General features: G+C 37.0%; 1 long non-coding RNA gene across 1 annotated transcript; it reads left to right on the top strand.

Moving 5' to 3' along the window:
* Window positions 1-15536: 15536 nt before the first annotated feature.
* On the top strand, window positions 15537-61222 carry LOC113879829. The gene is made up of 2 exons (XR_003507467.1): window positions 15537-15816; window positions 61021-61222. It is a non-coding gene; the product is annotated as an uncharacterized LOC113879829 (long non-coding RNA).
* The last annotated feature ends 10867 nt before the right edge of the window (window positions 61223-72089 follow it).

Genomic DNA, 72089 nt, shown 5'->3' with positions numbered 1-72089 from the left:
CCCCTTAATCAGTGTCTTTCTGGGTCAATCAGAATCCTCAGCTTAAAATGGATTGAAAAGTAAACAGTTTACATTTCCCATAATGACTACTCAATCAGACCAAAACCAGAGCAATAGCCGACTGACTTTGGACGGACTGACTTTCCTATATCAGAAAGGGATCTAAAAAGAAGAATGAGATTATTCTGACTGGGTATAGGAGCAAGATCAAGCCTAGCATCATGGAACAGCAATCAAAGTGTCACTTGTATTAAAGAAAGAGACTCCATTATGGATATTTGGCTTCTGAGAGTTGTCAAGCCCTCAAATTCACCTTTATTCTTTGCCCCACATCTGTGCAATCTGAAAGGAAGCCCATTTTTCTTTCTCCCCTTGGGATCCCTTGAAATTTCAAACCACATGAGACCCAGATCACCCCAAACCATGATCTCCTCTGAACACAATTAAAAATGCAAAACCATTTGTCTCCCTCTGACTCTACTACTCTGCTCATTCTGTACTCCTCATCTTGTTCCACACTGGTTAAATCTGAGCCCTTCTCTTTGGGTAATCTTTTTGCTATTTTCTATGTGAGTAATAGCTTTATTTTATATCTTGGTGCCTAAGTGTCATTCATAAGCATCTTTATATTCCTGGATGGAGGCAGGAGGGATTGCTCAGCAGTTAGCAGAAGATGACCAATAAAACACTGATGTAACCAAATAATTGGTAACAGATGGATAGATGAAAAGATGGTTGGATGAGACAGAAGACAGACCTCTGAGTAAAAGGAAAAGAAGGAATGTGTGTTAGTAGAAACTGAACAGCAGAAACTAGAAACCTGACAATTATATAAGCCTAAATTATGATAGTGTTTTTATTTCATAATTTTAAAACCATTTTGGTCACCCATCTTAAACAGTACCACAAATAGAAAACCCCTATGGTAAGCAACATTGTCGCAAAGCTTACTTTATAGGATCTATATTTAAAATGCTGTTTATTAATTCATCTTTTTTTGCACAGACACCATTTGGGGAAACTGAGCTTTGTTGTCCTGGCAAAATGCCTATTTAGAGGTGAAGGAAACCCGTTTTAAGTTATAGTAACTGACTTATGTTAAGAGTCCTTAACAGGTCACTTAGAGGAGAGATTTGATGGAATGCCTAACAAATATAAATAGATAGATAGACAGTCATATTATGGATATCTATACTTATGTTGGGCTTCCCTAGTAGCTCAGCTGGTAAAGAATCCACCTGCAATACAGGAGACCTGGGTTTGATCACTCGGTTGGGAAGATCCCCTGGAGTAGGAAATGGCATCCCACTCCAGTATTCTTGCCTGGAAAGTCCCATGGACAGAGGAGCCTGGCAGGCTACAGTTCATAGGGTCGCAAACAGTTGGACATGACTGAGAGGCTAAGGACAGCACTGCACATGCTTATGCTATATATAATCTAAGATGTTTATATATATATATATATATATATATACACACACATATATACATATATATAAAAATAAGATTATAGGATGTGCATTTGGTTGCTTCTTCACAAATATTGAAAACAAATAGAAAGCAGAAAACCATTCTGTCCAAACTGATGAATAAAAGTTCAATTTTAGTATGATTAGATCTTTTGTTTTTCTTTTCTCCATGTATATTTTGCTTATATTTTCATCTAGATAGCATCCAGAACTTTAAGTACTTTCTTCTTAAAATATTGTTTAAAGCAACAGTAAGTCTGCAAAATGCTTTTGGGAAAGCCGGGAGTTCATGCCCCTGTGCTGTGTGCTGGGAAGGAGAATGCACAGCAGGACAATTTTTGAAGGTGATATAAAATCCTTGTTCTTTGTGATTTTCTTCCATTACTGCCCTATGGATACAAGTAAATGTACAACACACAAAATCCAATGGCCTTAATCACTTCCCACAGCCCCACTGCATACAAAACTAGTACAGCTGAGAGGGTACTGTGTACTTCAGCATTTGAAAACCGTTAAAACCTAAGAAGAAAAAGCAGCAAAAACATGTTTTTCCAAACTTACAAGTGTCTGGGTGTGACAGTCCTGACTTTTTTTGACATCATAGAAACTATAATGTCTGAATTCAGTTTGACAGTTGATTTCCCCCAGGCATTTCACTTTTGCATTCATCATAGAGTGCTGTGCAGCATAAATAAAGCCCAGCATTCAGAAAGAAGTCAACAGAAAAAGCTGGCCTTGTAATAAAAATTTAAACAGAAACTGTCAACCAATTATTTGCAGATGCAGTTTGCCCCCAATTTGACACGAATTGAAGTATAAAAATATTTTGCCCATTAATTTTGACTTCATATTTGCCATGACTGCAGTTCTGATTTTGGTTTCCTTTTTTTCAGATTTAAACAGATATGGATGTAGATATAGAAAGACACAGATAGAGATAGGTAGATATGGATACATATAAACACATATGAACATCCACACATACATATGGCTACATTGATATAGATTCTTGCCCTCCTGTTAGAGGATCTTTTTGCTAATGGACTCACATAAATGATTGATGTCAACATAGCTCAGAATTTTGATAATGCAAATAATCAAGGAAAGAACAAATTTCTGGGACTGATTTTTGTATTCTTTCTTTTCATTTTGTGTAAACGTAAAACATATGTAAGGTTTAAACTGGAAATATTACTATTGCTCTATGACTCTGAAGGTGTTATTCATTACTGCTAAAGTTTTCCTTATTAGTACTCCAGTTTTTCTTTTAGCCCATGTCAAATAATACATATCATATTCCATATTATTTGGAGAAGGCAACGGCACACCACTCCAGTACTGTTGCCTGGAAAAATCCCATGGATGGAGGAGCCTGGTAGGCTGCAGTCCATGGGGTCGCTAAGAGTCTGACACGGATGAGCGACTTCACTTTCACTTTCCACTTTCATGCATTGGAGAAGGAAATGGCAACCCACTCCAGTTTTCTTGCCTGGAGAATCCCATGGACGGAGAAGCCTGGTAGGCTGCAGTCCATGGGGTCGCAGAGTTGGACACGACTGAAGAGACTTAGCAGCAGAATATATAAGTGCTAAGATCAACCAAATCAATCAATCATCATGCATTATTAAAAAGGTGAAAACAAATGAGTTTACATGAAAAATTGTATTTTAAGATTTTACATATGTGTGATGTTGAAGTCAGGAACATCTTAAACATTTAAAAATGGCTAACCAATTTAGAATTACCACATATATATATTTATAATCATATATATTTTTATATGTATTTTTAATATATTTTTTATATGTCAAGGCTATGGTTTTTGCTGTGGTCATGTATGGATGTGAGAGTTGGACTATGAAGAAGGCTGAGCGCCAAAGAATTGATGCTTTTGAACTGTGGTGTTGGAGAAGACTCTTGAGAGTCCCTTGGACTGCAAGGAGATCCAACCAGTCCATTCTAAAGGAGATCAGCCCTGGGATTTCTTTGGAAGGAATGATGCTAAAGCTGAAACTCCAGTACTTTGGCCACCTCATGTGGAGAGATGACTCATTGGAAAAGACTCTGATGCTGGGAGGGATTGGGGGCAGGAGGAGAAGGGGACGACAGAGGATGAGATGGCTGGATGGCATCACTGACTCGATGGATGTGAGTCTGAGTGAACTCTGGCAGTTGGTGATGGACAGGGAGGCCTGGCATGCTGCGATTCGTGGGGTCGAAAAGAGTCAGACACGATTGAGTGACTGATCTGATCTGATCTGATATTTTTATATCATTTAAAAATTATCATTTTTAAAGTGTAAATTTTAGTAGAATTACAGTAGAGATATACAGATGTTCAAATATATTTTGCATTTCTCCCTTTGGACTATAATAAAATTCGTTTGCAACTATATTTTTGCATTTCTTCCTATATATATGTAATTTTTAACAGTAAGCGGAAAATCCCATGTACTCAACTAAGCATAGAACTACTCTCACTAAATAGTTCACAGCATATTCTATTGAATAATTGAGGAGAAAATGCTACATTTTCTTGAGGGAAATTTAGTAAGGATAGAATGAAAAGAGAATTTGAATGGGAAGAAATAGAGAACCCAATAAGAGGAGGAGAGTTTGAAACATAATGTGGAGTAGCATATCACAGTTAAATTATTTGCTTGTTAAGATAGCTTCTCCCTAGTACCCTTCCTCATTGAAGTGTGGATTACTTGTTCTCAATTATTCAGTGGCGTTCCATACAGGAGGATCATATTTTCCAACCCTGTTGAAACTCAGGTATGAACAGCTTTGACAGGGTTTACTTTGGACAATGCAATATGAGCAAAATAATGAATCATTTCTAACTAGAAGTTACACAAACCAAGATGTGCTTGACTCAGCTCTTTTCCCTTCTGCCTTTTGAAATATTCTTGATGGGAGCTATTCTGGCAGCTTGTGTCTGGGGGAAAAAAGGGTGTCAAATAGAGCTGTAGCTAACCTGAGATGGGCACTCAGCATGGAGTAAAAATAACTTTATTTTATAAACCACTGAAGTTGGAGGATTGACCACTTTCCACTACAGCAAAAGCCTGTGATATGGAACACAAAGACTTGAAGGGTATTTTGTTTATTAGATTGTGTGTTTGCTTGTTTGCTTCTTATTAGTTACTAAACAGTCTGAGTACCACTTTTTTTTGGCAAAAGTGATAGGCAAGAAATGGATAGCATTACCTGGATGCTGAGATGAGCTATAAACTAAACACATGAAAGTAAGAGTACAGAATCCAAGATAATCATGAGCGAATAAGCACTCCCTACACACCATCTTAGAGAATTCTCGGAAAGGAATTGGAAGTTTTATAACTCCTGGAAATGGAATTGGAGTCTTTCTTAGTAGTAAGATTTACTAATACTAAAATTATATTATAAGATACAAAGATGATTGATTATTTAGTAATGTTTTTAGCTTGATTTGAATGAAATTATTTCTGATATATCTCTGAAAAGTCATCACAATTATGATATTGTGTCCATTATTTTTTCTTCTAGTATGGTTATCTGATCATCTTAATATCCATGAATAAATCCACCTTCCTTGTAAATAAAATTAGTGGTTCATAGTATCTGTTTGTACTTTCTAGTAGAATAGTTGTGACATATTTTCTGGGCCTCATGCTATAAATCATATGAGGTTTAAGTTGTTTTTCCAGGATTCCAGATAAGTTTATTAAAAACTTGATTGATGTATTAATGTTATAAGCATTAGAAAAAATGCAAAATGTTTTGTAAAAAGCAAAATTTTAACCTCCTTAGAAATTCTATAATTTGTTTTGAATCCTTTTTCCCTTGTAGAATGTTTCACAAAAATATAAGAATGATAAAAGTAGGATATAAACTCAAAGAAATTTATATAAGCTAATTAGAGGAATTTCCAGTAATCATTTTTCTTTTTATTTGAGTATTCATTGCCCTCATAAATAAATGAAATTATATTTAAATATCCTATTAAGTTATAACATATACATTCCCTGTAGTGATCTCTGAAGCACCAATTGGATATTAAAATAATCAATATTTATAGTAAAGTATGAAATTTAACTGAAATTATATAAAGTTGGTGATAGGATGATTTTATCTATATAATTCATTTATAGCAAGTTAGAACTATTAAGCATATTCTGTGCTACACTATGCTTTAGTTACAATTCCACCAAAGGAGTGTAGCATTCAAAGAGATCTCGTAGATAAAGGGGAAAAATTAAAACAAGAGTTGTATTACTTCTTCATTTCCAATTTGAATTCTTTTTATTTCTTTTTATTTTCTGATTGCCTTGGCTAGGACTTCCAAAGCTATGCTGAATAAAAGTGGTGAGAGCTGAAAAAGAAATAAAAAAGAATCCAAATTGGAAAAAAAGAAGTAAAGCTGTCACTGTTTGCAGATGATATGATACTATGCATAGAATTTCTAAAGATGCTACCAGAAAACTACTAAAATTCATCAATGAATTTGATAAATTTGCAGGATACAGAATTAATACACAGGAATTTCTTTCATTTCTATACACTACCAGTGAAGGAAAGCTACATGGCTCAGAATAGTTTGGAGTTAAAACTCCCCTTCAGGTCCTCCCCACCATTCTATACAGAATAAAGAACTTTCTCCCCCAAAGAAAGGAATGGACATTAAGAATGATTATGTTCAGCTCCTAGCCAAACCCAGTCTCTGGTGGTCTCAGATCAGATCAGATCAGATCAGTCGCTCAGTCGTGTCCAACTCTTTGTGACCCCATGAATCTCAGCACACCAGGCCTCCCTGTCCATCACTAACTCCCGGAGTTCACTCAGACTCACGTCCATTGAGTCAGTGATGCCATCCAGCCATCTCATCCTCTGTCATCCCCTTCTCCTCTTGTCCCCAATCCCTCCCAGCATCCGAGTCTTTTCCAATGAGTCCATTCTTCACATGAGGTGGCCAAAGTGCTGGAGTTTCAGCTTTAACATCATTCCTTCCAAAGAAATCCCAGGGCTGATCTCCTTTAGAATGGACTGGTTGGATCTCCTTGCAGTCCAAGGGACTCTCAAGAGTCTTCTCCAACACCACAGTTCAAAAGCATCAATTCTTTGGTGCTCAGCCTTCTTCACAGTCCAACTCTCACATCCTGACATGACCACAGGAAAAACCATAGCCTTGACTAGACAAACCTTTGTTGGTAAAGTAATGTCTCTGCTTTTGAATATGCTATCTAGGTTGGTCATAACTTTCCTTCCAAGGAGTAAGCGTCTTTTAATTTTATGGATGCAGTCACCATCTACAGTGATTTCGAGCCCCCAAAAATAAAGTCTGACACAGTTTCCACTGTTTCCCCATCTATTTCCCATGAAGTGATGGGACCATATGCCATGATCTTCATTTTCTGAATGTTGAGCTTTAAGCCAACTTTTTCACTCTCCACTTTCACCTTCATCAAGAGGCTTTTTAGTTCCTCTTCACTTTCTGCCATAAGGGTGGTTTCATCTGCATAACCGAGGTTATTGATATTTCTCCCAGAAATCTTGATTCCAGCTTGTGTTTCTTCCAGTCCAGCGTTTCTCATGATGTACTCTGCATATAAGTTAAATAAACAGGGTGACAATATACAGCCTTGACATACTCCTTTTCCTATTTGGAACCAGTATATTGTTCCATGTCCAGTTCTAACTGTTCCTTCCTGACCTGCATATAAATTTCTCAAGAGGCAGATCAGGTGGTCTGGTATTCCCATCTCTTTCAGAATTTCCCACAGTTTATTGTGATCCACACAGTCAAAGGCTTTGGCATAGTCAATAATGCAGAAACAGATGATTTTATGGAACTCTCTTGTTTTTCCATGATCCAGCAGATGTTGGCAATTTGATCTCTGGTTCCTCTGCCTTTTCTAAAACCAGCTTGAACATAAGGAAGTTCATGGTTCATGTATTGCTGAAGCCTGGCTTGGAGAATTTTAAGCATTACTTTACTAGCATGTGAGATGAGTGCAATTGTGTGGTAGTTTGAGCATTCTTTGGCATTGCCTTTCTTTGGGATTGAAATGAAAACTGACCCTTTCCAGTCCTGTGGCCACTGCTGAGTTTTCCAAATTTGCTGGCATATTGAGTGCAGCACTTTCACAGCGTCATCTTTCAGGATTTGGAATAGCTCAACTGGAATGGTCTCAGGAATTCCTTACCCCAGTTGAAAGATAACTAATCAAAAATAATCATGAGGAAAAACAGACCTCCTCAAAACAATGTATCTCTGCATAGATATGTTTTCTATATATACCTACTCTCTTCTTGACTTAGCACAGCAGCCCACTAATCTGACTGCTGCCCCTTCTCGCCTCATCAAAGGTGATCTGTTCCTGTAAAGTGCCAGTCTCATTCTTTCTTCTGAACCTCGCCTTCTCTAACTCCCTTCCCTTACAACTAGAAAGATCAAGAAAAAGAAATTAAGGAAATAATTCCATTTACTATTGCACCAAAAAGAATTAATTACCTAGGAATAAACCTACCAAAGGAGACAAACCACCTGTACTTTGAAAACTATAAGATGCTGATGGAAGAAACTGAAGTGACAGAGATGTAGAGATATATCATAATCTTAGATTGCAAGAATCAGTATTGTCAAAATGACGATACTACCCAAGGAAATCTGTAGATTCAATTCAATCCCTATCCAATTATCAATGATGTTTTTCACAGAAGTAGGTTAAAAATTTTGCAATTTGTTTAGAAATACAAAAGACCCTGAATAGTCCAAGCAATCTTGAGAAAGTAACACAGAGCTGGAGGAATCTAGCTCTCTGACATCAGACTATACTAAGAAGCTACAGTCATCAAAATAGCATGGTACTAGCACAAAAACAGAAATATGCATCAATGGAACAGGATAGAAATTCAAGAGATAAACCCACATATCTGTGGTCAATAATCCATGACAAAGGAGGCAAGAATATACAGTGGTGAAAAAGTCCATCTCCTAAGTAAATGGTGCAGGGAAAACTGGACACCTACATATAAAAGAATGAAACTAAACAGTCCCTAACACCATACAGAAAAATAAACTCAAAATGAGTTAAAGATCTAAATGTAAGTATGAATACTTTAAAACTCTCAGTGGAAAACATAGGTGGAATACTCTCTGACATAAATTATAGCAGTAGTTTTTTGATTTACCACCTAAAGTAATGAACATAAAAACAAAAATAAACAACTGGGCTCTAAGAAAACTTAAAAGCTTTTACACAGAAAAGGAAACCATAAACAAAACAAAAAGACAACCTTCAGAATGAGAGAAAATATTTACAAACAATGAAACTGTCAAGGGATTAATCTCTAAAATATACAAACAGCTCATGAAGGTCAATAAAAAAAAAAAAAAAAAACGTAGGCAGAAGATCTAAACAGACATTTCTCCAAAGAAGACATGCTGATGCTGATGCTGCTGCTAAGTCGCTTCAGTCATGTCTGACTCTGTGCGACTCCATTGACAGCAGCCCACTAGGCTCCTCTGTCCCTGGGATTCTCCAGGCAAGAACACTGGAGTGGGTTGCCATTTCCTTCTCCAATGCATGAAAGTGAAAAGTGAGACTGAAGTCACTCAGTCGTGCCCAACTCTTAGCGACCCCATGGACTGCAGCCTACCAGGCTCCTCTGTCCATGGGATTTTCCAGGCAAGAGTACTGGAGTGGGTTGCCATTTCCTTCTCCAATGCATGAAAGTGAAAAGTGAGAGTGAAGTCACTCAGTCGTGCCCAACTCTTAGCGACCCCATGGACTGCAGCCTACCAGGCTCCTCTGTCCATGGGATTTTCCAGGCAAGACTACTGGAGTGGGGTGCCATTGCCTTCTCCGAAGAAGACATACAGATGGCCCAAAAGCAAGTGAAATGATGCACTAGCATCACTAGTTATTAAAGAAATGCAAATGAAAACTACAATAAGGTCTCACCTCACACCAGTCAGAATGGCCATCATCAAACAATTTACAAACAATAAATGCTGGAGAGGGTGTGAAGAAAGGGAACCCTCCTATATTGTTGGTGGGAATGTAAATCGATTCAACCATTATGGAGAACAGTATGGAGATTCCTTAAAAATCTAAATACAGAACTAGTGTAGAGTCTGCAATCCCACCCCTAGGTTTATATCTTGGAAAAAAAAATTAAAAATATGTGCACCCCACTGTTCAGTGCAGCACTATTTACAATAACCAAGACATGGAAGCAACTTAAATATTCATCGACAGAGAAATGGATAAAGAAGACGTGGTACATATATACAATGGAATTTTACTCAGCTTAAAAAAAATGAAATAATGCCATTTTCTGCAATGTGGATGGACTTAGAAACTATCATACTGAGTGAAATAAGTCGGACAGAGAAAGACAAATATTACATGATATCACTTACATGTGAAATGTGATGCAAACGGACTTATTTACAAATCAGAAACTGGCTCACAGATCTCTAAATCAAATTTATAGTTACGAATGTGTCAACATGGAGGGAAGTTAACAAATTAGGAAAATTATTTTAACATATATACACTAGTATATATAAAATAGATAACTAATAAGGACCTACTGTATAACATACGGAACTCTACTCAATATTCTATATGGAAAAATAATCTAAAAATAATGTGTATATATATATATGCATATATATGTGTGTGTGTCTACACATACACACACACACACACACACACACATATAACTGATTCACTTTGCTGTGCATCTGAAACTAACAACATTTTAAGTCAACTATACGCCAACATGCATTGGAGAAGGAAATGGCAACCCACTCCAGTATTCTTACCTAGAGAATCCCAGAGATGGGGGAGCCTGGTGGGCTGCCGACTATGGGGTCCCACAGAGTCAGACACAATTGAAGCGACTTAGCAGCAGCAGCATACGCCAACAAAGTTTTTTTTAGAAAAGAATAGTCTTGCTGACCATTGTAAGTGAGGTTTCCTTATACAATGACATAATGCATCTTGCTTTAGAATTGAATGCTATCTAGAAATTTTAGAAAAAGAATAATGGCAAAGAAGAGATAAATATTCCAGAAAATAGAAGTGTTATGAAATAAGATTCAGGTTTATATATTCAAGCTGAGATAAAGACATTAAAGATATTATAAGCAGAGATTTTAAAGAATGCAAGGCAAGTTAAAAAGCTAGAGTCAAAATAATGAAAAGCCTTGAGAAACAGATAACTTCTTGATAGTCATATAATTTACTTGGTCATGATGAAATGATAATTTTGGTGGGATCTGTGGAGAGTTAGATAAATATAGCTGTTGTTTAATGTCTCTTTCAAGTAGTAGTAATAATTTTTCAACTGACTATTTTTAACACATTTCTGTTTAAGCATCTTCTTTTTCCTTATCTTTCTGATCTTCTCTGAACACTACACCACCACCATTTCCATTGCTTTTCTAACTCTAAAAATTTGCCTTTTCAAATAGAATGGGATTATCAGGAGCACATTGTTTTAATGTTTTCATAAAATTTTCAAAATTTCATAAAATTTAACTCTCCCTAGATTTTCACTCTGGCTGATTTTAAAACAGAATATATAACTATGATGGTGTGATCAGTCACCTAGAGTGAGACATCCTAGAATGTGAAGTCAAGTGGGCCTTAAGAAGCACCACTACAAACAAAGTTAGTAGAGGTGATGGAATTCCAGTTGAGCTATTTCAAATCCTGAAAGATGATGCTGTGAAAGTGCTGCACTCTATATGCCAGCACATTTGGAAAACTCAGCAGTGGCCACAGGACTGGAAAATGTCAGTTTTCATTCCAATCCCAAAGAAACACAATGCCAAAGAATGTTCAAGCTACAGCACAGTTGCACTTATCTCATATACTAGCAAAGTAATGCTCAAAATTCTCCAAGCCAGACTTCAACAGTACATGAACCGTGAACATCCAGATGTTCAATCTGGATTTAGAAAAGGCAGAGGAATGAGAGAACAAATTACCAACATCTATTGGATGATCAGAAAAGCAAGAACATTTAGAAAAACATCTGCTTTATTGACTATGCCAAAGCCTTTGACTATGTGGATCAAAACAAACTGTGGAAAATATGTAAAAGATGGGACTACCAGACAACCTTACCTGCCTCCTGAGAAACCTTTATGCAAGTCAAGTAGCAGCAGTTAGAACTGGACATGGAGTGACACACTGTTTCCAAATTGGGAAAGGAGTACATCGAGGCTGTATACTGTCACCCTTCTTATTTAACTTCTATGCAGAATACATCACTTGAAATGCTGGGCTGGATGAAGCACAAGCTGGAATCAAGATTGCTGGGAGAAATGTCAATAACCTCAGATAGGCAAATGACACCTCCCTTATGGCAGAAAGCAAAGAACTAAATATCCTCATGATGAAAGTGAAAGAGGAGAGTAAAAATTTGGCTTAAAACTGAACATTCAGAAAACTAAGATCATGGCATCCAGTCCCATCACTTCATGGCAAATAGATGGGGGAACAAAGGAAATAGTGAGAGACTTTATTTCTTTGGACTCCAAAATCACTGCAGATGGTGACTGCAGCCATGAAATTGAAAGTCTCTTACTCCTTGGCAGAAAAGGTATGACCAACCTAAACAGCATATTAGAAAGCAGAGACACTACATTACCATCAAATGTCTGTCTAGTCTAAACTATATCTTTTCCAGTTGTCATGTATGGATGTGAGAGTTGGACCATAAGGAAGGCTGAGCACTGAAGAATTGATGCTTTTGAACTGCGGTGTTGGAAAGTTTTCCTGACAGTCCCTTGGACTGTAAGGAGATCAAACCAGTATCCTAAAAGAAATCATCCTGAATATTCATTGGAAGGACTGATGCTGAAGTATTGGAGAATACTTTGGATACCTGATGGTAAGAGCTGACTCATTGGAAAAGACCCTGATGCTCAGAAAGATTGAAGGCAGGAGGAGAACGGGACGACAGAGGATGAGATGGTTGGATGACATCACCGACAAGATGGACATGAATATGATCAAGCTCCAGGAATTGGTGACAGTCAGGGAAGCCTGCTGTGCTGCAGTCCATGGGGCTACAAAGAGTTGTGCACAACTGAGTGACAACTGGAACTGAAAATTAGAAAGTTTTGATTCTAGAAAAGATTAACCTCCATTCACCTGAAGAACATGTACATTTAAAATTGGTGAATAATACATGTACACATGTGGCTGAGTCCCTTTGCTGTTCACCTGAAAATATCACAACATTGTTAATCGCTTATTCCTCAATACAAAATAAAAAGTTTAAAAAATAAATGAAATACTGAGTATATAACATGTAAATTAGCCATATCAAAATACTTTTAGCAGTATTGCCTCTTGCAACAATTTTATGTTGTATTACAGTTTAATTGCTATAAGAATTTGGATGATTTTCTATTCCTTATTCAATCTGCTATAATGACTTTTCAATGAAAAGACACAGTGGAGACTTAAATACAGAAGATAATTAAGATGTCAAGTGCTTTAAAATCTCTACTATTATACAAAGTATACAATGCCATTCTTAACTGAAGATTATTTCTATACTAACATTCCATGTTGTCTATATAATGATAATATGTTTTAGAACAACCAAACCAGCAAATCATGGTATAAATATTTATTAAAATATTCCTCTGTCCATGTCAAATATATACCTTGTTATGTTTCTAACCAGTTCTCTTTTGGAAAGTAAAGTTCAGTGTTGAGGTTGATAGTAAATTTATGCATGTCACTCAGGTTTTTTATTATTGGGCTATGCCAAGATTTTCCTCTACACTAAGCACCAGGCTTGCAAATGTTCTTACCTTCTCACATTATCTGATCTAAACTGGATTTTCTATGAATTTTCTTGTAGTCTAATCACTGATAAGAAAACTTGTCAAGCCAGAACATCTGTAAGTTTAAAAGTATAAATTTAAGTATAGCTTAAATTATAGAATATTTTTTAACCTCCTGTATCATTTTGGAAATAATAAAAAAGTCTCCTATCTCATCATTTTCCCTCTATATTCACTTTTTATTTACATTTTGTTATATCTCTTTGTTTCTTTTCCCCTTCTCTTTTCTTATCCCTCTCCTTTTAAATTTCCATTCATTATCCCAAATTTCTGCCTTAAGCCAAGGATTTAAAAAAAAAAAAAAAAAAACTATTGAATCACATAATTGTGTTCTTATTTGATTGTTTCCACATAAGAATATCTGGAATGGATTATGATATTTGGGGGCAACACTAATAGTTTTGTGTTTTCCAACTGTTAAGCATACTGTTGGTGGCATTAGTTTCTGGCAAAGTCTCCAGAGCCTCAGAAGTTGTTTTCTCTACATTATGTCAAAATCAGAACAGGTAATGGCAGGATCTTGCCTTTTGTGTACACATGAATAAAATCAGTGCCAAAAGGCTGGGGACTCTTATGATAGAAAAGCTTACATCGCTGTGAGTCCTGCCAGATACGGTAATTTTGTCTCCTTTTAACTTTAAAAGTACTTGATCAGATCAGGAAGAATACACTGGGACAAGAGGGTGAGGTAGAGTTCTTGGGAATAATGACTAGAATTTTTGTAGGACAAAGTCTCTTTCTTGAGACCTTTAATACTTAAATATGTTAATGATTTCCTTTACAATATTCTAAATACTTCCTCTTCAGTAGTTGCTAAGAATTCTGTCTTATATATAGGTGAAAGAGGTGAATTATTTGTTCATAAGTTCTATAAATGAATACTGATAAAAGTATAATAGACAATGTAGCTATTATAAAATAATGGTATCAGTTCAGTTCCGTCATTCAGTCGTGTCTGACTCTTTGTGACCCCCACGGACTGCAGCATGCCAGGCTTCCTTGTCCATCACCAAGTCCCAGAGATTATTCAAACTCATGTCCATCAAGTAGGTGATGCATTCCAACCATCTCATCCTCTGTCATTCCCTTCTCCTCCTGCCTTCAATCTTTCCCAGCACCAGGATCTTTTCCAATGAATCAGTTCTTCACATCAGGTGGTCAAAGCATTAGAGCTTCAGCTGTATCACCAGTCCTTCCAATGAATATTCAGGACTGATTTCCTTTAGGATAGACTGGTTGGATCTTCTTACAGTCCAAGGGACTCTCAAGAGTCTTCTCCAACACCACAGATCAAAAGCATCAATTCTTCGGTGATCAACTTTTTTTATAGTCCAACTCACATCCATACATGACTACTGGAAAAAACATAGCTTTGACTAGAAGGACCTTTGTTGGCTTTGACTAGACGGACCTTTGTTGGCAAAGTAACATCTCTGCTTTTTAATATGATGTCTAGGTTGGTCATAGCTCTTCTTCCAAGGAGCAAGTGTCTTTTAATTTCATTGCTGCAGTCACCATCTGCAGTGATTTTGGAGTCCCAAAAAATAAAATCTCTCACTGTTTCACTATAATATAGTATAGTATATATTATCTACTATTAATGTGGGGTTACCTGATGACTCAGACAGGAAAGAAATGCCTGCCATGCAGGAGACCCAGATTTGATTCCTGGGGCGGGAAGATCCTCTGGAGAAGGGGATAATATCAATATAATTAATATAAATTTAAATTCACAAATATAGCTTTATAATCAAATTATATCCATACATCTATGTAACTATATAAGTATAGGGACATGTATATGAAACAATAATATGAAATAGGAAAATAAATTGTATAGCCTCTTATTATAATTCTGACATTTTCTCTTCACACAATTTATTCCTCTTTTTATCATAGGAAATGGTTGTTATTTTTACTGAAGAGTAATGTGCCATTCTGTTTAAAACTAAATCTGACTTGACATTTCTATGTACAAACTTTTTCAGGTGTTTATGGGATGTACTGATTCTCATTATATCTGGGCAGCTGTCACCAAACAATATCCGAGTCCTGAATGCTAAGCACAGGACTCTGCCTGCCTAAATGTACTGTACCTGGTGTCCCAAAGCCACCATCTGGGCAGCTAGGGCATGCCTCCAGATTCTTAGGATTGCAAACATTAACAGCCTCTTGAACTATAAGCTGACTAGGCAGCAGGAAAATTAGCCCCTGGGAATAGGGACAGGTGGCAACCATTTCCACCAAAGCATGTTGACAGAAGAAGTGCCTACATTCAAATAATTTCTGAATCTGAGCCAAGAACTGCCCGTTCCTTTTGCCAGCTAACCGTTCACTATTCGCCTCCTCACCTGCTTCATTCTCTTGGGAGCTATACCAGCAGTACCCACCAGCTGCCCTGCTGAAGAAGGCTCTGCTCTGACACCGGAAAAAGCTGGGCGGAGAAAGCAGGGAGTATGAGCAACCAGGTAACTCCGTGTAAAGGTAAACAAAGGCTTCTTTGCTCTTTATTTTTTTTACACTCTTCTACAAAGAAATCAATGTATGTGATGGATATGAGCAAAAGTCCTTTAAAACACAACCTATTTTTCAATAGCTTTATTGTATACATTAAAAAATATAGTGAAGGCTAATCAGGACATAATTAATTTCCATACATAGTAGGCATGCATTAAATAAAGTTGGTACATACAAATACTAACACTGATGAATTTTCATTAAAGATTGTTCCTGTCTGTGCCTGTTTCTGCTTCCTTTGCTTTTTTTTTTTTCTTACCTTTACTTCCTCTGATTACATAAAGATTAGGAGCTACCCTCTTTCTCAGCAACCATCTCTGTTTCCTTGCTACATAAAGTAAGGTTCATGGACCAGCAACAACAGCATCACCCAAGAACTGATTAGAAAAATGCAAAATCTAGCATCCCAACCCTAGACCTGCTAAACCAAAATCTGCATTTTTATCAAAGCATCTATGTGTTCCCAAAGCATGTTAGTGTTGGTTAATACGGTATAGTGTCAGTGATTCTCAGGACTGGGATCACATTAAAACTACCTAAGGAGTTTAAAAACTAATAATGCCTGAACATACTACCAGATTTGTTATTGCTTTGTTTTGTTTTCTAAATTTTAAATCTATTTTTTTAATTGAAAAATAATCGTTTTACAGAATTGTATTGGTTTCTGCCAAACATCAACAAGAATCAGCCCTTGCTATAGATCTGGGAAAGTACCTAAGAATCAGTGCTTTTCAAATGTCTCTGAGGTGTTTCTAAATCACTTTTGAGGAACAAAGGTAAACATAGATTCCTAAAATATATTTTGAAAAGCTTAAATTTAAGCATATATTAGGGAATTCAGTTCATACAGAATTGTGAAAATAATATCTGGACCTAGAGTAGAATTATAGGAAAGAGGAACTGCTTTTAATAAAGGAAATTATAAATAACAAGTAGATTTTAAAGCTAGACTTTTATAATGGTGACAATTTCTTAAACAATATTTAGTAAAATATTGTAAGGATAAGAAGCACATTGTATGCTGCCTCACTGACCACAGCATTGTTTTCTTTTTAAAACAATGAGATCATGCACTCCATTAGGAAATAGAAAATTTGTATATTAGAAATGCAATGGCACCCCACTCCAGTACTCTTGCTTGGAAAATCCCATGGACGGAGGAGCCTGCTAGGCTGCAATCCATGGGGTCACGAAGAGTCGCACACAACTGAGCAACTTCGGTTTCACTTTTCACTTTCATGCATTGGAGAAGGAAATGGCAACCCACTACAGTGTTCTTGCCTGGAGAATCCCAGGGACGAGGGAGCCTGGTGGGCTGCCGTCTATGGGGTCAGACAGAGTCAGACACAACTGAAGTGACTTAGCATAGCATAGCATATTAGAAATGGGATAGTTTTCCAAGAATCTGTTGGACTTAACTATAAACAAATAATAACAATGATTCTAATTCTAAATGAGGAATGTATAGAAATTAAGAGCTGGTAAGATAAAATAAACCAGTACCATAATTCAATCCTGTTATTTTTATCTTGTGAAGACCTTCTGTACTTTACAGAAAATAAGAGAGAATACTTTACAGAAAATAAGAGAGAATTACAAAAATATATTCTTTAAATTCATGTAAAATAGAAAGTATTTGTCTAAGGCAGCAACAGATATAAAATTGCACAACTTTCTGAATCATCCACAAAGAAGTATAAAGACAATAGGAGAAACAATGTTAGCATAAAGGCTGCTGTTGTCTAGTCTCTAAATTGTGTCCAACTCTTTTGTGACCCCAAGGACTGTAGCTGGCCTGTTAGGTATATTTCTTGCTTAAAGAAATTTTAAAACACTTATTAGCATCTGCCATAAGGTTCACATGTTTCCAAGTATTGTTGATAGAAGATTAAAATGCAGTTGAAAAATAAAATTCCATATACCACTGTGGGTTTACATAATGAGCTATTATGTCAAGTAAATTATGAAGCTGACCTGTTAATTACCTTATATCTAGCATGCTATTTGGGCTTCCCTGGTGGTTCAGATGGTAAAGAATCTGCCTGCAATGTGGGAGACCTGGGCTTGATCCCTGGGTCCGGAAGGTCTCCTGGAGAAGGAAATAGCACCCCACTCTAGTATTCTTGCCTGGAGAATTCCAGGGACAGAGGAGCCTGATGGGTTACAGTCCATGGGGTCCCTAAGAGTCGGACACAACTGAATGACTTCACTTTCACTTTTCACTTACATGCATTGGAGAAGGAAATGGCAACTCACTCCAGTGTTCTTGCCTTGAGAATCCCAGGGATGGGGTAGCCTGGTGGGCTGCCGTCTATGGGGTCGCACAGAGTTGGACATGACTGAAGCGACTTAGCGGTAGCAGCAGAATATATTGAACTCAAAATCTTATCTATTGACATTTTAAAATAAAAGCAATTGTAATTTCCAAATTGTATGTAGAAATTAGCCAAAAAATGTATAATTCATTTCTATAGTCCCCATTTGTAAATATGATTACAAGTGGTAAATATGATTATATTTCCAAATGTTGTAATTTTAATACATATAGTATTCCAAAACTGATATTTAAGCTATAACTAATTCATGTCAAAAAACAGACTTCTTGCCATGTAATTAGCTATATTATACTTTATTCATTATATATTCAGCCTTGAATAGAACACTGTTTTCTTAAAAACCTTAGCTTTTTGAAGTTACTAATATAATAATGGGTGGAAAACAAGAATATTAATGAAGGTAATGCCTACAAGAGCCAACTTTTAACAAATTTCATAATGAAACTTTGTTAAAGCACTGAATCTATCTTGAGATAAATTTAATTCCCTTTGAAATATGGTTTTACTTATTGAAAAAAGATTCTTTCCAGGATACATAGCTGCTTACAACACAATTCTCTTCCTTTACAAGAAAAACAACAGAATAATCATCAAACATAATTATAGCTATGAAGCATTTGTACATGCACTCAAAAATAATTTTTGCAAAACTACTAATGTGCCAAGTACACATGAAAATAAAAATGCAACAAGACATGGAGAACAGACTTATGGACATGGTGGGAGGGGAGGAGGGAGAGGTATGGAGAGAGCAACATGGAAACTTACATTACCATATGTAATGGCGCACTACCATATGTAAAGTAGATAGCCAATGGGAATTTGCTGTATGACTCAGTGAACTCAAACAGGGGCTCTTTAACAAGCTAGGGGGGTGGGAGTAAGGTTTTGGAGAGAGGGGATGTAGGTGTACCTATAGCTGATTCTTACTGATTTTTGACAGAAAACAACAAAATTCTGTAAAGTAATTATCCTTCAATTAAAAAACAAGTTAAAAAATTGCAACCAGGAACAAATTCTAAGGAACTAATATTCTCCCAGTGAACTCAGAAAAATACAAAATAAGTTAATCTCAGAGAGTGACATAAGTACTTTGAAGAAAATAAGGTGATAAAGCTTAACATGCTACCCATGGATGTGCATAGATCTGGGTTTTGGTGTAACTTTCGTCATTTGATGACGATCTCAGTTGATTGCAGCGTTGGACTACTACAAATATAGCTGCTAATATTTATGTACAGATCTTTATGTGGACATATGTTTTTAAGATTTCTTTTGGCTAAAAACCTAGGAGTGGATTGCCCAGTCTTATAGTGGGAATAACTAATATAACGCTTGCCTGAAGGATTATACTCTCAAAAGACATAAAAGCAAAGTATGAATACAGACTTCAAAGAAGTCTTGAATGATTTGATATAAACATATATCAAAAATAATAATAATAATAGATCATATTTCATGTTGTTTTTAAAGGAAAGGTACAGTTCTTTCAGAATATAGACATGATTTGTCATTCCCACATTTTATTTTTATTTTATTTTTTAACTTTACAATATTGTATTGGTTTTGCCATATATCAAAATGAATCCGCCACAGGTATATACACGCTCCCCATCCTGAACCCTCCTCCCTCCTCCCTCCCCATACCATCCCTCTGGGTCATCCCAGTGCACCAGCCCCAAGCATCCAGTATCGTGCATCAAACCTGGACTGGCGACTTGTTTCATATATGACATTATACATGTTTCAGTGCTATTCTCCCAAATCATTCCCACATTTTAGAGAACCAAAGCATCTTTACCCTACAGTCATCACAAGGTGACTAATGGTAAATTAATTATAATTAATTATAAAATATATAGCAAATGTTGTTAATTTTGGTCTTATTTTGCATTGTTTTATTTTAATGATAGCTCTATAAATAATTTAATATATTTACTTAAATATTTTAAACCTTCAGCTCTCACTTTTCCTTACCAAAGAAGTTATTAAACTATATTATTACTCTAATTCTTAATATGCTATTAGTATTTTCACATATCAGAGATTAATTAATCTTCTAAAGGGAAATATTAAATTTCCAAAGATTTGAACATAGGAGTAATACTGGAGAAAAGAGAAGGTCATGATAATAGGAATAAATACAGAATGGAATAAAGCTAGGTACCTTAATGAAAATAGTGAAAACTTTCAACAGTATTTTGTGGAAAAGGTCTAGACTATTATTAATATGCTATGTTTAAGATCTAAAAACTATTTTTCAGGAAGAAGTAATAAAAAGTCTTGAGATTTTTGATGGAAAGTTTGCTTTCCTTAGTAGAATGTTGTACAACAAAAGAAAAAACATTTTGGGCCTTCAGGGGACACTTTCTCTTTCTCTCTCTCTCTCTTTTTATTTTTTAATTTAACCAGTACTGGAACATCCTGGGAAGTTATCTCATTAGGGAGTCCAATATTTTCTTTTGCATTGAACTTGATTTATTGAATTTCTTACATTCTAAGGAATGCATAGTTTCCTTGTGGGGGGAAAAAAAAAGCAAAAAAGGCTTTTAGGTCGATTTGTTTCAGTTCACCCATTTTTTACTCCGTAGGACAAGTTCTTTGGCCAATTAGGCCTGTTTAGATTACTGAGAAATTCTTCTGCAGTAGCCCTGGAGAATCAATTCAGTGCTAAAGTTTGATATGCATGTAAAATCATAACTATTGTGTAGGTTGAAAGTTTGCTTCACTTTCCTACTTCATTGACATTTGCCCAATTACAAGGAGATCATTCTACCACCAGCAGGGAGCCCTGAAAAAAAAACTGCATTTGAATTTTTTAACAAACTTTTATTCCAAGCCATTTTATAATGCAATATTAGTTCAGATCACCTTATTCTTTTTAAATTAGGAAACACCAATACAAATACCTTAAAATACCATTTATTATTGATGTATATAGCAAAGGAGTTTCATTAATATTATGTGCAGAAGTGAAGTGAAGTCACTCAGCCGTGTCCGACTCTTTGCAACCCCGTGGACTGTTGCCTACCAGGATTCTCCATCCATGGGATTTTCCAGGCAAGAGTACTGGAGTGGGTTGCCATTTCCTTCTCCAGGGGATCTTCCCGACCCAGGGATCGAACCTGGATTTCCCACATTGTAGGCAGACGCTTTACTGTCTGAGCCAGCAGGGAAGTCCATTATGTGCAGAGAAAATACTTAAATCTTGCCTGTTGTTGTTTAGTTATTAAGTCATGTCTGACTCTCTTGCAACCCCATGAACTGTCTTGCAACCCCATGAACTGTAGCCTGCCAGGCTCCTCTGTCCATGGGATTTCCTAGGCAGGAATGGCAAAATGGGTTGCCATTTCCTTCTCTAGAGGATTTTCCTGACCCAGAGGAGGAACCCATGTCACCTGCATTGGCAGTTGGATTCTTCACCTCTGAGCCATCTCGGAAGCCCAAAATGTTGCTGAAATGGCAATTCACTCCAGTATTCTTGCCTAGAGAATCCTGTGGACAGAGGAGCCTGGTGGGCTGCTGTCTGTGGGGTTGCACAGAGTCGGACACGACTGAAGCGACTTACCATACATGCATGCATTGGAGAAGGAAATGGCAACCCACTCCAGTATTCTTGCCTGGGGCATCCCAGGGACAGAGGAGCCTGGTGGGCTGCTGTCTGTGGGGTCGCACAGAGTTGGACACGACTGAAGCAACTTAGCAGCAGCAGCAGCGTTGCAAAGTATATATTAAAAATTTCTTTGAAAATTTAATTTTGATATAATATAAATCATACAAACATAGTTTTTCCAAAAATAAAACTGTGTAAACTTAATAACAAACAAGGTTATAGAGATTGAATGCAGAGATGATTTTAGAATTATTTTAAAGAAAATATCAACAGAAACTAGTATCATAATGGTTCAGGAAAAATGAATACATAAAATATGAAGCATGAATGAGTGAGCTATTAGTCTTCTAATAAAACTTATGATTTTCAGTAGTAGTCTCCATGTGTAGAATGATATTAAGAAATTCATATTGTAATAAATTTGGACTACGTAAATTGTGTCTTAAGTGGTTATTTTCTGTGTTTATGTGTGTGTGTGTTTTCAAGTACAGACTCAGAAATTAAATGCTTGGTAAATGCTAGAAGTAGGGTATTTTTAATTCATTTTAACTGTTCAAGAAAGAAAGCAGACATGCATGACATAATTTGTGAAATTATGTTTAGTTGCAAAGCCAGCAGTTCTTATAGCAAGAAAGTGTGGCTAGGAAGTGAGCCTCAGTACTCTTCTTGTATACAAATCTATTTTGGGGTCCAGAATTGACATCTCAACATAGTTCAGTTATTCTTTACCCTGTTATCACTAAATAGAGCCTCTTGCAATGGATAAAAATGGTGTTTCTCTCTGGCAAAGAGTCCAAGAGATAAAGAAAAAAAAATAATAACAAAAAATTACCTATCAGGATATAAAAGTAGGAAAGATTGCTAAGAAAATACTGGTTCTTAGCCAGATCATGGTTTTATATGCATTGAAGGTGGACTGTCCTTAATGTATTTAAAATTATTCAACACTGATGACTTGAATAGAGAGTATGCTATGATTTTAAAATAATGAAAATTATAAAGGGACCTAGAAGTGTAAAAATCTCTGAAGGACAGATGAAAGTTTAGTAAAAGCTGAAAAAGCATTAATCATATAATAAGAGTATATACACATAGACATTGTTTGAAAAAAAACAATTCTTAGACCCCTTCATGAAGTTTTAGGCAGAGATGAGGCCACTGAAATGAATATTACTTGAGTAAATGTTGATTTGAATATGTTAAGAAAGATATTTCCTCCAACAAATTAAAATGTAAGGGAAATGGCATTAACTATGTGTCACAAAATCATTTTCCAGAGATCTAAGCATGCTCATAAGCAAACAGAATTACCGGCTGGAATAAATGTTCAAATCAATAAAAATAGCCTTATGGAATATAATAGTTCCTTGAACATGTATGAATAGAAGGAGGAGAGGGACTGTCAGGATTTAATTTAGCAAATGGCATTTTCATCAACTACAATCTACTAATGAAATGGAAAATGCATGAAATAATATAGGCCTTGGATCTCTACATGATAATCCATAGAGACTATTATATTTGTAATATCCAACTACCAGTTTTAAGAAAGAACCTTTGTTATGCATAAATCACCCCTTCCTGGTATTGCTGACAAGTCAGAAAGTCAAGGGGAAAAAAACTATACCACCTGGGTAAATTCACCTGTGTTCTTTAGCTGGTAAGTTTTACAGTCACACTCATTCAAACTATTGATTGTTCTATATTTTTATCTTATTTATTTTCATATTTTTAGATATAACATTGGTGGTTAATATTACTATAGTCATTGAAGTAATTGTCCACTGTTGAGTATATTTAGAAACCTTCAATCTCTGAAAGTTTTATCTTGATTTTTATGTACAGGGTCATTATGTGCATGATGCTTTTTACCTGTTTAATGGGGGGAAATATAAATATGTGATATGGGTATATGCAGTTTTTGGAAATTTCATGGAGTCAAACATACTCTGATAAAAATACCTTTTAACCAAATGAGTTCAGTGGGCTTAGGGGTGGAAAGATTTAAAATATCTGTGGGGTTTAGATAAACAGAATCATGAAAAATAACTAAGGAGAAGCAAGATAGATTACAGATAAGCAAGCCAGCCAGCCTGCTAAAGTCAATATAACTATCAGCTAAATAGCAAAAAAGTTAAAAATAGATAGTGAGGTCATCAAAATTCATATATAACATTTCTGTATGAAAACAAAATCTTAAAATTTGAAATCATCTCTAAGTGATCCATTCAGAACACTTACTATGGTAATTTAAGTGTTTATTCTGAGGAGCTGTGAGCAAAATAAAAGTAATTATGTAAAACTGTGAAATATATGTGTACCTGAAAGTCCAAAGAACAGTGTTGGTCTGAGAATTAAAATGTGGCCCTGCTGTCAGCAATTAGTGTTAATTTGGTACCAAGTTTTCATTTGAGTTCACATGGAATTTTTATTTAATATGGCATATTCTGCCAAGTCCAGTGTTCTTGACTGCAGCTTTATGTGTCAAGTATTACCAAGTGTAAGCTAGAAGGGGAAAAAAAGAAAATGGAACTATCCCTGACTCATGATGCTATGAATAAGGTTCTTGACATCACAGAGAGATGACTCAAAGGATTTCAACTCAATGCCCCACCTCTCCGTGTCACTCAGGGCTGGAGCTGAGCTACACATACTTAGTTTCTTTGATACTGATACACAACCGTTTGTCCACAAAATATGCCACTTCAAATTGAATTTTCTTAATAAAATACTGGTACCTTTCCAGAGCAATGTAATTTAAAACATAAAAAGTGTGCTGTTTGTTTGCTTTTTCAGGGTAAGTCTACCAGTTTACTCTGAAAGATCAGACATCTCCTATTTTTGCATAAATCAGGCAATTGTAAAATGGCACTTTCTGAAGTGTCTTGATAGATTTGAGCATATTTTTCCTGGAATTTCTAACATATATAAGGATAAAGTAAGTCTGAGATAGTTCTATGAGGTCTACTTATTGTTGCGATTAAAAGATTTATTCACTTTCGATACAGATAAAATAATGTGGGCCGAGCTGCAGTAAAGAATTTATACACATAACTTAGTAAGGGATAGATCAAGCAAAATAGTATAGACACATTTCTGTCAATGTTCATTCCCATTGTTAACAATATGCAAGACCTAAATAAGAACCACTGTCTCTCGACTAATTATGTAACTATTCATGCAAATATCTTCAATAAGGCAATTTTACTTTTTCCGAATATCTATAAAGGAAAATATATGTATAGTTCTATTACAGTGCTTCCATCTATCTAGATGGAGAGACAGACAGATATATTCCCCAAAAGTATTATTTTTGTGACTCTAGCAAGAGTTCCATTTATATCCCTTTTTTAGTAATTCTGAGGTCTCAGCACTGGACAACTGAAGTTATATTTCGCCTCCAGGCTTCCTGGGAAAATCTTTGAGGGGGAATTCAGGGCTGACAGCACTTAGAGAAAAGTGATTAAAACTCTGGAGGAATTAAAGGTCAGAAAAAAATAATGGGTGCTGAAGAAACTGCCCTTATAGACATATCAGGAAAGGAATGTTTTAGTTTCACTTGATGCTAGTTATTCAAATTTCTTGTGCTACAAAAAAAATGGGAAAGTTTGAAGTTTTCTGAGTAGCTCAGATAATGAGAGGGCATAGACTAGGGGATATGAGGGAGAAGGGTACTGAAATCTTAGTGGAAAAAAACTCACAGTCATATTCCCATTTTACTGTCTTTAAAGCTACATTCCCTACATATAGCTGATTCACAACAAAAAACTGCATTCTCAGTTTCTGCCTCTCTTTGTCTCTTATCCTACAATTGTCTAGGTTATCCCTTTCGTCCTTCTTTCTCTTCCTTTGTTTCTCCCTTCCTCCTATCTTCCCTCCCTTATTTATTTTGTGTGTTTGTGGGGGTGTTTGTGTGCTTCCTCTGTCCATGGTCTCTATTATCAGCATCTTTACAGATTTGCTCTTCTGTAACATGTAGACCAGGGCTTTCCTAGTGGCTCAGCAGTTAAGAATCTGCCTGACAATGCAGGAGATGTGAGTTCAATCTCTGGGTCGGGAAGATCCCCTTGAGCAGGAAAGAGCAAGCCACTCAAGTATTCATGCCTGGGAAACTCCATAGACAGAGGAGCCTGGAGGGCTAGGGTCCATGGGGTTGCAGAAGAGTCAGACACGACTTAATGACTAAACAACAACAACCACAACACATGGAGCAGCTTTTATTGTTCCCTAATGTGTCACTTTATGACCAACCTAGATAGCATTTTGAAAAGCAGAGCCATTACTTTGCCAACAAATGTCCGTCTAGTCAAGGCTATGGTTTTTCCAGTGGTCATGTATGGATGTGAGAGTTGGACTGTGAAGAAAGCTGAGCACTGAAAAATTGATGCTTTTGAACTGTGGTGTTGGAGAAGACTCTTGAGAGTCCCTTGGACTGCAAGGAGATCCAACCAGTCCATTCTGAAGGAGATCAGTCCTGGGTGTCCTTTGGAAGGAATGATGCTAAAGCTGAAACTCCAGTACTTTGGCCACCTCATGCGGAGTTGACGCATTGGAAAAGACTCTGATGCTGGGAGGGATTGGGGGCAGAAAGAGAAGGGGACAACAGAGGATGAGATGGCTGGATGGCATCACTGACTCGATGGATGTGAGTTTGGGTGAATTCCAGGAGTTGGTGATGGACAGGGAGGCCAGGGGTGCTGCAATTCAGGGGGTCACAAAGAGTCAGACACGACTGAGTGACTGAACTGAACTGAATGTGTTAAATTCAGCTTTAGGACACTATTGAATTGTCGTGGCTCCATTTATCAACCCAATGATACGTGTATTGTGACTTGGAGTCCCTTGCAGCTGATACTCTTTTAATGTCCCAATTCCAACTTCTCACAAAAGACCATTTGAGTAAATCAACTTGGAATTTGGTGTTCATGTCTGGTTTTATTATGAACTGGTTCCAAATTGGGAAAGGAGTATGTTAAGGCTGTATATTGTCACCCTGCTTATTTAACTTAATATGCAGAGTACATCTTGTGAAATGCTGGGCTGATAAAGCAAAAGCTGGGATCAAGATTGCTGGGGAAATATCAATAACTTCAGATATGCAGATGACACCACCCTTATGGCAGAAAGTGAAGAAGAACTAAAGAGCCTCCTGTTGAAAGTGAAAGAGTAGAGTGAAAATTTTGGCTTAAAGCTCAACATTCAGAAAACTAAGATCATGGCATCTGGTCCCATCACTTAATGGCAAATAGATGGAAACAGTGGCTGACTTTATTTTTTTGGGCTCCAAAATCACTGCAGATGGTGACTGCAGCCATGAAATTAAAAGACACCTACTTCTTGGAATAAAAGTTATGACCAACCTAGACAGCATATTAAAAAGCAGAGACATTACTTTGTCAACAAAGGTCCATCTAGTCAAATCTATGTTTTTTCCAGTAGTCATGTATGGATGTGAGAGTTGGACTATAAATAAAGCTGAGCACCAAAGAATTGATGCTTTTGAACTGTGGTGTAGGAGAAGACTCTTGAAAGTCCCTTGGACTGCAAGGAGATCCAACCATCCTAAAGGAAATCAGTCCTGAATATTCATTGGAAGGACCGATGCTGAAGCTGAAGCTCCAATATTTTGGCCACCTGATGCTAAGAACAGACTCATTGGAAAAGACCTGATGCTGGGAAAGATTGAAGGCAGGAGGAGAAGGGGACAACAGAGGATGAGATGGTTGGATGGCATCACTGACTCAATGGACATGAGTTTGAATACTTTCCAGTGATGGACAGGGAAGCCTGGCGGGCTGCAGTCCATGGGATCTCAAAGAGTCGGACAGGACTGAGCGACTGAACTGAACTGAATTGAACCAGAGGTTATAAGAGGGGAGGAATTGTGGTCCGCTCTTCAAATTATTGCCCAGTTCCACTTCTTAGGAAAAACCACAGGTAGCTAGGATCATTTGTCAGAATGTATGATTGAGGAGGCAGTAGCTGTAATCTTTTCTGTAACCCATGACAATTCTGAATTTAAAAATTTTCTGTGAGATTTTAAACATTCTTAAAAATGTTGGATTTCAACCATTTGTTGTTGTTGTTGTTTTGGAGAGTCTGAGTTGACATGAAACTTTGAAGAAACTTCTCAAGAATTTGGAGACCACAAAACAAAAATAAAATAATTCTAATTACCCATTTGTTTGCCAGCCAAGTTTACAATTGCTTCTGTGGGTAAATTAATCAGATAAAAAAACATAGACTATTAAATGTTATATATGTTTAAGAACCCTTATTATTTCCTGCTCTAAAAGGACTCTTCTACTAAGTATGAAATCTAAAATCATTAGGGAATGAAACAAGGCAAGAAAGTAGACATGGCTGGATCTTTATCCTTTGGTAATCTTATATGTAGGATATAAGAATTGCTTATAAGGAAAAGTCTTAGAAACCTTGCCTCATTGATCATAAGACCACTCAGAATATTTCCAATTCATTATATTCTTAGATCACTGCACAAATAAAATGTAATAATAGCCATACTGGCAAATTACATATACATATGAAATTAGCTTTTCATGAAATTCTTTGTGAAAACTACACTGTTTTACTTTGAAGGTAGCTAAAATTATGTATAACTTTAGGATGACTAAATGAATAATATTAGGGTCAGATGAGTCTAAGAATATCATTTAAAAAGACTTTTAAGTGTGTAGAAGAAATCATTAACTAGCTGGCAGTTCATTTCTATTCTCAGACTCTATAAGAATAACTGATGACCCTGCCATCATCTTCTAACAATCAGCCACCTATCCACTTGACCTTCTACACCTTTGCTCATATGCCAGGCTGAAATGATAGGAAGAACATCTGGGCATCTTGCCTACCCAAAGTCTCTAGGGCTCTTGTTTCTGCTCTGAGCTTAATCTTTATTTAACCTTTGTTTTAATGATGAAAGTCTGTCTCTCTGTCTTTGCTTCTCCGCCTACAGTACATTTTTGTTACTGGTTCCCAATTTAAACACTTAGGAGTCAGGAAGCATGACTTTGCCAATTTATGTGATTTTTTTTTTTGTCTGTTTGTTTGCTTTCTTCCTCAAATTCTAGTATAGCTAATATACTGACCTTAAATGTGAGATTATTGATTCTCCTTGTGCATTAGATACTCCCTTGGCCTAAATTTGGCACAATAGGAAGTTGCATTAACTTTTAATACATCAGTATGTCTCTTATAAAATCACACATCAAAAGTTGTGAATGTTTCAAATTTCAAAAAACAAAAAAAATGCCATTGGCTTGTTTTGAGTTGCTAATGCACAGAAAGTTCTGACTCCCTGTTTTAGCTGAACCATCAGTTTACTTAATAACATATATTTTTAATAGCATGAAAGAGAGAAAAATCTCAGAGAAATAACTGAACTTTCCACCTAATGCAATCAGGAAAAGTAGAACAAACAAAACCCAAAGAAGGAAAGAAATCATAAAGAACAGACCAGAAATAAATAGGGACAAAGCAAGCAATGAAACTAAAAGCTGGGTCTTTGAAAAGATAAACAAAATTAATCAATCTTTAGCCATACTCAAAGAAAAAATGGTAAAGAGCTCAAATCAATAAAATTAGAAATGAAAAAGGAAAAGTTACAATTGACATCACAGAAATACAAAGGTTCATAAAAAAATACTTCAAATAACTATATAACAATAAAATGGACAACCTAGAAGAAATAGACAAATTCCTAGAAATGTACAAGTCTGAATCAGGAAGAATAGAAAATATGAACAGACCAATAACACTAATGAAATGGAAACTGTTTAAAAATCTTCCAACAGACAAAAGTTCGAGAACAGATGGTTTTACAGGCAAATTCTATCAAACATTTAGAAAAGAGTTAACACCTATCCTTCTGAAACTATTCCAAAAAATTGTGGAGAAAGGAACACTCCCAAACTCATTCTCTGAGGCCACCATGGCCTTGATACCAAAACCAGACAGAGATATTACAAAAATAGAAATACACAGACCAATATCACTGATGAACATAGATGCAAAAATCCTCAACAAAATAAGATCAAACCAAATCCAACAATATATTAAAAGTATCATACACCATGACCAAGTGGGATATCCCAGGGATGCAAGGACTTTTCAATATCTGCAAATCATTCAGTGTGATATAACACATTAACAAATTGAAGAATAAAAACTATATTAGTATCTCAATAGATGCAGAAAAAGCTTTTCACAAAATTCAACACCCGTTTATGATAACAACTCTCCAGAAGGTGGGCATAGAGGGAATGTGTATATGATGAACCCATAGCTAACATCATCCTCAGTGGTGGAAAGAAACCTGAAAGCATCTCCTTTGGGATCAGGAACAAGACAAGGATGTCAACTCTTGCCACTTTTATTCAACATTCAGAAGTCTTGGCCATGGCAATCAGAGAAGAAAAAGAAATAAAAGGCATCCAATCACAAAAGAAGTAAAACTGTCTCTGTGTGAAGATGACACGATATATAGAAAATCCTTAAGATGCTACCAGAAAACTACAAGAGTTCATCAATGAATTCAGTAAAGTGCAGAATACAAAATTAGTGAACACAAATTTCCTGCAATTCTATACACTAACAATAGATCAGTAAAATAAATTAAGGAAAAAAATAGTTTACCATCAAATTAACATTACCATTATAAATTACCAAATTGCCATTAATTTAGCATCAAAAAGAATAAAATGCCAAGGAACAAATATACCTAAGGAGGCAAAAGACCTATACTCTGAAAATTATAAGACAGTGCTATGATCAAAGATGACACAAACAGATGGAAAGATACATCATGCTCTTGCATTGGAAGAATAAACATTGTCAAAATGACTAGGCTACCCAAGTAAATCTACAGATTCAGTGCAATTCTTAGAAATTACCAACAGCATTTCCCACAGAATTAGAATAAACAATTTTTTAGTTTGTATGGAAACACAAAACAGCCTGAATAGCCACAGCAGTCCTGACAAAGAAAAATGAGGCTGGAGGCATCTGGCCCCCTGACTTCAAATTAAACTACAAAACTATAGTCATGAAAACAGATTGGTATTGGCACAAAAACAGGAAAACATATCAATAGAATAGGACAGAAAGTCCAGAGATAAACTCACACATCTATGGTAAATTAATCTACACATCTATGGTTAATTAATCTAATCCACTTTGCTGTATACTTGAAACTAACACAACATGGTAAATCAACTATCTCTTTCTCTCTTTAGTCACTAAGTCATGTTCAACTCTTGCGACCCTATGAACTCTAGCCTGCCACGCTCCTCTGTCCTTGGGATTCTCCAAGAATACTGGAGAGGGTTGGCATTTCCTTCTCCAGGGGATCATCCCAACCCAGCGATTGAACCTGGGTCTCCTAGGCTGCAGGCGGATTCTTTATTGACTGAACTACAAGGGAAGCTATTAAATTATATAGTACATAATATATAAATCAACTATACTCCAATATAAAATAGAAATCAAATGAAAAATAAAAGCATGAATGAGAGAAGCAAAGCCTTTTTGATGCATGTACCATAAAGTTTAGGTAACTTGGCAACTTGTTTTTGTAGATACTGTTTTGTTAGGTATTCCTTAGTGAGAGGTGAATACATGCTGGGCTTTGCGGCTCATGTGGAGAAATTAAATGTCTATTAGTAAGCATTTAAAGAAACTAAAAATGATTATTTTTTTCCAAAGAAGAGGAAAAAAATCTAACAAAGTTTTAATAATTATATATAGTTATGTTTTTTTTTCTCATTATGTTAACAGCCAGAACATCAGCTGGAGGAAATAAATAGCACTAGCGTATGTTTCCTTGGGCAGAGCTAGGACTTGATCAGCAATGATAAGATCCTCTGAGAAATAATTGTTTCACGCCAGATAACTCGCAAGTGTCAGGCTGCTTAGCACCCAGACATAAGAGCTATGACCTCTATTGATTAACGTCTGTTCACATTATCACCATCAGTTAAACAGCTATTTTCAAATTCATGCATATTAACAAAGTGAAATGAAACAGGTCTCTAACCTGAATTTCCATAACAATAATATAAACACACCAGCCATAATATAAAAGGGTTATTAGAACAAAAACACATGGGAAGGATGTGGTACCATTATGGAAGTGTCAACTGGGATGAAAATATGAGAAATATCAATCCAGTACACTTCTGTTAGGCTGTAAATTTGCCTCTGAATACATCTTTGATATACCTCATTTTCTTTCCATCTGCATTATTCTCCTTCTCAATCTCCCAGAACAGAACCACTAGCTTTAGCTATAGTTCATTATTTATTTAAGGCCTTCAAAGATCTATTTATCGTAACCCCCTTCCCTAAGGTTTGGATATTTTTATTATCAAAGTGATTTTTCCTTCATTAAGCTACTAATCCTGCAACACCACCTGTTCTATATCTTTCATGGTAAACAATCACATCAATCCAGTCCCTCAAAAATTGTTAGTAATTTAAATAAGTATAATATTTAATAGGAAATTAGGAGAGGGATAGAAAATTCTGATAGTTCATAGAGCTGTGGACTATTTGATTGCTGAAATGGATTTTCTGTGATCAGTGGGCTGAGTTTGGTCTAGAGGGTTCTAATACTATATGTCCCAATCTGTATTTGAGATTTTTGTGCTTTTAATACCTGGAGTATGGATGGGAACTTCCTTTGGCCTTTCTGAAGTGTTACATGCATAAGGAATATAATAACTTGACTTTGGTTCACCAAGAACTGAAAACCAAATGTTCAACACCACCCTGAATCTTAGAAAACTCAGCACTGCATAACCTTAGAAGATAGATGTCACCTAAAGAAAAAAAGGGATAGGATCTAAAATTTTTTGCATTAAATTTTCAAATGTATGAAATTTAATTCTGTCAAATGAGAGACTTTGAAAGGCTTACCACCTGAAATTGCATTACTGGCATACTTACATTTTAAATTGAGATTTATATTCCCTCTCAATTGATAAGATTTAGCAGATATCACTTTGTAATCACTATATTTCTCTTGCTTTTGAAAATTATATTGGTTTTGCCATATATCAACATGAATCCGCCACAGGTATACACGTGTTCCCCATCCTGAACCCTTCACCCTCCTCCCTCCCCATACCATCCCTCTGGGTCATCCCAGTGCACCAGCCCCAAGCATCCAGTATCGTGCATTGAATCTGGACTGGCGACTCATTTCATATATGATATTATACATGTTTCAATGCCATTCTCCCATATCATCCCACCCTCTCCCTCTCCCTCTCCCACAGAGTCCAAAAGACTGTTCTATACATCAGTATATGACAAAACCAATACAATATTGTAAAGTTAAAAAATAAAATAAATATTAAAAAATAAAATAAAATCAGCTTGAACATCAAAAAAAATGAAAATTAGAAAATTATATTGGATTCCTGATGTTAATTTTCACAATAAAATCCATTTTCAGATATAAGACAGCTTTTCATTTGTTTTTTTATTTACAAAATATTATTTTTCTGGATATTTACTACAGAAACATCAAACCAATTAGATTGATACTTTAAGGCTTCTGTGATATGTTTCAAGATCAATATCTAGGTACATACTTATTATAACCCTGACTGTTCATTTCCTTAAAGGCTAACTAACCACTTTCTAGCTCAGTTTTGGTTCATACTTTTTCTTTTATGGTGAATACATTTCTTTAACTTCCAAAAACATGTACTTCTTTTTATATTAAGGCACATGGATAACTTGATGCTGGCTAAAGTTATAAAAATATGCATTTATACATACAAACACATTTATATCTATTTCTATATCACTCTCTCTCTCCACAAGTTAAACTGATACTTCAAATTATAATCCAACTCTGAAGAATTTATTCTAGCCTTTTCTGTAAGTTTGTAACTCCTTTCTCTGAAAGTGAAAAACAGCTATCATCTCAATATATCTACTTATTTTTAGAAAATGTACAGTATTTGAAAACTTATAAAGTAATTTTAGAATTTCTAACATATACCTCTATGGAACACAAATTACAAACTAGAATTCAGTATTTGTGTACAGTAATTTTGTATTGTCTTTAGCCTTAGAGAATATAATAAAAATACTGGTTTTCCCATGTTCAGTTCAGTTCAGTTCAGTCACTCAGTCATGTCTGACTCTTTGAGACCCCATGAATCACAGCATGCCAGGCTTCCCTGGAGTTCACTCAAACTCATGTTACTTTTCCTCAAATTGTTAGTTGGTGCTGTTCTTCCCCACCCTCTTCATTGTGACTACATGATTCATTTATTACTAGTCCACTTGCAATGCAGGAGACCCAGGTGGGATCCCTGTGTCTGGAAGATCCCCTGGAGAAGAGAATGGCAACCCAATCCAGTATTCTTACCTGGGAAATCCCATGGACAGAGGGGCCTGGTGGACTAGTCCATGGGGTCACAAAGAGTCAGACACAACTGAGAGACTAACATACCATACCACGTGGTGTGTGGATTCTATTATGGGTTGAATTGTGTCCTCTCCAATGGTATTTCCCTTCATACAGTAAAGCCCTGATCCCCACTGCCTCAACTATTTGGAGGCAGGCTCTTTAAAGAGGTGATTAAGAGATTTAGATACCCAGAGAGTCACCAGGGATGTGTATACACATAGAAAGGACCATATGAAGATGAAACAGGCAGGACAAATATCTCCTTGAGCAACAAAATGCAAAGAAACTATATGGGACTGTGCAGTTGGGCTAAATTCTGTACAAAATATGTAAAAAGACCAAAACACAACAACAAAAACTACTTCCACTTCTGAAGAGCCAGGAGCAAAAGCAGGGCAGGGCACTGTGCATGCACAAGCACACCACTACCTAAGGAGTGGGAAAACCATCTAAGCCAGCCCTCCTGCCCAGTCTCTGGAATACTCCAACCCTCAACCCATAGAAGGAACCAGCTCCCCGCTTTAAGGAGTGAGCAAGGGAACCATTACTTGTTCTCTCTCTCCTCTGCTGCACCAGTGGCCCTGTTAAAGCCCTGCCTGGATTTCTTGACTAGCCTCATCAATTGCTATTGATTGGGGAAGGCCAAGAACACTGGTCAATATCACTTCTATTAGTATCTCCTCCTCATAGATTAACAGTATTAGCAGTATTCGTTTTCAGTTTATCCTACCCATGTTTCCTTCTCTCTCCTCTCCTCTCTGGCTTTCCTTCTTTCCCTTTTCCTTTCTTCCTTTTTCTTTCCCTTTTCCTCCCTCCCTCTCTCTGCCCTTTCTTCCTTTTTTCCTTTCCTGCCCCCCCCTGCTTCCATCCCTCTCTGTTCCTTTCCAAAAATTTAAAGAGACACAAAACTATATATTTCCTTACCTCTTCCTCTTTCTTACAGAAAAGGAGCATATCATAGAATTTTTGCACATTATTATTGCCAAAGTCCTTTCCAAAAGGACAATTTTTTATTCCTATCAGCAAGGAGTCAGAGTGACTATTTCTCTAAATCAAGCATTTCTTATCTGCCAAAGCAGCAAAAATCAGAATTGAATTAAGTAAAGTATATATAAACACCTCCCTTCCTATCAAAGAAGCATCTTTATTATTATCATGGCCACATTGCCTACTGACTAGGCATTAAGTCAACTTAAACCCTCCCACTCTGACTTCAGTTATTTGAAGAAGGGATGAATGTCTAACTAAACATATCTAGAAAAATGCTATATGAGTGATCACTGTTTTAGACAAGCAGCTATAATTGAGGAAAGCAGTCAGATTCTCTCTCAGGGAATTTTTACTCTTAAAAGCACGACAAAAAATCAGCTAGTTGGGAGCTGTGGAAATGGAGATGGAGCTAAAATATTAGTCAGAAATGTCATTTTTATTGTTTCTGATGGAGTACTTAGGGTCCAGTTGATCACCTAGAATTGCTGTTGGACTTTTAGAATTACTGCTGCAAACTGAACAAGCTTCTCTTTTGAAGAGACATGGCCAGCACTTTTTCTGTCTGTCTAACTTCTCTAAGTAATCTTAGAGACAACATGCTGTAAGTGAGATGACTGAAAATGGCTCTATTTCTTAATATAACTGAAAACCACAATCCATGGGGTTGCAAAGAATCAGACACAACTGGGTGACTGCATACACATGCACTGTTCCATCTCAGGGAAAAAACTCTCAGGTGCTTCATTCTGAGGGGAAAAAAAGTTTATGTTGGCAGAGTAAAGAGTACTTTGTCATTGTAAATGTTTTGGGAGAAGATAATAAGCTGTAAATTTTATGAGCCAAAATAAGAAAATGTAGTCTATAGTCCCAAACAATGTGCTTAGGGAACAGAAACATTCAAAAATTATAACTTATCCAATATCCTCTGTGTTTCTTATCAATTAGAAGTGTATGTGTATTTTTCAGTTTTAATATGTATGTATGTGGTAAGTCGCTTCGATTATGTCTGACTCTTTGCAATCCTCTGGACTGTAGCCTGCCAGGATCCTTTATCCATGGTTCTCCAGGCAAGAATGCTGGAGTGGGTTGCCATGTCCTCTTCCAGGGGATCTTCCCAAGACAGGGGTCAAACCCATGTCTCTTATGTCTCCTGCATTGGCAGCAGGGTTCTTTACTACTAGCACAAACTGGGAAGCCCTGAAACACTCATAAATTCTCTCAAGCATCGACCAAGAGGAAGCATTTTGAGCAGAATTTGAGGAGTGAGTTTAAGGTCCAATCTGACTTTAGCCAAACTAAGTTAGCATGCAATTATTTAGTCTGATCCAATAGGTGATGATTTTAAAAGATAATGTTTTATGTTCCTAAGCAAGAACTCAAATCCAGCATTTATTAATACTTTGGTAATGAAGTTGGGAATTGGGAGTTGGTGATGGACAGGGAGGCCTGGCGTGCTGCAGTCCATGGGGTCGCAAAGAGTCAGACATGACTGAGTGATTGAACTGAACTGAATTGAATGAAAATAATATTTACTTCATATGATTTCTATGTACAATCATAGGAATAATATGTTTAAAACAGAACAATGTCAAGCATATAGTAAATATTAAATAATTAGTAAATGTTTAAACTGTGATTCATAGATGACATAAATGCTACAGGTAGTAAGTATTCTGATGTGTGCTAGATAACAATAGAGAGATTTAAAAAATTAAAAACTTCTCCAAGAGTGAACATTTCAGAAGTCTAGTGACTGATCCATTTTGTAGATAATTTGTATTGACTTACAGAAAGCTAGTCATTAGATAATAAGTCTGATTTGTATGTAAAATAATTGTATGTTTCTATACAAATTTGCCACCTATACTGTAGAGAACAAGAGAACTCAAAGTTTATTTTGAAATAAAAGAATTAGCACCTCAATTCTCTCACCTTTCAATATTCACATATACAGGGAAAGTGATTTGATCTTTAGAGTAGACTATATCTTATATATACATATATATACACACGGAGAGAGACATACACACATATATATATGTACAGTAACATCTCTTTAAGTTTTTTAAGCACAATTAAATTTCATACATAGATACACATTTACATGGGGTCCACATGAAAATTGTTTAAATGACATTGTACATTTTTTAAAAAATGCTATACTTAGGGCTTCCTTCATAGCTCAGTCAGTAAAGAATCCACCTGCAATGCAAGAATCTGCCTGCAATGTAGGAGACCTGGGTTTGATTCCTGGGTCAGGAAGATCCCCTGAGAAGGAAATGGCAACCCACTCCAGTATTCTTGTCTGAGAAATCCCATGGACAGAGGAGCCTGGTGGGCTACAGCCCAGTGGGTCACAAGAGTCAGACATGACTTAGCAAGTAAACCACCACCATGCTTATCACTATGGTTTAGGCTTGACTGCTACCTAAAGGAGACACCAGCTGAGATACCTATCTTCAAATAAAAAACTGAAATTAAGAAATATAGATGTACTCTCTTGCACTGTGGTGGGAAAACATTCGTTTCTTTCCAGTGGTGTGGAACAAGAGCTGTGTACATCCAAATTTCACATTTAGCAACATTATTATGGTTGGCTTCAACCCAGCAACAAAATAATCTGACAGGGTCATTTAAAAAAAGGGCTTGGAGTGCATGGTATGACAGCAACTTGCTAAATTCAAATAATAGCATGATTATTGGTCTGAAAAAAAGTGCTAATAAGGTGTCCTGCTATCTGACTCTATGCCTTTTTTTCAGTGATCTGTGGTTGGATTCATCGTAAGCCTTATACAATGATGAACATCGTGGTACATTTATGAATAAAAATGACTAAAAAAGTCAAAACCAGACCCATTAAGCAAAGTGACTTTAGATGCTAAAGTGCTAAATCAAATGAAAGGATCTTATTTGAATTTAAAAAATAGCATTAAATGGACTGAAGCTGTCATATGAAAGAATGAGGAAAAGCACAAGAATATAATAGGCACTAATCCTTGCTTTTATAAAAATCAAGGGCACATTGTATCCATGTACGTTTTACTATGATGCTAACATAGAATACAAATTAAAAGTGACTTTAAAAGCTAAGTCCAATGATAATTATAAGAGAATAAGAAAATTAAAAAGTTTCAATTAAAGGAGTTAAAATGACAATCACATTTATTTTTCTAGTTCAATAAATACAATAATTTAATGGAAATGTCTAAAGAAGCCTTAATAGGGTTTTAATTGAGTTTAAAACAAAAATGCCCATATCATAACTTTATACCTTATATTTTATATAAATCTCTTGAACTTTGCATAAAGTAGTAATTTATCTTACAGCTTTGACATTATTTTTAAATGATGTTAATTTAATAGATGCTTTTAAGTATTAAATATGATTTAAATTGACTATGCCAAAGCCTCCGACTGTGTGTATCACATAAATTGTGGAAAATTCTGAAAGAGGTGGGCATACCAGACCACCCGACCTGCCTCTTGAGAAACCTGTATGCACGTCAGGAAGCAACAGTTAGAAGTGGACATGGAACAACAGACTGGTTCCAAATAGGAAAAGGAGTACGTTAAGGCTGTATATTGTCACCCTGCTTATTTAACTTCTATGCAGAGTACATCATGAGAAACGCTGGGCTGGAGGAAGCACAAGCTGGAATCAAGATTGCTGGGAGAAATATCAATAACCTCAGATATGCAGATGACATTACCCTTATGGCAGAAAGTGAAGAACTAAAGAGCCTCTTGATGAAAGTGAAAGAGGAGAATGAAAAATTTGGCTTAAAGCTCAACATTCAGAAAACTAAGATCATGGCATCTGGTCCCACCACCTCATGGCAGATAGACGGGGAAACAATGGAAACAGTGACTGACTTTATTTTTCTGGGATCCAAAATCACTACAGATGGTGATTGCAGCCATGAAATTTAAAGACGCTTACTCCTTGGAAGGAAAGTTATGACCAACCTAGACAGCATATTAAAAAGCAGAGACATCACTTTGCCAACAAAGGTCCATCTAGTCAAGACTATGGTTTTTCCAGTGGTCATGTATGGATATGAGAGTTGGACTGTGAAGAAAGATGAGCACCAAAGAATTCATGCTTTTGAACTGTGGTATTGGAGAAGACTCTTGAGTGTCTCTTGGACTGCAAGGAGGTCCAACCAGTCCATCTTAAAGGAGATCAGTCCTGGGTGTTCATTGGAAGGACTGATGTTGAAGCTGAAACTCCAATATTTTGGCCACCTGATGCGAAGAGCTGACTCATTGGTAAAGACCCTGATGCTGGGAAAGATTGAGGGCGGGAGGAGAAGGGGACGACAGAGGATGAGATGGTTGTATTAGGGGAAGCACACTGATTGAAACCGCCCACCCTGGCCAGGCACCATAGTAACCATTTTCATGAGTTGTTTTAGGACAGGAGGTCCTGGTAAGAAACAGGGAACTAATAAGCCTCCACCAACCAGAAGAGTTTGAGAAAGGTCAAAAGGAGACACCACCTGTCTGACCACCTCCCAGAATCCTTCTCTCTGGCATCCATCTTGGCTGAACAAGGCTTGCACCACCAAGAAGGACTCTGAGTCAGAATGACTGGCTAAGGACAACCCAGAAACTAATCCCATCACCATAAAACTTGAGACTGCAAGTCATGTGACAGAGCAGTTCTCCTGGGTTCCCTTAACCTCCTGCTCTCTGCCGGGGCGCCCTTTCCCAATAAAATCTCTTGCTTTGTAAGCACATGTGTCTCCTCAGACAATTCATTTCCAAGTGTTAGACAAGAGCCCAGTTTCGGGCCCTGGAAGGGGTCCCCCTTCCTGCAACAGTTGGATGGCATCATCGACTCGATGGACATGGATTTAGGTGGACTCTGGGAGTTGGTGATGGACAGGAGGCCTGGTGTGCTGCAGTTCTTGGGGTTGCAAAGAGTCGGACATGACTGAGCGACTGAACTGAACTGACTGATGATTTAAATTATTATTACAAAGGGAAATTTATATGAGGAGTAAAACTTAAAATGGATTTTAACATAGACCAGAAAGAATGAAATGAAAGGTTTTTATTAACGCATTTTAAGTTTATAATATAGTACTTCTCTAAATACTTTAGTGTTTCAATCACAGAGATATACAGAGAATTGTTTTTTTTTTTTCTTTTTTTTTCTTTTTTTTTTTACTTTTTCAGTCTCCATAACTACACAAGTCAATTCTTTAGGATAAATCTCTTCATATTTATATGGTTCTGTTTCTCTGGAGAACTCTAATTAATAAAAATGTTTAAGTCTCTATTAAATTTTGGCCTTGGTGCATCTCTCTCTCTCTCTCTCTCTCTATGTATATATATATATGTATTCAGTTGTGATAGGTAAGGGTTTTTTTGTTGTTGTTTAGTTTGTGGGTTTATTTTTGTCAATCCAAGTACAGTAGGATACCTCAAATAAATGCATATCTTTAAGTATCTCCTCCAAACTCCTCCAGATATTTTAATGTATTGGTGTGAACTATATTTAGGCCTAAGATTGGATTCTTGCTATTTAAAATTTTAAATATTTTAGAATTTTAGGTTTAAAGAAAACAAAGTAAATATTTTTCATCAAACACATACTGCAAGTTTGAATTATTTAAGAATTGAAGGGCTGTCAATTGAAGAGATCCTTTAAAATACAGATTTCTTATTGCAAGTCATGTACAGATAGGAGAAACATTTTCTTCTCTCTCAGAAGTCCTTGGAAGCCATGGTAACACCAGGAAATAGATACAGATAAGGATAAAATCACCCCAGGCATATTGACTAAACTTATGCAGAATATGGGAGTAGATTTGGTCCTGATAGCCTCATTATATTCCTTACTTGAAAGGTGTAAAGACTGAACAGTAGATTCTAGCTGTGATGCGCTGAAATAATAAAAGTTTTTCATTCTGAGTCTTAAGATTGAGTAAAGATAGTCTCTGAAAAGACAGCTATCATAAGTATCAAGGTAAGGACTAAATTGAAAGCTTGATATTTTTATTAAAAAAATACAGATTTATTTTCAACATATACGGATTGCTTTTCTTTAAAATAGGGAGTAATAATATTTTCAAAAGCCAAAATGGCTGGAGGCCTGTTTTTCTGAAAATTACTGAAAACTAATGGAATCTCTTGGACAGCAAGAAGATCCACCATCCATCCTAAAGGAAATCAGTCCTTAATATTCATTGGAAAGACTGATGTTGAAGCTGAAACTCCAATACTTTGGCCATCTGATACGAAGAGCTGACTCATTTGAAAAGACCCTGATGCTGGGAAAGATTGAATGCAGGAGGATAAGGGGACAACAGAGGATGAGATGGTTGGATGGCATCACCAACTGTATGGACATGAGTTTGAGTAAATTCCAGGAGCTGGTGAGTTGGGGGAGTTGGTGATGGACAGGAAAGCCTGGTGTGCTGCAGTTCATGGGATCGCAAAGTGTCGGACATGACAGAGTAACTCAACTGCACTGAAAGGAGTCTTTTAAATGAGAACCCGGGACTAACTACGATGCTGAATTAAGTGATGAGACTACCAATACTTGCCTCACAGTCTAAATGCAGTTCTCAAAATAGAGCATGCATTAGAACATATGGAAGGCTTGAAAAACGCAGACAACTGGGCTCAACCTCATAGCTTCTGATTTAACAGGTCTGAAATGGAACCTGAGAATCTGCATTTCTAATAAGTCCCCAAGTGATGCTGATTCAGCTGCTCTGGAGAACACCTTTTAAGAAGCACTAGTCTATAGATCTCAGCCAACTCATTTCAGGGAATTTTTAATGGGCAGAGCAAACATACTTAATTAGGTAAGATACTCATACTAGATAAGAAAGGAAAGGAAAGACATACATGCTACTCATGCTGCAGCCAGCCATACATACATACATGCACACACACACACACACACACACACACACAAACATGCACACAAACAATTTTAAGATCGAAAAGTCTTATCCAAGAAATGTGGGCCAATTATAGTGTTCATTAGGGAGGAAGGAGCTAAAATAGCCAAGTCAAGATCCAATTATTTCCCAATTTTCAGGGCTGAGGGAAAAGGACACCTTCCAAAAAGAAAGAAAGCAGGTAACTCTGTCTAATCATCTTCAAACATGTTGACAACTGACTATCCTGGAAAATAAACCAATGATATTAGAATAAAGGGAAATCCATACTAAAGGAATTATCTTATAGAGGATCTCTAACTCAGGATTGCTTATAGTAACCAAATCCATCTTTTATGAATTTATGAGACTGAATCCTTAGAAAATATAGTGTAAAATAAATGATCATCTAGACTATGATATGGAAATGTTTCATTAACTAAGTGCTCTTTTATTTTTTTATAAAAAGTGAAAGTGATCAAAGACCTCATTAGAGACGTATCTATTACCCTGGGTCTCTAATGTGAAGGAAGGACTTCGAGAGAACCATAAATTGTCCCAAGTCCTTTCTTCCCATAATAAAAATGACTCATGAGGAAGCTTCACTAAAAATTTCAAAGACATGTCTAATGAAGAACATGTGTTGTGAAGCTTTATAGTAAGATCTCTCTACTTTTGTGTTTTTGCTCTCTCACCAACAAGATAAATCACTCATCTTAGTGAGTTAAGAAGCGACAAAAGACAACCAAATTTTAAAATGAGAGAGGGTTGGAATAGACATTTCACCAAAGAAGCTTAGCCAATCAGCACAAGAAAAGATGCTCAACATCAAATGATTGGAGAAATGTTAATCAAAATGAGATATCATTTCACACCCAATTGATAGCTATAATAAAAATGCAGACAATAATATTGATGAAGATGTGGAAAATCAGAAGTCTTATATATTACTAGTAGAAGTGACCCAGCAATCCTACTTTAAAGTCGATGTGCTAAATACGAAAGTGAAAGTGTTACTCAGTTGTGTTTGACTCTTTGCGACCCATGAACTGTAGCCTGCCAAGCCCCTCTGTTCATGGGATTTTCCAGGCAAGAATACTGGAGTGGGTAGTCATTTCCATCTCCAGAGGATCTTCCTGACCCAGGGACTGAACTCAGATATCCTGCATTGCAGGCAGATTCTTTACCATCTGAGCCACTGGGTGCTAGGTATATACCAAATTAAAACATGTCCATGTAAAAACTTGTACGTAAATACTCATAGCAGCATGATTCACAATAAACAAGAGCTTAACAACCCAGTGCCCTTCAGCTAATGAATGGATTAAGGAAATGTGGATGCCTGTATATTATAGGTTGAATTGTATCTTTCAAAAGATATGTTGAAATCATAATCAAACTTGTCTGAGAATGTGAACTTTTTAAATAGAGCATTTGCATATTTTATCAAGTAAAGATGAGGTCATCATGAGGCCCTAATATAATATTAGGGCCTAATAACTGGTGTCTTCGGAGAAGGCAATGGCACCCCACTCCAGTACTCTTGCCTGTAAAATCCCACGGACATAGGAGCCTGGTGGGCTGCAGTCCATGGGGTCATGAAGAGTTGGACACGACTGAGCGACTTCCCTTTCACTTTTCACTTTCATGCATTGGAGAAGGAAATGGCAACCCACTCCAGTGTTCTTGCCTGGAGAATCCCAGGGACAGGGGAGCCTGGTGGGCTGCCTTCTATGGCATTGCACAGAGTCGCACATGACTGAAGCGACTTAGCAGCAGCAGCAGCAGCAACTGGTGTGTTTATTAGAAAAGGGAAGTGCCCTCTAAAATCAGACACACAGGAAGAAGGCCATGTGATGACAGAGGCAGAGTTTGGCAGGATGGAAATACAAGCCAAGGGAAGTCAAGTACCTGCAGACACTTCCAGATGCAAAGAAAGATTCTACCCAGGGTCTTAGAGGGAGCATAGCTCTGCTAATACATTGATTTCATACACCTAGCCTCTAGAACTATGAGACAGTACATTTCTGTTCTTTTGATCAATCCAATCTATGGTACTTCTTACAGCAGTCTTAAGAAATTAATACACCATGCAGTAGGCTATATTCACCACAAAAAAGAAATAATGTGTTGATATACTACAACATAAATAATCCTTATAAAAAGTAGAATAAGTCAGACACAAGAGGATAAATAGTAAATGATTCTGCTTATATGAAATACCTATAAGAGACAAACCTGTAGGAACAAACAGTAGATAAGTGGTGGTCAGGAACTGGAGGAAAGGGGGAATGAGGAGTTACTTGTTAATAGAATGAGATTTATTGTGTGGGTGATGAAAATACTCAGTAATTAGACATTGGTGGTGGTTGTACACCTTTGTGAATATACTAAAAAGCCTTATGATTTACAATTTAAATGTGAGAACTATGATGCCTGGTATGTGTGCTCAGTCATGCCCAACTCTTTGCAACCTCATGAACTGTGTCACCCACTAGGCTCCTCTGTCCATGGAATTTTCCTGGCAAGAATACTAGAGTGGGTTGCCATTTCCTTCTCCAGAGGAGTACTATGGTAGGTGAATTAAATCACACACACACACACACACATAATAATAAGGAGTGAAGCAAAAAGCCTCAAATAGGATAACTCCTTATGGAAACCAAATATTTTCATTTGTTTATAATCCAAAGAATTTACACAGATCTCTTAATTATCTAAGGCTTCTGTGCAATATTTGGGCTCATTCTTGAGCCCAATGAAACATTTATTAATAAATCTGATTGGAACATCTCTCCCAGACTCCTTCTATACTATATATAACGCTCATTCTGTGGTAATCAAGCTCCTTTTGATGCTTGTATTAACTGAAATTTGGTTCACTTCTGTACTCTCTATAGCCATCTTATGAGGAACATGTTAATACTCATATGCTCAAGTTCTTGCATTAGAAATAAGGTTTTTATAATCATAGTTATTGTGACCACATCCATAGTATCACGCTTACTGTCTCATACAAATAATACCAGAAATTCTCCAATGAAGTTCTTCCTAGTCAATTCTCCATGATACTATCTTGTTATGGTCAATTACAGAGATTCTCCCAGCCAAAAAACACAAAAAATGAAACCTTATTAGAAAACTTTAGTCTTTTAAAAATCAAAAAAAGAAAAACAGCAAAGAAAATGAAATAAAGTGATTTAGTCTTCTTGGATCCCACCTTAAATTCCTAAAAAAGAATGTGATTCTTTCTAGGTTTACAAAAAGAAATTTATTTCAGGAATCAGTTTTTTTCCTGGTTAAGATCTTTATCTCTTTATTTTTTATCTTTTCTCATATTAAAAACATGATGAAAGTTCCTGGAATGTGGCTCCAGTTTTAAGAACTCCAGCAATAAATCTCCAAAAAAGGATATGGACTTAGCAATTATCACTACTACCACCATAATCAAGATTGCTGGGAGAAATATCAGTAACCTCAGATATGCAGATGACACACCCTTATGGCAGAAAGTGAAGAGGAACTAAAAAGCCTCTTGATGAAAGTGAAAGTGGAGAGTGAAAAAGTTGGCTTAAAGCTCAACATTCAGAAAACGAAGATCATGGCATCCGGTCCCATCACTTCATGGGAAATAGATGGGAAAACAGTGGAAACAGTGTCAGACTTTATTTTGGGGGGCTCAAAAATCACTGCAGATGGTGATTGCAGCCATGAAATCAAAAGACACTTACTCCTTGGAAGGAAAGTTATGACCAACCTAGATAGCATATTCAAAAGCAGAGACATTACTTTGCCAACTAAGGTCCATCTAGTCAAGGCTATGGTCTTTCCTGTGGTCATGTATGGATGTGAGAGTTGGACTGTGAAGAAGGCTGAGCGCCAAAGAATTGATGCTTTTGAACTGTGGTGTTGGAGAAGACTCTCTCCATGGAGAAGTTCTCCTTGGACTGCAAGGAGATCCAGCCAGTCCATTCTGAAGGAGATCAGCCCTGGGATTTCTTTGGAAGGAATGATGCTAAAGCTGAAACTCCAGTACTTTGGCCACCTCATGTGAAGAGTTGACTCATTGGAAAAGACTCTGATGCTGGGAGGGATTGGGGGCAGGAGGAGAAGGGGACAACAGAGGATGAGATGGCTGGATGGCATCACTAACTTGATGGACGTGAGTCTGAGTGAACTCCAGGAGTTGGTGATGGACAGGGAGGCCTGGGGTGCTGTGATTCATGGGATCGCAAAGAGTCAGACACGACTGAACTACTGCACTGAACTGAACTGAACCACCATAATACAAGCACACCTCAGAGATATTGCCAGTTCCTGACCACTGCAATAAAGCAAATGTCACATTTCAGTGAGTCACACAAGTTTTTTGGTTTCCTAGTGCATATAAGAGTTATGTTTACCCTGTTAAGTGTGTTGTATCATTATGTTAAAAATGTAAGATAATTAACGATATTTCCTTGCTGAAAATGCTAACCATCATCTGCCCCTCCAAGAAATAATAATCATTTTGTTGTTGTAACATTAAAGATGACTGATCACAGGTACCATTGCAAATGGTTTTTGAACTATTGTGAGAATTACCAAAATATGAGAGACAAGAGTGCAAATGGTGTTGGGAAAATGGAGCCAATAGACTATCTTGACCCAGATTGCCACAAACACAGTATCTCTGAAGTGCAGTAAAGTGAAACGCAATAAAACGAGGCATGCCTGTTTTTTTTTTTTTTTTTTAAATTAAATGGGAGACCTAGATGTGGCTGAGCCTGAGATTTAAACATAGGTTAATATAATCCTGTGCTACATTTGACTAAATTATATGCCTCCTTGTATAACTTAATGAGCCGTATTTGAGTGTAAGAAACAGACTCTGTAAATTATATCAAATAAGGGGATACACTTTTTTTGGATAAACATGAAATCTCACAGATATGTCAGATTAACTTCATGAAAATTGAAGTGGAACTATGATTCTGGCAATTGAAGCTAGAAATTAATGCTGAATTCAAAGTAACTGTAGGGACATAGTCAGTGGTTCTTATTGCTTTGCTCTAGTGTTCTGCCCCTGGAGAAGGCAATGGCACCCCACTCCAATACTCTTGCCTGGAAAATCCCATGGACGGAGGAGCCTGGTAGGCTGCAGACCATGGGGTTGCAAAGAGTCAGACATGACTGAGCGACTTCACTTTCACTTTTCCCTTTCATGCATTGAAGAAGGACATGGAACCCCACTCCAGTGTTCTTGCCTGGAGAATCCCAGGGACGGGGGAGCCTGGTGGGCTGCCGTCTATGGGGTCGCACAAAGTCAGACACAACTGAAGCGACTTAGCAGCAGCAGCAGCAGCAGTGTTCTGCCCCAGATAGATCAGCAAGATCCACATGGGCACTCCTAGCATCTGCTCATGTAGGACTTCAATTTACATACCATTCCTCATGGTCCCTAACACAGTATATATTGAACTTATGCACCATTATGTTTGGCTAATGCTTTTTCTACCTGGATCTTTTACAACACTTGAGAGAAAACAGTTCAAGTCCTATTTGATAAATAAAATCATATATACATATAGAATATGTGCCCTTGATCAGTTTTAAACTTGGGTCAGTTTTTAAAATGGGTCAATTTTAAACCCCTTGAACTAGTTCTCTCTGTTAAGTAGAGTACACTTTGGCTTGTGAGCGAGGAAACATCTATTGGAAGACAGTGTAAACATCATGGGTGCCCCGAGGGACACAGTTAGTACCCTCAATCTTGAATGCCCTGCCCCAACATTGTTTTCTCTATTATATATTCAGTGCAGTTCAGTTGCTCAGTTGTGTTGACTCTTTTTGACCCCATGGACTGCAGCATGCCAAACTTTCCTGTCCATCACTAACTCCTGGAGCTTTCTTAAACTCATGTCCATGGAGTCAGTGATGCCATCCAACCATCTCATCCTCTGTCGTCCCCTTCTCCTGCCCCCAATCCCTCCCAGCATCAGGGTCTTTTCCAATGAGTCAGTTCTTCCGTCAAGTGGCCAAGGTATTGGAGTTTAAGCTTCATCATCAGTCCTTCCAATGAATATTCAGGACTGATTTCCTTTATGAATGACTGGTTGGATCTCCTTGCAGTCCAAGGGACTCAAGAATCTTCTCCAACACCACAGTTCAAAAGCATCAATTCTCTGGTGCTCAGCTTTCTTTATGGTCCAACTCTCACATCCATACATGATTACTGGAAAAACCATAGCTTTGACTAGGTGGGCCATTTTTGGCAAAGTAATGTCTCTGCTTTTTAATATGCAGGCTAGTTTGGTCATAACTTTCCTTCCAAGGAGCAAGGGTCTTTTAATTTCATGGGTGCAATCACCATCTGCAGTGATTTTGGAGCCCAAGAAAATAAAGTCTGTCACTGTTTCCACTGTCTCCCCATCTATTTTCCATGAAGTAATGGGATCAGATACCGTGGCCTTCATCTTTTGAATGCTGAGTTTTAAGCCAAGTTTTTCACTCTCCTTTTTCCCTTTCATCAAGAGGCTCTTTAGTTTTTCTTCACTTTCTGCCCTAAGGGTGGTGTCATCTGCATATCTGAGGTTACTGATATTTCTCCCAGCAATCTTGATTCTAGCTTGTGCTTCATTCAGCCCGGCATTTCACCTAATGTACTCTGCATATAAGTTAAATAAGCAGGATGGCAATATACAGCCTTACATACTCCTTTCCCAGTTTTGAATCAGTCCATTGTTCCCTGTCTGGTCCTAACTGTTGCTTCTTGACCTGCATACAGATTTCTCAGGAGGCAGATAAGGTGGTCTGATATTCCCATTTCTTTAAGAATTTTCCAGTTTGTTGTGATCCACACAGTCAAAGGCTTTGATGTATATATAGTTTCAAATATTTTGCAGCAAAAGTATTCAAATTCTCAAATGGGGTTTATCAAAACTCTCTCCCCGCCCCCTCAGTAGGAAAACCTCTGAGCCATATCATAAATTTTTTCTAGAGATGGTCTTTTAAGTTCTGTTATGGCAGTGGTTCCCAATCTGGTTAGATATTACCATAACCTGGAAAGATATTAAAATGCATTGATGTCTGGGCCCCACTGCAAACCTATTAAATTAGAATCTCCTGGGGTAGAACACAGATAATGATATATTTTGATGATGCAGATCTTTAAATTTTAAACACTGCAATCTCATAGTCCACAACTTCCAGGTAGTAACCATTCCTTTTCAAAACCTCTAATGACTCATTCCAGGGTTATATTTTCATCAGTGTCCAGCCAAACCACCACAAAGTGGCATATGTAAAGATGAGGAAGAAAAATAGCAAATTATACAGGTTCAGCTCCAATGTGCAAAGTGCTTGATCTCATCTCTTCTGTTCTTAGAACAAGATAAAGCTACACAAACTGAGAATCAGTGGTTTTTCTTGGACTCCAAGATTTCAGGACAGACAATTGCTTTAAAACCTGGAAAGACAAGTGCATCTGGAATGATAGAGCAAGGTAGGTCCAATCACCAGAAGCAGAAACTCCAGGATCAATATAATACTGGTAGAAACATTAAATGGCAGTTGTGATGAATTGCTAGAGACAGAGTATGGGATAGAGAGGGAGAGATTTCTGAGGGGAACAGTCTTAGATATTCCCAAAACTTTCATGAGCTTCCCTACAAGGAACCTGACCAGGTTCTCAATTTTAGGACCCAAGAAAATCCTCTGCTGTTCCAGAGACAGAGAAGAAGAGGAACTACTGTGAAGTGTAGACAAAGCATTCCCCATAAGACAAACCTAGTCTCTAGGAGAAAGGACTATGCCAGAGCTCAATTCTGGAAACACACTCTGGCTGAAGGAGAGAATTTATCCCTAGCCCAGCACTCTCCAGCCTTCCCCGTTTCACTGAAGGAGTGAAAAAGCATCATCAACAAGATACACAGCTTGAAGGAAATAATTGAGTACTTAGCAGTTGGGGCTTCCAAAGTGGTGCTAGTGGTTAAAAAAAAACAAAAACAAAAAAACGCCTGCCAGTGTAGGAGATGCGAGACACATGGGTTCAATCCCTGTATCAGGAAGATCCCTTGAAGAAGAGCATGGCAATCCACTCCAGTATTCTTGCCTAGAGAATCCCATGGACAGAGAAGCCTGGTAGGCTACAGTGCATGGTGTCATGAAGTGTCAGACATGACTAAAGGGATTTAGCACACACACATGCACATTGCAGCCAGGATAAGAATAGGGAACAGGAAAAAAAACTATACCACTGAAAGGCTTGCAAAAACAAAGAAACACTTACAAAAACAAGACCCCCAAAGTGAGGACAATTGGAACTACTTGTGCGGACAATGTGGTGTCCTAAATAGTAGTTTGCCAGGCAGCCATATGAAAGAATAGTGAGGCCTGTTTTACAAGTCAGTAGGATAATACAGTAAGAGACTTATGACAGATCAGTGGACATACATATATTTAATACAGTGACCCCAGCCAGTTGTTAACTTGGCTTTGTGGGGTTAACCGAGCCTGTACAGCTCTCTATATCTCACCAATCAGATAACTCAGTCCATCAATGTGAAGGAAAAGACTATTAAAACACCTAGATTGTTCACTCTAGTGCTATACGTTCTTGAGCCTGAAGCAAAGTCCCCTCGTTGAAAAATGAGGATGGATGTCAATGATGTTGGTGACTTCTAATAGGTTGTGCTCACATGCAATATTTAGAGTAGTCACCTTTGGGTTTTCCTTTTGTACAATGGGTAACTTTCTGGGGAGGAGGTAAATTTTTCTGTAAAGTGAACTGTGAAATATTTGAGCCATGGAGAACGGTTGATATATTGATCTCAGGGTGAACTAAACATGGGTTTTTATATGTTGGGTTGATGTTTTCCTGGCCATGTGTATGGGGACCATGCAAGTGTATGTCCTCACATATATTCATGCAAATATCACATTTTATTATGAACTAAAGACAAAACACCAGAGGATTCCCATGCCCAGTATGAGAAAGATACTAATACTCAGTTATAATTGATCCTACAAGACTCTTGATGAAATCCAAGGACTGTCTACCAACACCTCTATCTCCCTCTTACTATACATAGTCCGCATGAACTCACCTTTCCAAGGATGTGTCAGTATTGGCCACTGCCTTACAATAATGATAAAAGAATGCTTGTTATAATATAGAATATTCATTTATAGGTCTTAATCTTTATTTCTTTACAATCCTTTGCAAAAACTCCTCTCATATGGAAAGTGTTTTCATGATTGTACAACTGGGCTCCTGCCAGAATCCAATCATATGGCCCCAACTACAAGTTGGCTGAGAACTGTGGAAGTGCTCATGAATATTCAGTGGTTGTTAATTGTCTGCCACAGACCTCCAGGAGCTGAATCCTAATATGACTAGGTGTTTCCTAATTGAGTTCTCTCAGGAAACTAAATTTGTGATATTCTGCTTGCTCTCACTTTGCTAAAGCCCAACAGATGTAACCAACTCAGTGCACAATTCTTAAATTTTTAATCACTCTTAAATTATCCTATGATTTTAATGATGCAATTACACAAAGTCTATTCCCAGATCTTTAATTGCTATGCATGTGTAGCATTGCAGAGATCAACAAATCCATATCTCTAGTCCATCCACTTCTGAGCTAGAAACCCCTACAGCTTGCCTATTGGATATCTCTAGCACAAGGTCTGAAAGAGGTTTCAAACTCAGCATGTCCAACAATAATTAAATCCTCTTGGTCTCAGACCTATTCGTTTTTTCTTTTTTTCCCTTATTAAAATGGTATTGACAATTTCCTCGTTGTTAAAGCCACAGATCTGAACATTATTGCTATTTCTTCAACATTTTTCTCGGCCTTTCTCCATTAAATTAGTTAGCAAGACTAGCTGATTTTATCTTATGCTTTCTTATTTCTGGCTCTGTTTCTCCATTCCCATGTCTCAGATCAATAGTGTCTCTTTCCTTGGTTGAATGATCTCCAGTCTAGTCCTCACTCTACAGTCAGAGTGACCTTAATCAAAGACAAATCATCATATCAGTTTCTTACTTAATGGGAGTCAGAGACTTCCATTACCCTTAAATGTGTTTCAAAATACTTAACGTTTACAGAGTGCTAAAAGGTCTGTGCTGTGTCTAACTCTCTGGCCTTATGTTTCATTATATTTCAGTTTCATATAACTCAGTCATTACTGACCTTCTATCCCTTCTCTCTTTCCTCGTTGACTTGAAATTCATAAATGTTTCTGTACCTGAATGATTCTGAATTCTTCTCCACATGTATTCTCAACCCTTGTCAAGTTAATCCCTAACTTTCCTTCAAGTCTCGTCTTAACTATTATTTTCCTAAGAAAGCATTACTTCATTCTTATATAAAAGTTAGATATTTTACCTCTGTAGTACTGCAGTTCTTCTATTACAGATCTGAAGCTTAGCTAATTAAAATTATCTACTCAAGTGAATGAAGTTTCATGTTGGTTCAGTGGTAAAGAACCCCTTTGCCAACACAGGATATGTGGGTTTGATCCCTCGGTTTGGAAGATCTCCTGGAGAAGGAAATGGCAATCCACTCCAGTATTCTTGCCTGGAAAATCCCATGGACAGAGGAGCCTGGCAGGCTACAGTCCTTGGGATCACAAAGAGTCAGACACAACTTAGCAATTAAACAACTGGAGTGGGTAGCCATTTCTTTCTCCAGGGGATCTTCCTGACCCAGGGGTTGAAGCCTGGTCTCCTGCATTGCAGGCAGATTCTTTACTGTCTGAGCTATCAGAGAAGCCCCAACAAAAACAACAACTCAAATGTAAAGGCTGTTCACCATATTCACTCTTCTTGACATTGAACATTATTTAATTTTAATCTAAATTTTAATTAGATTTAATATTTTATATTTGATTCAATTTTTTAAATTTAATTTTAACTTATTTTTGATACTATACATGCTCTAATCTGAAATCCCACACCATAATTTGTGAACACCTGTATTATGTTGAACAGTTCCTGAGTATAACCTATTGCACAACTTCTTTTACTTATATAAATCTGTAATAATTAGTAATAAACATTGTTGAAAAAAATGTACAAGTACTCATATTCACTGTTCAAAACTCTTGATCTAATTATTAGCATTTAAAAATTGCTATGCAAGACAAATAAAAATTAACATATATCATATAATCAATAACCCTGAAAAATACACTTTATATTATCAGTTGGTGATGGTGGTTTAGTCACTAAATTGTGTCTGACTTGTGACTATATGGAGTAGCTCACCAGGCTCCTCTGTCCATAGAATTTCCCAGGCAAGAAGAGTTTGCACAAATGAGAAAGCAAAACATAATATAAACCCCTATGTTTAAAACTGCCTTGCTGCATACGTATCAGTGGGGAAGATGTACCTACTCTTACTTCCTAGAATATAAATTAAAATATTTTATAATACAAATATGGTCTATGTTTTACCTAGTTAATCATTATAAATTTCATGAATATTTAGGCTACTATACATAGGTGCATTTCAGTAGTTGGTTTGATAATGTTTTTAAAAATATTTTAACATGAAAAATGATGGATATAACTTCTGAAATGTATAATGTTCATGGTGCTATTTAGCTTGAACATTAGGTCCTATTTATTAATATACCAATAATTTTGAGAGATGGCCTCAAAATTATTCAAAATTGAGAGATGGCCTTCAGTTCAGTTCAGTTCAGTCACTCAGTTGTGTCTGACTCTTTGTGACCCCATGAATCACAGCACGCCAGGCCTCCCTGTCCTTCACCAAATCCCGGAGTTCACTCAGACTCACGTCCACCGAGTCAGTGATGCCATCCAGCCATCTCATCCTCTGTGGTCCCCTTCTCCTCCTGCCCACAATCCCTCCCAGCATCAGGGTCTTTTCCAATGAGTCAACTCTTCGCATGAGGTGGCCAAAGTACTGGAGTTTCAGCTTTAGCATCATTCCTTCCAAAGAAATCCCAGGGCTGATGTCCTTCAGAATGGACTGGTTGGATCTCCTTGCAGTCCAAGGGACTCTCAAGAGTCTTCTCCAACATAACAGTTCAAAAGCATCAACTCTTTGGTGCTCAGCCTTCACAGTCCAACTCTCAGAGATGGCCTTAGCTAAATGTTTATCTGAAAGAAATTGAAATCAAACAAATCTCATATATTGAAAAACCTCACACACATACAAAGCTTCCAGTCTTTAAGATTTCACACTTACAGAGTTGTTTCTCAAGGATTGCTTTATGAAGTGATACCTGTAGAGTTTACTAAAATATTTTTTTAAAACAAACAGTTAGCAGACAACCACTGTGACATGAGTGGACACTGTAGCAAGGAGAATCACAGGAGGTGGCTGGAGTAGAACACCAGTGGAGCGATGGCATAAGTCCAGTGGAAGCTTTATCTCCTTGATAGATTGATGCTTTCTCTGACTGGCTTGTGGCCCATAGTGTGGACACCTGGGAGCCAATAAAAGTTTCACTTGGGATCACTAAAAGTTACTTTATAGAAATGGAAGCTCAGCATTCTAGAGCAGACATGTTCAAGTTAATTCTGAAGAATCATTATTGTTGTCAACTGATAAGAGTTCAAAGTTGGAACCCTTGAAAAGACAGAAGCAAAAGGAAATAGGAAGAGTTAGGAGATAAAGTTATTATTTCTAAAGGAAGATTGATGAGTTAGGTATTTATCTTGTGACTTACTAAAAATGTTAACTGTAGACTTGAATGTTGGGATGGAAACAGGCATACTAATAGGCTTAGTGAAGCCTGGATGGCTGGTGCTCCTTAATTTCCAAATAAGATGGGTTTGATCCTGCTATCTGTCCTCTTTGAAACAAAGTGCTTTCTCATTCTTTGCCAAGAGCTTTCTTTTGATTGCTATTTTCTATTTATAACTGGCTGTGATTTTCAGCTTTTGATGTTTTCCCATACTCCGGCTATTTGCAGTGGTCTACGATTCATGGGGTTGCAAAGAGTCGGACAAGACTGAGCGACTGATCTGATCTGATCTGAATGCTGATCCAACTCAAGAGCATGAAATCTATTTGTTTTCTGTCACCTATGCCACAAACAATACTAGATAAAAATAATTATTGGCTGGAGATTTAAGTATAACTAAGCATAGGAGATGCTATATTATAGCATATTATCAAATATAGTTTTCAGATGGACCCCAAACTTCCAACTCTTAAGAAAGGTCTTCAGCCCCACCCATCAACCAAAGTGCCAGCCTCCGACCATATTGTTCTGCCTTCTCTCCTCTTCCTGCATATCACTATCTTTTCTTATTTTTTATCTATTACATTCCTAGATCCCTGTTCCTTTTTAGAAGAAACCTTAGCTAAACAGTTTACAGTCTCCTCATATCTCATGTTCATGAACCCTCCTCTAGAATTGATAGACAAAAAATACTTCCCTAAACAAAAGGAGTTACATAATGAAATTAAACTTTGATGTGAGATTTTACTCCAGGTAAACTAACTCTTGATTGCTGGGAGAAATATCAACAACCTCAGATATGCAGATGATACCACTTTAAAGGCAGAAAGCGAAGAGGGACTAAAAAGCCTCTTGATTAAAGTGAAAGAGGAGTGTGAAAAAGCTGGCTTAAAACTCAACATTCCTAAAACAATGATCATGACATCCAGTCCCATCATTTCATGGCATACAAATGGGAAAAATGTGGAAACACTGTCAGATTTCATTTACTTGGGCTCCAAAATCAATGTGGATGGTGACTGCAGCCACAAAATTAAAAGACACTTGCTTTTTGAAAGAATAGCTATGACAAACCTAGACAGCATATTTAAAAGCAGAGATATCAGTTTGCTGACAAAGATCTGTAAAGTTAAACCTATGATTTTTCCAGTAATCATATATGGATGTGAGAAGGCTGAGTGCCAGATAATTGATACTTTCTAACTGTGGTGCTACAGAAAACTCTCGAGGGTCCCTTGGACAGCAAGGAGATCAAACCAGTCAATCCTAAAGGAAATCAACCCTGAATATTCATTGGAAGGACTAATACTGAAGTTGAAGCTCCTATACTTCAGCCACCTGATGCAAAGAGCCGACTCTTTGGAAAAGACCCTGATGCTGGGAAAGATTGAGGGTAGAAGAGGGTGACAGAGGAAGAGATGGTTGGATGGCATCACTGACTTAACGGACAAGATTTTAAGCAAACTCAGGGAGATACTGAAGGACAGGGAAGACTGGCATGCTGCAGTTCATGGGGTCTCAAAGAGTCGGATATGACTTAGCGACTGAAAACAACAATAACAGAACTATCTGTCTAGTAGACACCCTTCTTAACTCAGCTTTCCAACTGTAAGTAAATTAATTACAAGAGGTTTTTCTCAACTCTGTTCTTTTCTGTTCCACCAGTATTTATCACAATGCTTGGCACAAAGGTGATGCTTTAAAAGTGTTTGGAAAATGAATGATTAACTGGTTAATAAGAAAGGCATTAATGCATACCCTTTAGGATATCACATTAATTCATTTGCATAAAGGACTACTGTTCACAGAAGTTGCAGTCCTTCCAGGAATCAGAGAAAACAAGAATAGCTATTTTGCTAATGCTACATATTAACTGTGTATCAATTGTATCTTTGTAATGAAAACTTTTGTAATGGGAACAGTAAATTCACTGAGTACAGAAATCCAATTCAGTTTCGTGCTGATTATTTACTACTTCATGCCAACAATAACATATAGACACTAATACAAAAGAAATGCAGGACTTTATTTTCTAAGGTTCAGTTCAGTTCAGTTCAGTTCAGTCACTCAATTGTGTCCGACTCTTTGCAACCCCATGAATCGCAGCATGTCAGGCCTCCCTGTCCATCACCATCTCCCGGAGTTCACTCAAACTCACATCCATCGAGTGAGTGATGCCATCCAGCCATCTCATCCTCTGTCGTCCCCTTTTCCTCCTGCCCCCAATCCCTCTCAGCATCAGAGTCTTTTCCAATGAGTCAACTCTTCACATGAGGTGGCCAAAGTACTGGAGTTTCAGCTTTAGCATCATTCCTTCCAAAGAACACCCAGGGCTGATCTCCTTTAGAATGGACTGGTTGGATCTCCTTGCAGTCCAAGGGACTCTCAAGAGTCTTCTCCAACACCACAGTTCAAAAGCATCAATTCTTCAGTGCTCTTTCGAAGTTTACATAACAACTGGTTCAAGATGATAATACTTTAGAAGTTAAGTTTTTCAGTCGTGTATGACTCTCTGCAATCGCATGGACTGTAGCTTACCAGGCTTCTCCATTCATGGAATTTTCCAGGCAAGAGTACTAGAGTGGGTTGCCATTTCCTTCTCCAGGGGGATGTTCCCAACTGGTGGATCAAACCCGGGTCTCCCACATTGCAGGCAGGGGCTATACCCACTGAACCATCAGGGAAGCCCAATGATGTTTTAGGAAAAACATTAAAGTAGATAGGGCTTCCTCAGTGGTGGTAGTGGTAAAGAACGGGCCTGCAATTGCAGGCGATGCAAAAGACACAGGTTCAAATCCTAGTTCAGGAAGATCCCCTGCAGGAGAAAATGGTAAACCACTCCAGTAGTCTTGCCTGGAAAATCCCATGGAAGGAGGAGCCTGGTGGGCTACAGTCCACACGGTTGCAAAGAGTCAGACATGACTGAAACATTCAGTTCAGTTCAGTGCAGTTGCTCAGTTGTGTCTGACTCTTTGCAACCCCATGAATTGCAGCACCCCAGGCCTCCCTGTCCATCACCAACTCCTGGAGTTCACCCAAACTCATGTCCATCGAGTTGGTGATGCCATCCAGCTATCTCATCCTCTGTCGTCCCCTTCTCCTCCTGCCCCCAATCCCTCCCAGCATCAGAGTCTTTTCCAATGAGTCAATTCTTCGCATGAGGTGGTCAAAGTACTGGAATTTCAGCTTTAGCATCATTCCTTCCAAAGAACACCCAGGACTGATCTCCTTTAGAATGGACTGGTTGGATCTCCTTGCAGTCCAAGGGACTCTCCAGAGTCCTCTCCAACAACACAGTTCAAAAGCATCAATTCTTCGGCGCTCAGCCTTCTTCACAGTCCAACTCTCAGGTCCATACATGAGCACTGGAAAAACCATAGCCTTGACTAGACGGACCTTTGTTGGCAAAGTAACGTCTCTGCTTTTAAATATGCTATCTAGGTTGGTCATAACTTTCCTTCCAAGGTGTAAGCATCTTTTAATTTCATGGCCGCAATCACCATTTGCAGTGATTTTGGAGCCCCCAAAAATAAAGTCTGACACTGATGACCTTTAGGAGGAAGAAATTTTCAGAAAGTCAAAAGAACTACTGAAACACCAATGGTTTCTCTCTGGATTATAACAGTTCAAGTACAAGGCATGTAATTAATTAGTTAAAAGATACCAAGAATTAAATCCAAAATCAAAGAAATTTACTCTCAGAAGCCAGCCTTTACATACTGCCTAGTAACAACTATTTCAATGGTATTTAATAAATATTTAGTTGAGCATTTATTAAATAAATGTTTAATAAATAAACCTAATAGCTTAGGTTTCTATACTTTTAATGTATACAAGAGTGTAGTTAACTTTTTTTACTTAAGTTTTTACAAAGTATATGACCATTTGTGTGTTCTGATGGCAACAGGTACACTTTGAATGTTCATGTGATAATGTCTCAATGTATAGGGAATACATGCTACACACTTCAAAAACCTTTTTCTTACAATAATCATTCCCTTCTCTGGATGCCTGTAGTGATTATTGCTTTCAGCATTATTTTAATTCTTTCTGTATCTGATTTTAACTATTCAAGTTTATAAATTACCTATCCTACACCTCCAAAGAAGTAAATAAAACATTTAAATCATTGAAGAACTGTTTATTCCTATATATTTTATGCAAAATATACCCTCATCAAGATAGCTCACTAAATACATTGCAAAAAGTATGTAATCTCTAAATATGTTTACCTACATAATTGAAATCCATACCTTAGAACTGGTTAATTGGAAAAGACCCTGATGCTGGGAAAGACTGAAAGTGGGAGGAAAGGGGACAACAGAGGATGAGATGGTTGGATGGCATCACCAACTCAATGGGCATGAGTTTGAGCAAACTCCAAGGGTTGCCGATGGACAGGGAAGCCTGGTGTGCTGCAGTCCGTGGAGTTGCAAAGAGTCAGACATGACTGAGAGATTGAACTGAACTGATGAAATATTAAATCACTATTTTACATTGAATAGAAAAAAAGACATTTCATCTTCATGATTCTAAAATTATTTCATTAAGACAAATAATATTTAATCCCTATATATACCAGGCTCTTTTTTATTAAATGTACATATACTTTTGCTTCCCAGATGGCACCATAGTAAAGAATCTGCCTGCCAAGGCAAGAGATGTGGGTTTGATCTCTGGGTTGAGAGATCCTATGGAGTACGAAATGGCTACCTGCTCCAGTACTCTTACCTGGAAAATTCCATGGAGAGAGGAGCCTGATGGGCCACTGTCTATGGGTCACAAAGAGTTAGACACAACTGGGCACACATATACACACACGTGTACTACTGAATTAGTTAAACGCTATCTCTAGTATTTATTATTGTATTTAGCTACTTGTATCTCTATGAGCACTTTAGTTTCTATGCTTCAAATCAAAAGCCAGTTAACTTCCATGTCCTAAATGATTTCTTAACACTAGAACCCTCCTCTTTTCCCACCACTGGCCTTTTTATGCTATAAGACAGCAGGATCTAAGACTAAACATTTTGTATAGACACCTATGACCTGCTCTCTGTAGAGAGAATAGCTTCTTAAATAGAACAGCATCTGTGTTGTTTTAATTTGAAACAGCTCATTCATAGCAAATTTGTAATTATTTACTTAAACTTCAAATAATTTAAAGTTTTTATCTACTTTAATTCCCTTTAGCCCATTGAGGATTGGGTAGAAAGGGAACTAATTACTTTATATAGTTTATACAAACATAAACAATGAATTTTGATTTCCTTTAATGTTCCAAGAGAGAATATTAAAAGCACATACTTAAGACAGGTGAAAATATCCCATCAGATATCTCTACAGATTGATATTATTCATCTTTTCAAACTCTTCCATTGTCTTCCTTTTTAAATGATTTTGAGAAAGCACATATAAATAGTCAAACAAAAACCATATGGATATAAGCAGTTCTTTAATTCTGATATTACTCATTTTTCCCCCTTATGTTTTTAACTCCTTGAGAGAAGTGATCATATTCTAGATACTCTCAACCAACTAAATCTATTTACTTCTTTTATTAAAAAACTATTTTTCTTTTGTCAAGAACACTGTGATATCCTTGTTGTGGATGCAATAAATGACTTTCAAAACTTTTTTGATCTGGTATTTCTGGAGTGGTATATATGATGCTTCTTTTTGGATCTTTTTCTTTCTTTCTAAAAATCAGCATTTTTAACCCATTGGCTCTCCTCGCACTCCTACTCTGTTTTGTTTTGTTTTGTTTTGTTTTTTTCCTTTCCTGTAGGGATAAATGCTTGTACATAGTAATAAATTTTGTTGCAAATATGTATATCGGGTTCATAAAATTCTCTATCCTTTTGAAAGCTGTTAATTTCAGAATTTTGCTCATGGTACCAGTTATTTTCTACTTTTTAAAAAATTCTTTTTCTCTGTTCTCAAACTCTTGTCCTCTTCTCTCCTTTTTCTTCTCTTGGTGCTTCTTTTTAGTATTCTCTCTCATATACATCCCAGGAAATCTCATTCACTTCAGTGACTTCAACTACCAACTATATTTTGAGTATTCCTAGAACATCATTGATATCTGAATTATATCTTGACCTCTATATCACCTGCTATGTACCTTGAAATTAATCAGATCAAATGAAGACTTCAAAACTCTTCAACTGTAGTCTACATTTTCTGTTTCAGAGTATGAAATCAACATCATCTATGTGACCAAACCCAGAGGATGAGGAATCACCTGAATCCCCTACTCTCGAACTACTGTGTTCTTACGGCCTTGTAAGTCATCCCTCAATTTTAACTCCCCAGCTCTCCCATTTCTTCATCATGTAGGACCTTCTTTAATGCAGATACATAAATAAATGATGGACTTAGTCCATGGAATTCAGAGAGCCTGATGTTTCAGAGAGCCAATAGAATAATCCATAATAGCAAATTTATATATTTAGCCATGTATGGGTTGTGAGTACTCAGGAAAATGTATTTCTTAAAGTGTTATGGGACTTCCCTGGTGACTCAGATGGTAAAGAATCTGCCTGCAATGTGGAGACCCAGGTTCAATCCCTGGGGGTCAAGAAGATCCCCTGGAGAAGGGAATGGCTACCCACTCCAGTTTTATTTCCTGGAGAATACCATGGACACAGGAGCCTAGCGGGCTACAGTCCACGGGGGTCCCAGAGTTGGACATGACTGAGCAACTAACACTAAAGTGTTATACAAATCAAAACCTAGGATAGCAAATAAACTTGTAGCCAAAAACAAAAATTATGTAAATAAGTTTAGACAAAAAATGAGACCAGACCCAAATTGGGTAAGACCAGGAATATACAGAAATAAAGAGTATTAGAATAGATAAGAGTTAATGGGTCTAAAGAGGAAATCATATAAAGTTTTTTAATGAGCAAACTAAAACTCTGCATACTGGAGACTATTTTAAAGATAGCAGATTAAAATGGACACCTATGAATAGAAAGAATATTAATCTATATCTGTTTAATTTCCTTCTTGGATTTTTGTGACGTTTCTTAATGGTATCCTTTCCTTACTGCATTTCTTATTACTCCAAGAGTAATAGATGTAAAAGACAAATTTTTAATTCTGTCATTTTTATTTCAACATCCATTATATAGTGCTCTTCTTCACTTAGAATAAGTAACATTTTTCGTATCTTAGAGTATCCTTCATGATCTGAAAGTTATAGACCACTTTAATTAATCTCTTACCACATTTTCCACTTGAAAGTCAATCCTATTTATATTAAAATAATTTCACTTCCCAGTACTGTCATGCTCATTCAAGTTACATTTCTTAGTATGTATTTGTGTTTGATACCTTTGTCTAGAAAGTTTGCATGTAGAATTCCTTCAAATCATAGCTTATTTTTTGAGCAAGAGCTTCCATTTTTTCTACCCAAATTACCCAATGCTATTATTTTCTTGAAATACTTATCTGACTACATTACATTTTCCCCTATATATCAAATTCATTTTTCTCCCAAACATCAAAGGACTTTTCTCCATATACAGGACCTAAAAAAGGGTAAGTACTTGGTAGCTGTTTATTTTACTTCAACTATAAATAGAATTTTAAGAAATTTTGATGAGGCATAATAAAATACTGATAATGTAAATTAGATAATTGAAATAAATTATAGCTTGCTTGCCTTTCTGTATATACAGACAGCAGTACATATAATCAGGGCTATGCATTCTCCCTTTCCCAAACTCTGGAATCTTGAGAAAGAACTAAAGTTTAGTTGTAACTTGACATTCAGGTTAAATAAATCAGTAACATTATATATAACTCAAAATTAGCCTTAAATAGGTTTAAAACTTAATTTTAAAAAAATTAAAAATTACCATACTATATATCTATAGGAAATGCTATATTCTTCCTGTTGTCATTATTATCTGGCTTCTAACTTGCTAAAGTTGTCAATTGTCACTCTATCACTGGCATACAGGAAATCATTTTTCTTTTTCTAGTAGCATTTATAATTTTTCTTTTTAGCAATTTTCAATTTTCTAAATATGTATAGACTGCTTTTAAATTATGTACTGGTATTCATCAGTGAATTTTCAGTCATTGTTTTTTGAGTATACTCTGTTACATTCTTCTTTATCATATATGGCCTATCTGCATCTATATATATCATCTATCTATCCATCTATCCATCCATAGTCGACCTTCTCACTCTAAAACCTCTTACTCCATTGTGTGTTTATTAACATTTTACAGTTGCCCCTCAGTTTCCACAGGGATTGTTTCCATGACCCTACAGATAACAAAATTCACGGATGCTCTAGTCCCTTGTATAAAATGGTGTAGGTCCTTATTTGTTATCTATAAGTTGTTGGCCCTGCAGGGACTCTATATTGAAAATGCTGAACCTTTGGATAGGGATGCAAAGGATAGATGGTCTTCCTTATTTCTTTATATCTTTGTATGTATTACGGATACTTCATATTTGTATATTTCCCCCCAATATGAGAGTCAGACACAACTTAGTGACTGAACAACAACATGAGAGCAGGTTTTAGTTTCACAATTTAAAATTCTCTTGAGAGTTGCTTTTACACTTTTATAAATCTACTTATGCTTTCTCACTCACATTTTCATCTCCACTTTTATTTCTTCATACTTATTTTATACCCAAATTTAATGATCTGGCTGTCAGTTGAAGCTGCTGATTCATCTCGTTATTTCTGCATTCCTTCCTTCTTTCCTTCCTTCTTCTTTTCTTCTCTCCTTCTCCTCCTCTATCTTCCCTTCCTTCCTTGCTTCCTTCTCTCCTGCCTCCCCTACCTTCCTCCCTTTCCTCCCTCTCTTCCTTTTTCTGTACCTTCCTTAGGAGGATGAGATTAATATATACTATTACTATATATACACTAATAAAACTCCAGTACTTTGGCCACCTCATGTGAAGAGTTGACTCATTGGAAAAGAGTCTGATGCTGGGAGGGATTGGGGGCAGGAAGAGAAGGGGACGACAGAGGATGAGATGGCTGGATGGCATCACCAGCTCAATGGACGTGAGTCTGAGTGAACTCCGGGAGCTGGTGATGGACAGGGAGGCCTGGCATGCTGTGATCATGGGGTCACAAAGAGTTAGACACGACTGAGCAACTGAACTGAACTGAACTGATATATAAAATAGATAACAAATAAGGACCTACTATTAAGGACAGGGAACTATATTCAATATTTTGTAATAAGCTATAAGGAAAAGAATCTGAAATATATGTGTGTGTGTGTGTGTGTGTGTGTGTGTATATATATATATATGATTGTGCTGTACTTCTGAAAATACATGCCATTGGAAACCACCTCTACTTCAGTTAAAATATTAATAAATTTTCAAAAAATGAGCTCCACAGTTTTAGATTCTATGTATAAGTGAGATCACACATGAGCTCATTTGTCTCTCTCTGACTTATTTCACGTACCATACTGCCCTCACAGTCCATCCATGTTGTTACAAATAGCAAGAGTTTCTACTTTTTAGGATTAAATAATATTCCATTTTATATTTTGTTATATAATATATATATGTATTCTAAATTATATCAAAGTTTTTTGTCCATTTATATGTAAATGGATACCTAGGTAGTGAATTATATGGCAGTGAACAGAGGGATGCATTATCTCTTCAAGACAATGATGTTTTTTTTTTCCCCTTTGGAAATATACCCAGAAGTAAATTATTGGATTATATGCTAGTTTTCTTTTAATTTTTGAGGGAACTCCATGCTGTTTTCCAGAAGCAGAAGATTTGCCAGTTTACACTCCTAGCAACAGTACACCAGGGTTCCCTTTTCTCCACTTTCTTACAATTGTTATCTTTTATCTTTTTGGTGGTAGCCATTCTAAAAGCATGAAATAATATATCACTGTGGTTTGAATTTACATTTCTCTGAGAATTTACTGATGTTGGGTACATTTTCATTTACTTATTGGTCTTTGTATGACTTCTCTGGAGAAATATCTAGTCATCTATCAAAAAATTATTTCTTGTTAATGAGTCTTTTGAGTTCTTTATATATTTAGGACATCAATCCCTTTTTAGATGTATGGTTTACAAATACATTCTCCCATTCTGTAGATCACCTTTTAATTTTGTTGATTGTGTCTTTTGCTGTGCATAAACTTTTTAATTCAACCAATTCCTTCCTTATAAATTTTTGCTTTTGTTGCTTGGGTTTTGGTTTCATATACAAAAAGTCACTTTCAGGACTGATATCAGAGAACTTCTTTCCAAATGTTTTCTCCTAGGAGTTTATGGCTTCAGGTCTTACAATTAAGTCTTTAATTTGTTTCAAGTTAATTTTTGTGAATGGTGTAAGACAGGGATCCAGTTTCATTTTATTACATGTTCAGTTCAGTTCAGTTCAGTCACTCAGTCGTGTCCAGCTGTTTGAGACCCCATGAACTGCAGCATGCCAGGCCTCCCTGTCCATCACCAACTCCCGGAGTTCACTCAGACTCATGTGCATTGAGTCGGTGATGCCATCCAACCATTTCATCCTCTGTCATCCCTTTCTCCTCCTCGCTTCAATCTTTCCCAGCTTGCGTCTTTCAAACAAGTCAGCTCTTCGCATCAGGTGGCCAAAGTATTGGAGTTTCAGCTTCAACATCAGTCCTTCCAATGAACATTCAGGACCGATTTCCTTTAGGATGGACTGGTTGGATCTCCTTGAAGTCCAAGGGACTCTCAAGAGTCTTCTCCAACACCACAGTTCAAAAGCATCAATTCTTCAGTGCTCAGCTTTCTTTATACTCCAACTCTCACATCCTACATGACTACTAGAAAAACCATAGCCTTGACTAGACAGACCTTTGTTGGCAAAGTAATGTCTCTGCTTTTGAATATGCTGTCTAGGTTGGTCATAACTTTCCTTCCAAGGAGTAAGCATCTTTTTATTTCATGGCTGCAATCACCATCTTCAGTGATTTTGGAGCCCAGAAAAATAAAGTCTGCCACTGTTTCTCCATCTATTTGCCATGAAGTGATGGGACCAGATACCATGATCTTAATTTTCTGAATGTTGAGCTTTAAGCCAACTTTTTCATTCTTCTCTTTCATCACTTTCATCAAGAGGCTCTTTAGTTCCTCTTCACTTTCTGCCATAAGGGTGGTGTCATCTGCATATCTGAGGTTATTTATATTTCTCCCAGCAGTCTTGATTCCAGCTTGTGCTTCATCCAGCCCATGTATCTCATGATGTGCTCTGCATATAAGTTAACTAAGCACAGTGACAATATACAGCCTTGACGTACTCCTTTTCCTATTTGGAACCAGTCTGCTATTATATGTAGAAATTGTTTAATCATCATTCATAGATGGAACTGTATGTCTCCGATGAGAAATTTTGGTGCTTTGTCAAGTACTGTTGTTTTTCATTGTTTAGTCACTAAATTGTGTCCAACCCCATGGACTCTTCTGTCTATGGGATTTCCTGGGCAAGAATACTGGAGTGGGTTGCCATTTCCTTCTCCATAGGATCTTACCTACCCAGGGATCGAAACTGCATCTCCTTCATTGCCCGGCAGACTCTTTATCACTGATCCTCTAGGGAAGCCTGGTTAAATATTAGTTGAATATATGTGCATTGATTTGTTTCTGGTTTCTTGATTCTGTTCCATTGGTCTGTGTGTCTGGTTTTATGACAGTACCATATAGTTTTGGTTACTATAGCTTTGTAATATAGTTTGTAATCAGGAAGTGTGCTGCTTCAAGCTTTGTTCTTTCTAAAGATTATTTTGGCTAGTTAGAGTTTTATGTGGCTGTATACAAATTTCAGGATTTTTTTTTATTTACTGAATAATGCCATTGGAATTTTGATAGGGATTACATTGACCTGATACTGGGAAAGATTGAAGGTGGGAGAAGAAGGGGATGACAGAGGATGAGATGTTTGGATGGCATCACCGACTCAATGGATGTGAGTTTGGGTAAAATCCGGGAGTTGGTGATGGACAGGGAGGCCTGGCATGCTGCAGTCCATGGGGTTGCAAAAAGTCAGACACAACTGAATGACTGAACTGAGCTGAACTGACATTAAATCAATAGTTGGCTTTGGATAGTGTGAGCATTTTAACATTAACTCTTCTGATCCATTGTGTGCTGTGCTTATTTGCTCAGTCGTATCTGACTCTTTACAACCCCATGGACTGTAGTCCGCCAGGCACCTCCATCCATGGGGATTCTCCAAGCAAGAATACTGGAGTGGGTTGCCATGTCGTCCTCCAGGGGATCTTCCCAACCCAGGAATCTGATCCATTAGTGCAGTTTATATTTTCATTTACTTGTATCTTCTTCAGTTTCTTTCATCTAAACCCCATTTATGTATATAGATCTTTTACTTCCTTGGTTAAATTATGTTTTCTCTCTCTTTGTTGAACTTATTTTGTTCTTATATTTTCACTCATTTTGTTAAATGTTTATCAGTGCTCTCGATGTCTGATCATATTTACAACAATTATTTTAAATTCTTTGTTGAGCAGTTCGTGGTTCTGCATTTCGTTGTACTGTGTTCCTTTGGTGGAGTTATGTTTCTGATTATCCCTGATCCCTGTAGCCTTACATAGGTCTGCACATGTAAAAGAAGCAATCTCCTCTTCCAGGCTTTGTGGACATACTTCAGTAAGGAAAGACATGCACCCACAGGTGGAGCATGCTGGAGTGTTTTGTGACACCAAGTCTACATGTTCAGGGTGCCAAGTGAGGACTGTGTGGCAGCTCTGGGTTCTAGGGAGCGTAATGTCTGATTGGCTCGGGCTACTGAGGCTCTTCACATTGACAAATGCCTGCACCTTGACACGAACAGCAGGAGGTCCTTAGTGGCTGCAAAGCTGTGGGCTTTCTCAGCAGTGCCCCCCAGTTTCGGCAGCTAGGGACCATATCAGGCCACAGTAATGGCTAGAGTAGGTGGTATGCACACATTCTTCTGTGGGCACCAATTGCAGTTACCCATGTGGGGTGAGGGTCAGCTGAAAACACATATCTAGTAGTGGAGGTCAAGGCCAGAAGCAATTGTGATCACACCGTCAGCTGCTGAAGCCTTAAGTGTTGATTGTGCCACAGCTTTGCATACAGCTGTGGACATTGTGTAAGTGCACAGCTGGATGTGTTAGTCATAAGCACATTCATAGTATGTGTGTTTGTATGGCAGGGGGTGCTGCCATGGTAATCTAGGTGGGTGTATTGCACCCACCCAGCCACAGACGTCTGAGATAGATGTGGGTATGGCTCCTGTGGGTTCAGAACAGAGGCTAAGGGGATGTAAAGGAATCCAGGTGAAGGGCTTCTGCAAACATTAACACCTGTGGGAGAAAACCAGTGAAATCTGCAGAGGGGTTAGTGGCAGCTGTGCTGGCCATTGATTCTTTAGTGGTGAAAGCAGAATCCTCAGAAGAGGATTGAAGACCATGGTTGCTCAAGCTCCATAGCTGATATTGGTAGTCTCTGTTCTTTCTTGTTCCTAGCCACTTCTATATGTCTCAGGTTTGCTGATCTTTGGGTGTGATTAAACTAAAGTAGGTATTTGTGCCTGCCCTGAAAGGTTGGGGAAGCTGATTATTCACTCTGCTCTCCAGCTGCCAGTGAGGGGAATTCTTTCTGGCTGAGGAGTTCCTTCTTGGCACTGAGCAATTCTGGTGTAGAGGATTGCATGATGCAGGCAAAATGAAAACCTTCTTCCTTTGTTTTATGTAGTAATTCTCAACTTGTTTGTTCCACTGTATTTCTGAAGTTTCTTAAGGACACTCCTGAGCTCTCTCTGAGCCATTTGGGTTTTTTATTTATTTATTTTTGTGGATAGCTATTTAATTGTTGATCTTTATGGAGACACAGAAATTGGGGTTGTCTTAAAGATGTTATTCCTCTAAAATAAACTGTTTGCTTGAAAGTTTTTGACAGTAAAATTTCATATATTCCATACTGAACCCTAATTTGCATAGGTTTAGAGGTTAATTTTTCACTCATCTTTATAATGTGGATGAAGCCCTTTGGCATCCCAAGTTTATCTTAGATGCTCTTTGACTTGCTGCCTTGGGTAAGCCTTAAATCTTTAATTCTAGCTCCATTGTCCTCTGAAATATCTAAAGCAAAAGCTCAAGCACATTGAGGTTCAGAACATAACGTCAGATCAAAAACTAGCTTTAGTATTTGTCTGTCTTCCTGTCTTTCAGTTAATACTTTATTTTTGGCCTCTAAGGACTTGCTACTTTTTGTCAGCTTGGCATTAGATTTGAAATATTAAGTATTTAATCAGTGTATTCTATGTTTTTTTTAGTTGTTTTCAATAGGAGGTTTATTCAGTGTCTGTAATCTGTGATACTGCTGGAAATTGAAATCTTACCTTACCATTCATCCTCTTAAACAGTTGGTAATCTCTGGTTTTCAGCAGATCCCAAATTAGAATAATTTGGATGGATTATCTACCCTTAAATCTAAGGTGATGGCACCCCACTCCAGTACTCTTGCCTGGAAAATCCCGTGGACGGAGGAGCCCAGTAGGCTGCAGTCCATGGGGTCGCTCAGAGTCAGACAGGATTGAGCTACTTCACTTTCACTTTTCACCTTCATGCACTGGAGAAGGAAATGGCAACCCACTCCAGTATTCTTGCCTGGAGAATCCCAGGGACAGGGGAGCCTGGTGAGCTGCCGTCTATGGGGTCGCACAGAGTCGGACATGACTGAAGCAACTTAGCAGTAGCAGCAGGTAAAATATTTTTTTTTTTCCAAAACCAGTTATTAATCTGTGGTTTTATATTACAAATACAAACAGTTAATTTTGAAATAATGTCTTCCTCCTGTTTATTATGACAATTTGGTACATATGCTTACACATTTGATTGATATTTCTTTTCTACAGAACATCTCTTTCCAACTTCTCTGGGACAACCCTTCTTTCCTTTCACAGTTATACCTTAAACCATATGGGAAGAGCTGACCAAACTCAAATTCAAGTAACCTCTATTACAAGCCATTGTATCAGTGTGTCACAAGCTAACTCATTCAAGTCCTCATTTTGTAATTTGTATTTTGATGACTAAGTCTATAGTCAAAAGGCTTTTGAAACTTGAGTCATCTGAGGTTTGTGCCCAAAAGTAAGGTCCCAGAGATGTCATCATAGTATCATGCCATTATTAAGCTGCCTTCAGCTATGTTAGCAAAGCAGCAACCTGCCAGTATATATAATTTAATTTTTTAATGTTACTTCCTTTAGCAATAAGAACTCTTTGATATTGATAGATACCTCTTCTTAAAGTAGCTTAAATCTGAAAAAAGAAAGAAAAGGTAATCAATAGGTAAGATGGAAGGGACAGAGGGAGAAAGTAAAAGACAAAAAGATATTAATTTACTCATCCATGAAAAGTTGGATGGATTCAGGGCCCCAAACTACTGTAATATGAGAGATTTTCTCTTACTCATGGTGATGACCTTCTCTGTGTTGACTTCATTTTCTAGGCATCTCTATACAAACTGTCAGTAAGAAATATGCCTTAATATTTCTCTTTAATATTGTCTCCAAAAATAGCTCCATTGTTCTGTCATGATCTAAATTTCAGATGGACAGAAAATCTCTCTCCAGTTAAAACTAGAAAAAATTGTCCTGGAAAGGTACCATTAGAAAAAATAATTTTCAACCTAAACAACAATGAAAGAGGGCTCTGAGGAAGTCTAGGTTATGAGGCCACCTCTGGAATCTAGAAGGTAGGATGAGCATCACTCAAAATCACAAGGACTGATATGGTATGAGCAATGCATCTCCAAAACGAAAAGTCAAATTCAGATGGAAGAAGTGATATAGTGTCAACCAAACAGCACAGTGGCCATTATACTTTCTCTTGTTTCCATCTGAATAACAGTAACCGAAAAATATAATAAAATAAAGCTTCACATCATTTGGATTTTTTTGAAATACATCCATGTGAAGATGTATACAAAGCTCCATCTTTAATGATACCTAATCACTAATTTAAAAAAAAAGGAAAATAAGGACTTAAAGCCAAACTATAAGATGCATTGCATTCTGTTTCATTTATAGATATGTGCTTTTACCCAAGGACTGATCTGAATAAGCATCATGAAAATTTATGCCGTTAGTTAAAAAAAAAAAAAACAAACAGATAGCAAGAAGTTGAACAGGTTAATTGAAACATATAACTTAAGTACAAAACACAAGTCAATTCAGGAAAGTACTTTAATCCTTGTGTTTAGAGATGCTATATATTTATTTTTCAAACAGGCATTGACTATCATGAAGTTATGCTTGAAGGAAATGCTACATGCAATTTATGCTATGAATTTTTGCTTAATGATTTGTTTAAAGTTATCTATCATATTTGATTTTCCAAGGAAAAATTTAAGTATTTTTTTCTTGTTTTAATGATTAACTGAGAAATCCTTATTTAAATTTATAGTCTTCTTTATAGAAATATATATCTAATATATATGTTTAAATATAAATATATGTTATATATGCTTAAATGTATATATATATATGTTATATATATGTTTAAATGTGTGTGTGTATGTGTGTGTATATATATATATATATATATATATATATATATATATATATTACTACATAGATAGGGAGGTTCAAACTATTCACTTGCCCTCTGTAATCAGAGTAGGCATTATTATGGAGTTAGAAGTGTATGTCCTTTGGAAAGAGGCTTATTTTTTAAATCTGAATCTCTCAATCACAATTGTGTCATGTTGGACAGGAAATGTAACTCCCACATAGCTCAGTTTCTTCATCTGTAAAATAAAAATCCTAATATCTATCTCAGAATATTGTCAGAATAAATTGGACAAAATATTTAAAACACCTAATAAGTCTACAAACAGAAATTATTACAATGTTTGTTCCTTTGCTTTAAATTATTATATCCTTGCCCCTTCTCACATATAAGTTCTCAAGAGTACAAAGTTCAACTACCCCAGGTTGCTCACCATTATCTATACTGTCTGAGCTCTATGACTTGGATTAAGATATTTCCTCACAGAGAACAGAGAGAAAACTCTTGCTTCTCCTTTAGGACCCAGCTTTGAAGTACTTATGTAGCATTTCCTCTCTTTACTCTTTAAAAACTGAATTAACCACTTTCTCCTTTGTCCTCCATAACCATTTTGAGCACTTATCACATTATCATTTATACTATAACTATGCTTATACATTTCTGTCTCCTTCAGCATATCAAATCACTAGAAGAAAAACAGTTATAGAAAAGAACCAGGGAAC

Source organism: Bos indicus x Bos taurus, chromosome 21 (genome assembly GCF_003369695.1).
Source record: "Bos indicus x Bos taurus breed Angus x Brahman F1 hybrid chromosome 21, Bos_hybrid_MaternalHap_v2.0, whole genome shotgun sequence".
NCBI lineage: Eukaryota > Metazoa > Chordata > Mammalia > Artiodactyla > Bovidae > Bos > Bos indicus x Bos taurus.
The sequence above is the reverse complement of the archived record's forward strand: the minus strand, read 5'-3'. Positions and strand labels throughout refer to the sequence as shown.